Genomic DNA, 72,089 nt, shown 5'->3' on the forward strand with positions numbered 1-72,089 from the left:
AGTCCCAGCCCTAGACTTTCCCATTGGTGTTCATGGGATGCAATTGTCCTACAGTGAGTCAAAAAAGTCATGAAAGCCAAATTACAGGCAGTGACAGGTGCTCTTTCTACCCATTTGTTTTATGGGAAACTAACCTGCTCTCATCATTCCTTCTTTTTATCCAGTCTTATGTGATCTTACAGTTTGATTCTGTAACATCTTTCTGCAAAATTCATCAGTATCTAAATACAACCTTCAAACAGTACAGTAAAATGTAAGTATTTAAAATATTGACTTCTACAGTAACCCTGCCTACACTTCTCAGGGAGAGGGTTTACACATAATGACAAGCTATGATGGAAATCACAGGGGCATGGTGTGTGGTTACGTGTCTCCGTGGAACCACAGAAAGAAACTACAGCTTGTTTCACGGTTTTGACTCTTTCCCATTCCTTGTTTGTGTATGAATTCTGCGTTTCTACCCTATTGCTACTCTAAAGAAAAAGTGCTACACCAGTGGGTAGGTACATGGGATAGTGCATACTGGGATTAATTTTGTGCATTGGGGGCTGATGGGATGCCATTACAATGCACAGATGAACAGTGGAAACCTCTCATGCATGGAAACATGGACCTGTTTCAACCCAGGCCCCATGATAAGGTATCACTCCAAATAGTTACTGCACAGCATGGTTTCACATTATGTGTGAATGCAGTCTCTTAGTCTTTTTTCTAAGCATCTAGCTGCTAAATAGTGTAAATAGGAACACAGCAGATGCAAGCGCTCACCCTTGATGGAGCTGCAGCCTCGTTCCTAAACACTGCTTCTTAAACTGGAGCTCCAGGCCCTGTAAGATTTCTAGGCAGTGAGATGACACAAAGCAGAAGGAATAGTTCAGCTTTGGTCTTTCCCCTGGAGTAGTGCCATTAATGAGGTCACAGCAAGGACTGATACTTATGAAAACAGAGGTAATTAGTTCAAAAAGGAAGCAGAGAAGGAAAGCTTTCCCAACTCTAGGTGCAAAAAAAAAAAAAAAAAAAAAAGAAGGAAAGAAAGAGAGTTTTTTTGTGTGTGGGGGGGGTGTTGCTATTTTGCTAGAGAAAGGCGAACATGCCTGTAAAATTATTCTCTATCCTAAATCAGTTAAAAAGCAGAGAAACTACACTGGGAAAGGGAATAAAAATTACAGTGACTGCTTCAGCCTTCTGCCCCCAACCTCTTCAGAAGTTTTTCTTTCTTTTTTTTAACTGGATAGGAGAATATATCAAAGGATGAGACCAGGGTACCACTAATTGCAGCACAGCAAAGTTCAATTCTGATTTATGGGGAAATGTTCCCCAGTTAGTACTCCTTCTGTGCTAGTCCTACTCAAATAAAACATGCTGCCCAAAAATATCCTGTTTCTCTTTGTTCAGTAAGGACCAGATTTTCATTCTTCTAACCCTCCACCTATGGAAGAACTGAGCTGAAGTCCCAGTATGCCCACTTATGACTAGCTTTCAAAAGGTTGTCAAACCCAAACATTCAGGCGCCCAGCCTCTCTTTTCATATGCAGAAGTAATTACAAGTCTTGGGAGCTGCCCAGACTGGCCCATTCCTTCCTTATTACAATTCTCCAGAAACCACAAATTCATCATGCATGTTCCTACTAAGAATAAGAAATAACTTCTTAGGTTTTCCCCTAGCAGTCAGCAAAAATCCATTAATGGAAAAAAGAACTCCCTCTACCAAGCTGGGCATTTTTCACCAGTCCAATCAGCAGAAGCAAAAGAAATGTTTCTGTGACGGAATTCCAAAAGTGGTTAGTAGCCAACTAGTAACAGCTAAAAGGGCTCAAACTCAAAATTCAAAGTTGAAAAAGCCATGTGTATGGCAGAAACTTGAGGGTCACTTTCTGCAAATGTTTACAGCTTCTACCAAACCAAAGAATGGGTTGAAACAATAACAAAAAGAGCCTTAACTTTAGATATTTGGGACTATCCAATGATAAAACATGACAATAAAAAACAGGTGTTCACAGCTTGAGTCTTACTTAATGCTGTAAGTCATCATTACTTAATGATGATCCCTGCTTCCCAAGTTTGTTCATTTAAAGATTAGCCTCCTGATTCAGTAGAAGTCCATCATTATTATTATGCTTTATTGTAAGCAGTTGGGCTATGACTGAAACACTATGGGAAATGATGACCCCAAAAACTAGCTCAGTGCATTCTACTTTTTTTTTCTGGAGGAGGTGAAAATTAAAAGTTGAGTATGACAAACATTTTTAAAGAGAAAGAAAAAGAACACACACATATAAAAAAGAATACAAAGGCATATTATACAAAAACAGCATATAATTTCAAACTCTAACATATTCACAAAAAAAGTGAAAATTTCTATCTTCTCTAGCCTCAAGTCAAGCAGTTCTTAATTAAGTGTCGCAAACAGATTGATCCAATTTCTCAAACTAATTGCAAATAATGTAACTTTAGAGTTGAAGTAAAAGTCATTGATAATATTTTACAAGTTCTATTCTCTTTAATATTAGTTAAATTGTTCATCGTATGCTTTCCATTTTTTATTAAATTCCTTGTCAGGTCTTCAATTTATATAATGAGTTATTATTGCATATTTGGCTAGCTATTTTTCCCATCTTTGGTAGGAGGGCACTGCTTTCTACTTTAAAGCAATTCTTATTCCTGTCACTGTTATCATATATTTAAATAACTCTGACATAGTCTTTGGAAGAATCTCTGGTATGATACTCAATAACATATTCTTAGCATTCATAGGAAATTTATTTTTGAATTTTTTCCACATCTCCACACTTATCTGTTTCCAGGATCTTTTGATTTCATCACAAGTCCACCACATGTGGTAAGAAGTCCCATCTACTTTGCAGTTCCAACATTTTCCATTATAGTATTCAATGAGACAGAAACTATCTCATTGAATAGCATCATCCAATACACTGGTTGCCTACAAGTTTAAGATAAGCAGACCAAAGTATGTATTCATGAAGTTAATAATTAAGCAATGGAAATCCTTCTCCACAGCAAGTGGTAATAGCTGCTTGTTTAGAATACTGTTAGAAAGAATTAGATGACAAAATGGATAATCACAAAGGATTAGGTGGCAAAATGGATAATCAGAAAGCAATCCTGTGGCACTTAGGCAGCATCTATAGGGCCACAGGATGCTTTTGATTCCCAGATCTAAGCCAAATCCATGTTCAGATCTTTTTCACACACATACACACATGCATGCACACATGGTGGTGGGAGGGGGAGAGAGTTAACATGAAAACAATTTCACCTGCTGTTTCTCCAAGCTCACAGCAGCAACCTTGGAAAGGGTTAAAAAGGGCCTTTCAAGGGTCTGGGGAGGGTAGAAATCAGCCATCTAGGAGGATGAGGAGGGCTGTGCTCTATATACAGGCTGTGTATAGAATGCCTGTACTTCATAATCATTATGGTAAAATTCTCATCAACATCATAATCAATATTTTCTTAACTTTAATCTAATACCATTAAAGCATTAAATCATAGTGAAAAATAAAATGCTCAGAAAACATTAGCTCCATGACCTGGTGTAAAGGATTTTGATATAAACATCCACCATTAATCTCCCTCACTATGGTATCAAGTACCTAGTATTTGAACTTTTTGTGAACCAAAGAAAACATCTCTAGCAACATCTTCTACGGTCATTTCTTTCTCTGTGAACCATTATTAAACTTGGCAAGATGACCAAAAAAATCCATAAAGAAAGTTTTGTTTTCCACTACTCCTTTGAACCTGGAATACTGAAGTATATCTATAGAGCTCTTTCCTAAAACCACCTTCTCCATCAGGGGAATGAGTTCTTAGCAGTTACCTCTTTACTTATTTAAACGTTGCTTTTGTAATCACAGCACATGAATTGCTGTGTCATAAAATCAAAAACTGTGTTGAAAAACAGGTAAGAATAACCTTAGCACAGTTCTTTCCACTTTCCACTTTCCACTTTCAGCTAATAAGAAGCTCCCTTTATGATAACTGCAGATAAAACTATAGTCTTTCCATTCAGAGAGATAAGAGATAGAAGTGTCTGTGCACTTCAGGTATCTTCTCTTGCAATCAGCTTCCTTGGAAATGCTCAGTAAGATGCTGAAGAAGACATTAACCAGCAGCCTTATAAATCTCACTGAAATGGTATCCACACCTTGGCTGGTTGATGATTTAATGAGGAGTTCTGCTTCAAGCACAGGAGGTTCCTGCACTGCAAAAACACTACCAATAGGTTAAGCTAATTGATATATAATTTATTGCTGATGAATTAATGTAATGCATTTCAGAATGTTCTGAAAAACATTTATAGATTCATAAAATAGTAGAACTGGAAAAGGCCTATAAGACCATTGAGGTTAACCCCCTGTTCAATGCAGGACTCCAATTAAGAATCCCTGAAAGATGGCTGTCCGGATGCCTCCTGAATGCTTCCAGTATGGGAGAGACCACAACCTCCTTAGGTCATGACCTCCTTAGGTCATTGTATGGCTCCTTAGGTCATTGTATGGCTCAAACAGTCAGGACATTTTTCTTGATATCAAGCAGGAATCTGACTTCCTATAAGTTAAGGCCATTATTCGGTATCCTGCACTTTGGGATGATGAAGAGATCCTGACCCTCCACTGTGTGATAGTCTTTCAAGTATTTAAACAGTGCTAACATCTCTCCCCTCAGCTCCTCCTACCCTCAGCTTCCCAGGGTAAACATACCCAGTTCTTTCAATTTCTCCTCATAGGGCTTTGTTTCCAGTGCTTTCATGATCTTTGTTGTTCTCTTCTGAACGTTTTCCAGTTTGTCTGCTTTTTCTGGAAGTGTGTTGCCCAGAACTGAACATAATACTCATGATGGAGCCTAAGTAGTGCTGAAAAGAGTACGTCAAGTCAGTACCTCACATGATTCTTTCTTTTTTTCAGTAACATCACCTAGTCAGCTCATATTCAGCCTGTGGTTTACAATTCCAAGATACTTCTTGATCATAGTATTTTTGAGCAAAGTATTTCCCATCTTACAACTATGCATCTGATTCCATTTTCCTAGGTATTTAACTTGGCCCTATTGAATTTAATTCTGTTGCTTTCAGCCCAGAACTCCAGTCTATCAAGATTCTATCAAAATGAGTGTTCATAAAAATACTTCTAGCAGTACTAGTTACTACAAAACTGGCACACTTAGTAAGTCCCATTGAAAAGGCATGGAACACTTCTAGGTAACACTAAACTTAGTTATTTGTAAGTTGTCCCCACTGAAACCAATGAACTTCTCAGTGAGATAGTGTCCATTTTAACCTCAGAGTGGGATGGGTGGATTATTACTTATCAATACATCAATATTACTTATCAATACACCATCTGCATCAGTGTAGATGGTGTTTAGTGGAGGACAGGTCCACAAAGAATGCTCTTGGTATTAGTCCCCCCCCCCCAGCACTCTCTATGATCCGAGGCTAGTTTAAACAAGTTTCTCAGATTAGATTTGCTTAGATTTGTGACATCATTTCAGCTCCAGCCTTTTCTTGTTCCAGTGGTCCTTTTTTTGTCTTTTCTTTTCAATTCCTATACCACACCACCCTAAAGGTCTTGGGGAGATTTACAAGAATCCATAAAACCCACAATAAAATGCAATACAAATATCTCAAATCAGAAAAAAAGTGCTTAAAACAGCTAAAACAGACAATAAGAAAGAATGATTCTGCAAAATGTCTGGGATGGGAATCCACCTCAAGTCCTGGGTGGCCAAGCATGAACCCAAAGGCTTCGGGAAAAGAGCACCATCTTAAACTGCCACAGAAAAGATGACAGATTTGGCAGCCCACACATCATTTTCTCAGATCTACCTGACCAAAGTCTATTTCTCAAAGGTGGACCTGTATAGATATAAATATAGATAGAAATAGATATAGATTATATACATATAGAAAGATAGATATAGATTATATTTATGGATGTAGATGTGGAAAATGACTGATCTTTAATAGGAATTAAATGCACTTTCCAGGAGAAATTAAAATTGTGGGGTGAGCTTAGTAGATATTTGCAGAGTAATGTAGGAGGGAATAATTTCTTCTGTGAGAGGGAAGAGGGCAAGCCAGTAGCTGGCAAGGATCTCTTTTTGGAGTGAAGAATGAAGAGGTGTTGTCAGCTACCCCAAGAAATAATTCATTGGTGTAACAGGAAGAAAGAGTGAATGTAACACTGCCTGCTCTGTTTCCTGCCATAGGAAGCAAGCCCATCATTAGGAAGAATGTGTAGCGTTACACTGGGCCTGCACACAACTGCCAGAACAGAACGTTGTGCTTCTTGTAACTGGAAATGGCTCATTTCTAGAATGAGGCAGTTCATCAGAACACTTACCTGATCCATTCTGAAAAAGAAAATTTTTCCTTGTTTCCAAAAAGGAGAACTGCTAGTTTCTTCTGTGGTAGCAGTCAATATTCCTTTTTCAACAGGACTAGCAGAAGCACAGAGGCAGTTTGGGATATATCCCATCATATGTATTTTTTTACTTAGCTCAAGTGATAAATAGAAAACTGTGTGTCATAGCTCCTTTTGGTTTTTTAAAACATGTTGTTCTAAGTAAGCTTTAATATTTTAAATATCCCAAATTTAGAATCACAGAATAGTTAAGTTGGAAGTGGCCAGAAGGCCATCAGATTCAATCCCGAGCCATTGCAGCACACTAAGTTACACCATCCTGTTCAGATGACTGTCCAAACATTTTTTTAATGTCTCCAATGAGGAAGAGCTCACAACCTTCCCAGGTAATAGGTTCCATTGTCATACTGCTTTGACAGTGTCTAAATCTGTTTCCTAGTGTCTTGTCTAGTGTTTGGGTTCTTTTAACTTAAGTCTGTTATTTCTTGTCCTGCACTCTGGAATGAACAAGAGACCTTGTCCTTCCTCTTTGTGACAGCCTTTCAGGAACTTGTTGACTGCTATCGTATCATCCCTCAGCATTCTCTTCTTGAAGATGAACATGCCTAGTTCTCTCAATATTTCCTCATAGGGCTTTGCATCCAGACCCTGAATCATCCTTGCTGCCCTCCTCTATACTTTTTCTAGCTTCCCTGCTTCTTTTAAAAATGTAGGTGCCCAGAACTAGACACAGTACTCCAGGTGAGGTCTGACTAGTGGTGAGTATAGGAGACCTAGTACATCACATGTTTGAGAAGTGATGCTTCTTTTCATGCAGGCCAAAATACAGGTTGCCCTTTCTTCAGCTACATCACAATTTTGGCTCATATTTAGCTTGTGATCTACAACAATCCCAAGATCCTTCTCATCTGTAGTATTGTTTAGCCAAGTGTTTCCATCTTGTAGTGGTGCATTTGGTTTCTTGTTCCTAAGTGAAGGACTTAGCATTTGTCCCTGTTGAATTTCATTCTGTTGTTCGCTGCCCAGCGTTCTAACCTATTGAGATCACCCTGTATCTTATCTCTCTCTTCCAGAGTATTTGCTATTCCACCGTGCTTTGTGTTATCTGCAGATTTAATTGTCCTTCCTTGTACTTCCTCATCAAAATCATTAATAAAAAATGTTGAAGGACAGAACCCTGTGGCACCCCACCTGTCACCTCTCCCCATTTTGAGAATGTGTCCTTAATAAGCACTCTTTGAGTCCAATTTTGCAGTCAATTGAGGATCCTCCTAATGGTTGCACTATCTAGACCACTTTTTGATAGCTTGGTAATCAGGATGTCATAGGGCACTTTGTCAAATGCTTTGCTAAAATCTAGATAGCTTATGTCCTCAGCATTCCCACAGTCCATTTGAGAAGATACCCAGTCCAAAAAAAAAAAAAAAATGAAATTAGATTTGTTTGATTGGGTTTCATACTACTTGGGACAAGGAGGATTGAAACCTTAGTCTTATTTCTTGATAGCCCCATCAGACTGCAGATACTAAATATCTGCCCAAGGTAAATAGGACACTAGTTAGAGAGAATATAGTGCATTTTCCTAGGCAACGTTTTGTGGGAGTGCTTGAAAATAGATATCTTTTCTCGGTAGTGAGGGAATAGCATAGACAAAGAAAAAAATAAATAAAGTAGGCTATCTTTGCTGAGATCAAGTAACTGGGGATTTTAACACATCTTAAATCTCCCTTATCTGGTGGAGCTGGGCACACAGACCTTCTATATAAATCTATGGCAAGACCACACTTTGAACAGTGTGTACAGTTCTGGTTGTAACATCTTAAGAAGAATATTATAAAATTGGAAGAGATGCAAGAAAAGGCAACAAAAATGATCACATAGCTGAGGAAATGTTGAAAGGTCACTGTAGTTGGGTCTCTGTAGTTTAGGAAAGAAAAAAGCAAGTAAAGGTCCACACAATAACAAGCAATGTGGAGGAAATGACTAGACAAGTTTTCTTTATCTTTCACAATATTCAAAGCTGTACTCATCCAGTAAAGATCATGGTAAATTCAGGATAGACAAGAGGAAGGACTTTGTCATGTAGCATATTTCAATTGTGGAGTTTACTTCAGTAAAGGGAAAAATGGGATTGCTTATACTTTCTGAATGATATGGAGGGACAGCAAATACTGTCCCTTCAGCTTCAGCCAGGCAGTGCTCAGATGTTTCAGGACATGCCAGGGCCACTGAAATAAGAGTGCAAGCCAATATCATCTATTTTAAGCTCCAGGCCTGATACATTGCATGGTAGCAAAGTACCAAGCTCAAAGGACATGAAATTAGTGTTATGGTTTACCTAAAAGGAGGCACACATAACTGCAGAGTTAGATATGAAGTTTATTAATACAGCGAAAAGACAGAGGAATAAAGAGTTATACACAGAATCACAAAGGAGCTTTGAAATAATTTCCCAAGCAAAATAAGCCTATTGTATCAAAGGGTCTCCCAACAGGACAGGGTCATATCCAGGATCCCAGAAAGCTGGATAAGTTGGCACAGGTACCAAATTAGCACAACTGGCCAACTCTCAGTCTCTCTCTTGTCTTTTTCCTTTGCTGCTGCTGCTGCTGCTCCTCCTCCTCCTCCTCCTCCTCCTCCTCCAGGGTAGCTCTCTTGCAATCAAACCCAGGCCAGGTCTAGCACTGTTCCCAAGCCCTGAAAAAGAAAGGATACTTTTTCTCAAGAGTACTGTTGAAATCACTTGACCCAGTTAATGGGACCTTATCTTGCCCTGAGTGCTACAGCTGTCCAGACTGCCTTTGAGAAACAAATGCATAGTGGTTACATCCCTGATGAACAAAATGAACTTTGGCATCTATATGTAACAAGATTAAGAAGAGAATTTTGTTTATTGGGGAGCAAAGAAAAAAGGAAAGTTTTCACATTACCTCCCATTCAACTGTACCCAACAAATAATGAAGTTTTTGGCAAATTCCATAATATTTTGTGATATTCAGAAACTTTAATTGCTTGTCTTTTAAAGGGATAAAAAGACTTTTAATCTGATCTACCATGTAGTCCTTGTGCTCCTATGCTCTTAGCAACATAGAAACAGAGCGAGTCAGAAGCGACCTACTGGGCTATCTAGTGTGACCCCCGGCTCCAGCTGGTTCCACTCATGACATGCCTACCATGTGCATGTCCAGCCTATCCTTGAACACCCTCACCAATGGGGTTTCAACCACATCCCATGGAAGCCCATTCTATTCCCTTGGGGTCCTAACCATCAAAGAGTACTTCCTGGCATCCAAATTGAACCTTCGTTCCCTGAGCTTTGCTCCATTGGAACACACCCTGCCCTCCTCCACAGGGAGAACAGGTCTCCACCCACCTCCGTGTGACAACCGCTCTTATTATGTCTTTGTCATTTGACCCATTTTAGTAAGGGTTGTTGCTACTTTGTATGTTATACTAGTACTTTATAGGCTAATCCAGTTTGAAAACCTCAAGGCAAAGCTGGGGACATATAGCCATGTAGCATCAACCAACAGTGACTGAACAATCTTTCTGCCCTTCCTTATTTTTCCTTATCCATTCTTCTTCTGGCCAGATCTGACCACAGATACATTTTTTGCCTGGGGCAGTGCAGCAGATACACCACCTTGCCCATATCAAACAGCACAATGCTCAAGGCCAGCCAAGATATGTTGGCATCTGATGAAGACAATTCTGAAGACAGAGATTTATGCAACCTCAGCCTGGCGGTAAAAATGCAATAATAATGCATTAGACAATTTGATGCACTTTAATGACACCCAGAATCAGCTGCTTGAGGCAGCCACCTCACTCTGCCTAATGACAGGGCCAGCTCTGCTTCTAGAACAATCCATTAAGCAAAATGAGCTCAACCAGACCATACACTAAACCAAATCATTAAATGACAAGACAGCTGGTCCAAAAAGATTTATGAGATTACAGTTGATCATTTGGAGTTCCCCTAAGCATTTTTGATCATCTTCGTGACATCTGCTAAAAAGACAAAAAATAAAGAACAATTTAACATACAGTAAAATTTAGCAAGGAAAATTGTATCAGGAAAATAGCTTAAATACTAAGCTATGCACCGAAGAGATACACAGTGACTAGGTCCATGCAATCAGCAAGGAACAGAAACCACACTAACTTCTTTCCCCTCTACATGCCTGACAGAGATTCACTAAATGAATAGCCCAATTACTTTTGTGGTGTGCAGGTTGCCAAATGATCAGCAAGATATGTGCTAGGAAGTGCTTTAAAACTACCCAGAAGCCATCATTTGTGGTAGGGTTTGTGACTGGTTTGGGATGCTCTTCCACCACAAACTTTGCTGAGTTCTGGCAACATGGTAATCCAAAGACCATGAAGGCAATTTAGCAAATTGTGCAGCATGGGACAGGTCGGCAAAGGATGAGGAGAAAGTCACCATGGCTTCTTTGCCCCAGTGATCCCAAGCAGTGTTGACTTTCAGCATTAGAAACAAGTCAGGTCTACCTTCAATTCTGCATGACGTGATTAGTACACAAAGCCATGATTCCTAAAACATTGATACTCTTACTGACGTTAATGGAAACGTGGGAATATAAGTGTTTTCAGGATGAAGGCCAAGATACCAAAATATTATCCTAATGTAGTTTAAGGCATCAATATAAATGATTTGTTTTTTGTCTGCACAGTTTTTATAAGTACATTTGCAGCATAATGCTTTTAAAAGTACAATACTACTGGTAAGGGCCATTAAGCCAAGCACTTTTCCCTTCCCTTGGTCGCATTACCAATGATAGCAGAATGTTGACTGATGATCCTGCTAATGGACTTTGACTGAAATGTATTTTCTGTTTCATTTGAGAAGACTCCGAAACTTATGTACTCCAGCACTTCATATGCCAGCCAGAATATTCATTCTAATTTGTTGCTTAATTTATGATCAAATGAAAAAATAACTTCATCTTCATTTTTTCAAAAGTCACCTTTCAGTATTAACCTTTTTTAAAGAAAAAAAAATCAATCACATGAGGTATGGGAGCTACATACATCATTACTCCGGCAATACTAAAGCCTTCCTTGCTTACTGCTTCTTCCCTGTTAACTGGGAACTTGCAAAGAACCCAGTCAGCAGAAGTAGCAAGCACAGTAATTGCTTCAGAATAGATGGGCCAAGAAGAGAGCTAGACAGACTTGAAATCTGACACATTGTCCCTTCTGGCCTGAACTCCCTGATGCTACACAGATGACCATTTTACCACACATTGTAATTCGTAATGCGAGGTCAAATGGTCTTTACTACTTATAGACAGAGGCTTTGTGTAAGAGGATGGAGGGTGCTTCAGAAAAGAGCTCTGAACACAGAGCTGGGAATCTGCTTCAAATCAGCAGGAAGAACTGTACCAGCACTCCAGCTGCTCTTCTGCCTCTCAGGTTTTCCAGATCTAGGTATTTAAAATTGGCCACCTGGCTGCCTTGTGTCTCTGTACTCCTTCCACCTTCATAGGAATTCTTCTGAACCTGGATGCTTGTCCAGCATTCTGGGAAGCTCACAGGTAGGACATGAGTGTTATAGCACCCTCCACTCATCTTCCTAGAACTGGCATACATAGGCGCAATGCCTCTGATACTGGAGGGTTAATATGACTAATAGCCACTGATCACTTTATTTTCAGGACTGTGTCTACCCCACTCAAAAGCCATCCTAACAGGTGGCAGCCAGTGCATCTTGTGGAAGTGAATTTAAATGTGTTCTGTGTGAAGAAGTGCTTGCTTTATCAGTCATGAATCTCTCTCCAGTTAGCTTCATGGTATGACCCCAAGTTCTGGTACCATAAGAAACAAGGAAAATTTACTCTCCTTTATCATTTTCTTCATGCTTTGCATAGTTTTATACACCTCAGCCACCTCCCCTCTCACTTTTCTCTAAACTAAGCAGCCTGGACACTGTGACCATGACTACTTGGATGGTCCTTTGCTGCACAGTTTCCAGTGCTACAATAACCTTTCAACATGAACTATATAGCATAGTCCAAGTGTGGTCACACTATAGGCTGACTAAAGTGCAGTCTGATACTGGCAGTTCTATTTTTTTTTCTAATTATGCCCAACATTAATAGCTATGATGGAGTGGCTAAGTAGCAGAATATTTCAACAGATGCATTTGAAAGGAAATCTACCTTTGTTAATTTCATTTCAAAGAAAACTTCATGAGAAATACATTTGCATGAGAGCACCGAGCTCTTACAAACATCAAGAGCACCAAGGACCATCTTTAATTCATGCATGTTTGCATTGTGAGGGGTAACAGGTATTAGCCAAGTGTGGCTTCACATGGGTGCACACAGCAGACACTCTGTCTTAGAAGAACACATTGTATATTATTTCTGTTACATTATTTGGGCTGCTTTGTTTTTGGTCTATTGAGCTTGCTTTCTCTGATTATTATTATTAATTTTTGTCACCGTGAGTTATAATTGGCATTCTGATTGCAGGACCTTTGATATCTGTCTCCGCATAAAATGACTGCTTTTAAGGGAAATTAAAACAACACTGAGACAGCAGCATGCTGGTAAATTATACAGCTGCTTAGAATCTGCATATTGCTAGTCCTGAAAATGTGAAAGGTCAAATGTGGAGAGCAAAAATCTGTAGTAATTGTATTCTGAAAATTTCTTCCCTGCTCATCATCAGCATCTGACCTGTAGCAAGTCTTAGGTCCCACCAAACCTATGTAAAGGATATTTAAATAGTACACAAAGTTTTTTTTTGTATACATAGTAGAGAATGATACACATAGTTCCCCTCCCCCCCTTCTCCCTGTTTATGTATGATTGAGCTGGGTATGTGACTCATTTGATCTTCTGAAAATCTCTACACTACCCTGCCAGAAAAGGCCTTAAAAGAATCTAGGCCAAATTAACTTAAGTATCTGTCTTAGTCACAGTTGCACTGGTTATCAGATGGCCAGTTAGCCACAGGGCAGATCCATTTTCCAAAGATGGGACTAACACAACTAGCAAATTTCATTGATCTAAGCTTGGCTTTGAGTCAAGTTCATCTGGTATTCAACCAGGATTAAGGGAGGGAGATGAGCTGATTGAATCTTCCTGTAAACCAGCATCATTGCCTATCAAAAAGGAAATTATGTTGGCATACCTGTTCAAATCATTTGCAGATCTTGCATTTTTATGCACTTCAGTGTTGTAGCTGCTCTTTCACTGTGCCAGACTGTAACCTGAATTCCAGAGATTGTTCTGGGCACTGGTTTGCTTGGTGGTCCTGTTCAAGAATACAGAGAGTCAAAAGTAATGGGTATTTTTTCTCTTTCAAGTCTGAGAAAATTCACAAATGGATGTATTCATGTCCTGACATTGCTTCCGCAGAGACCTGACTATAGTCCCATTGCAATTGTCCTTGGTGCTACGTTGTCCCTGCTATCTTATGACAGTATGCAGAGATCTAGGGAAAGTGTAAATTCAGGGATGCTTCTGAAATTCTCTTCATTCAAATTGCACCCCATGTGCTTGAGTTCTGCAATAGCTGGCCTTCTTGCTGAAGCGGAGCTGGTGCATTAGGAATTTTGCTGTGTGGTGTGCTATTTTTATTTTTACATTTTTGTTGTGTGCTGTGTTTCTTCATTTCCTCCATGTACATTATCAAGTAATATTGTATGTGTGCAGTTATGCCTATTCTCACAGTCACATTACTGACATAGAATGAGGGAGGTGCATATAACTTGAATGGATAAAAAGTTGAAACCATCCACTCTCCAGTTCTAGAATTAATTTCTGCAATTCTAAATAAACTAAAAGTCAACAGTGTGCAATGATAAAATAGCCTGTAGCACAATAAAGTACTAGAATGTGACTAAGCCATTCTTAACTAAATTGTATTTGTGCATTCATTTCTCAAATGACTGGGAAATCAAATGACTGTGCACCCATTCATTTCTATTGATTTGTTTCATTTACCTTAGAAGGCATTCCTGAAATGACAAGAGGTATTGCATTGCATTTCTTGACAAACTGAGATATCCAAGGACCATTCTGTAGGAAGGGGAAATCTTGAAGCTCTCTGAAACTGACAAGACACGAAAACAGTACCAGTCAGAAGGAGTGAGAAATGTAGAGTATGCGCTTCTATTTCCATTGCTTATAAAGTGAAGATCTTGCATCTAGTCTAGACATCTTTGAAGTAGTAGCATAAAAAATGTTATGCTGTCCGAATGAACAACACCAGTATTGGGGGGATCAGTTTACTGGCAGCATCTCCATTATGATCCACATAGAAGCATAAACCAGATGAAGATAACAAAGGAGAAATGAGAGAAATGGTGCAATAAGAAATGGAAAACAATTGAATCTGCAAGAAATGAAATGAAAAGATAATTACTTGGTTTTTGGTTTGTTTTTTGCACATCTGTGTTTCTTCTGCAGAAGTGCATTAATAGCAGGGAGCTCTGTGCTTCAAAACATGTTTAGTCTATTAGAATTTGTCTGCATTGATGCAATATGATTAACATCTCAAGAGACCTAATTTTGTCAATTACTTGCCATAGGTAGCAAGCTGCTATGGTCTTCCTGAGAACAGATGATAAAAGAAGACATGTATTCTCTTCCTATGTGTTTGGCTGCTGCTAATGGCTGTTTGACCTGAATTATATCTGTGTAGCCTTTCATTCTACCGGAAGAACCATTCTGTGACATGGGGAACTGGTTCTGTCTAGCTTTTGCATCATTTTAGTCATTCTTTCCATAGGTCTGCAGTAGCACCACTGTGAGAATTGGAGATTTCCACATTACATTTACAGAAGGTTGGTGAACTAGTTTGTAGGCCCAAAGTTCTGGGCTATGCACAGGGAATTTGGCTAGCAATTATAATTCAGGAAGCTTTTGTGTTAGTTATGCACAAATCAAAAATAATTTGTCTGCCTCTTCTGAATCCAAGGCTAGTTTTCCATTACTATGAGTGAATGTCTATAAATCTGAAAACATAAAAATATATTCCTTATCTTGCTTGAATTGAATTTAATAAGTCCCAGGGTAGAATCTCTTTTTACATGATTTATTGTTCTTCCTGACAGCACTTTTTATGAAAAAAATTACCCTATGCCCAGGAGTCTCCTGAAATGGAGGATCTGTTTTAAACAGCCCATATACTCAGCAGGCACTCTATTTTCCTACTGTTGTAAGCCTCAGGAATTCTATATGAAGATAAACATTTATTTTTTAATCTTACATCCTTACTATAGCAAGGAAATATGGAATAAAATGTGAGCATCTTGTAAACCATCGAGAAACCTAAATAGACAGAGGCTTTCCATTATCATGGAGGACTTTGCATGCACAGGCTTTGCACTCCCTATTTATTTTATTTTTGAGTCTGATTTTTTTTCCGGACACACTGTCTCCATTTGGCCATCATGGCTTATCATGACGGAGATAAGGCTGATTAACTGTAAGATTTGTGTTCTCCCCACTTGCCCTTTTCTCCACTCCTACAACTTCCTACCAATACAAAATCCTAAGTGTTCAGATCGCTTTTTTAAAAATAATTTACAGCAGTTTAGCATCATGTTCCAACCCTAAAGTGTGGTTAATCCTTACCATGATTTGTTAGCACAAATCAGCTTCATAACTTGTGGTTTCAAGGGACCATAGCTAAGATTTGCACATTTTCCAATTTCAGATGATGTATCAAGGCACACAATCAAACCAGACACAAAAGCACTCCAGCTTCGCCTCCTATGTCTACACAGGAGGAGAGGAAGTGAAGAAAGAAAAGCATATGGGTCTGATATTTGCACAGGATCATTCCAGCTACAATAATCACGACTCCTTGACTCCTTGTCCTTCAGACAACATGGTGGTTCTTTACCATTGCTGGTTATGTTGTCCATACACAGGTGTGGTATTTTCCTATAGTATAATTGTTTTTTAGAAACTACAGTAAGAAATCAGAGATTGCTCAATGGTCTCTCCGTACTGCCATACCTTCTCAAGTTGTCCAAAACCAGAATCATGTTATCTATAGTCTTGGTATGCAACTACCACAGAATGTCCAGAAAATAATGGCTTTTGTAGGATCCAGACCGGTCATCCAACCCTATTGTCTTTCCCTGCCTGACAAAAGACTTGTGGATCAATGAGGGGAGGCAGAAAATGAAGGCAAGATTTAATATTTCGAGCTCCAACAAGAGGACTGAGCAGGAACGATGGAAAATCCAATGACAGAGAGACCATATGATCATCTCTTGGGCAGATCATGGTTAATCACATAGAGTTGCTTGTCATATTGTGTGGAAGCAATACTTGTGACATCTGAATGCAGCCATTGAGGTCTGAAGAATGGGTGGGCTATATCTGCAAAGATAAGGATCTAGTGATTATGGCAGGACGTCATGTGAATGGGAGACAGCCACTTTTTCCCCTCTATTGCTTAAATATGCTCTACCACAATGAAATGTTTTCGGGACACCACAAAATAATTGAGAGAAAACACAAATCAAATGTTCAAGCTTACAGCTTTGATAGCATTCTATTCTGTACAATAGGACATGTTATAGCAATGAAGTTGATTGTGTACATTTCATTTAGCATCTTGCAAGTGTAGACTCACAGGATTTTATTTTTTGCTGTGTAGCATCAAACGTCTGTCTGGAATAGCAGAAATGTGTTTCTAATTGCTTACTCCATGCAAAAGAGATGTCATAGATGACTAAAAGCAGAACTTTTAATTACAAGTCTAGGTGCAGTCACTCTTCTCCATACAAAATATATGTGCATATGTTTGAAAATATACCTAGGTAAATATATCTTATCGGAAAAGCAAGTAAACTTGCATTCATTGTTAATCCCAACATAAAAATGTACGAACTACTAACAGACTGAAGGCAGACAAGATTATTTTGATCTGAGATCTGAGGGACAGAACCAGAGATGCTTTGTGGCCATGCAAGAAACCAAGAGGCAAGATATGAAGGGTTCTGTAAAGTACAGCCACTTTTTACTGATTTGGACAAAAGATACACAGCACAGGAAGTTCTCTGGGTCTTATTAAAGTTAATTAATGAGAGTGGCCCTGAGGGAGTCCCAAGTCTGTAGAGAGATGGCTACCCCCACTGTACAACCAAACCTTGATGTGTTCAAGGGTGCTCTCCAGAGGCTCAGTGCTTTGAACCTTATGACTTTAACTGTTTGGCATATCCATGCCCCAAAGAAGGGTCTTTTCCCACCCCATGTCCTAGAAACTTGTGTGGCATGCCCTGCAAATCTCAGATTTGCCTAAAAGGTGCCTATGAGAAATCATTAACAATTCACTACCCACATATTCACAAGGCTGTGACCAGTTCCTGTCCAGTTACATTGAGCAGCTCTGACACCAGAACATTACATGTGCTCACATGTTTAATGCATCATGCTTGTCTCCTCCTGGGAGCTGTCAGCAAATGCCACCCTTCATTAATTGCTTTGCTCTAGTGCAGGTGAGATCCTGATATGTTCTACTATGGAATTGCAACACCTGCCCACATTGGCTTGACAAACTAGCTTAAGCATTCCTCAGTATAAAGACAGTGCCCTAGGAGTGCTGCATGTATACCTGGCTAGTAAACAGGCATAGCTGACCTTTCTCCAGATAGTACTCTGCAAGAAAATATTGTTTCAAAACATAGCCATGAGCTCTATTCATGGGTGGAACTTTGGTGTGACTGCAGTTCTCTTGCAGATTATGATGATATTATTATCATGACCATTATCATTGTCATCTTCCTGTTCTTCCACGTTAGCTGCAGCAACATAAGAAAATATGATTTACTCCATAAGTTACGGCATTCCGAATATTTTTCTCTGTGTACATTTTGATTATATCGTGAAGATAGAAGCAACAGCATCAAATAACTTTATTTGTTTAATTGTGACTTCTTGCATCCTGAGAGACTAAGTGAGAGCTCTAATTAATTTGCAGATAAAGTCTAGCTACACTTTATATAATCCTGGTGTTGAAAAAATGTATTCCAAAGGGTTCATCCATCTATCTGCATCCAAGTGCTATTCCTTTCCCTCTCACACAAAGAGCTGTACAGAGTGTAAGAAGTCATGAAAAAGAACAATACCTCCCTGTCCCCCATTCTTTTTTTGTTTGTTTCGTGTCTATGGTCCCCAACAGAGGAAGCTTGCAAAGAGGAAGCTTCCTTATCTTCTAAGGAAAGAGCACCTTGGTCATATCGCCACTAAAAAATGAGCTAAAGTAAGATTAGTTGGCATTAGCCATGCAGTGAGCAGGTCTGGGAAGAACATTACTGATTTCTTCCACTGCTGACCCAGCCAAATGTTCATGCAGGCACCTCCAGTGCACCTGAACAAGCTAGAAAAATGCAGGTGGTCATGGGTATTTCACTGCGTGGGCCCATAGTTATGAGCAGGGCTCTTAGGCAACTCTGCGCATAGGGAGATGTATTTGTATGAATCTGAACAGTAGATGCTTCGGCAGAACATTTTTTTTTCCTTCTTTGAAAGTTCTTTTCTTTACCTTTGGTGGCAGGAGAGGATTGGCACCAATGCTCAAGTGTGCATTGGGAAAAACCTGCATTCCAATGAGTAACAATTAACAAAATCCATTTATCCCTGGTTAGGAGAGGCCTATAATACAAGGTGACTTGTTAAGACTTCTATGTTTGGAAGAAATAATGGTTCCCTAAGACAGTATTCTCTTGTCAGATGCCTTCCCAACTGACCTCATACAAGGTGTTGGCTTGATGATTGCATCTTGTCACTAGTTTTGAAACTGACCACCATGTTTTTGGTCTCTATTCTGGCTTCAACATCCTGCTTCAAATGTTCCTACTGCAGCACTATCTGGGACCAATCTCTGGTGTATGGGGGAAACTGCAGCCCCTTCACCTCACTTCCAGTTGCCACTGTGCTGGGACCTGAATCTATCTGCCTAGAACTACATCAAGTACATAAATCCATCTAAGGTTTCCTTTATATTTTGTCTCTCTCCCTGTGATCTTGCATTTTGTAGGATAACAGTAATTTGATCCTATTTGTGGTTTGCAGTTCTGCATCATGATCTTGCTAGGCACATTCAATATTTTAGAGCATATATGATTAGCTTGTGGATACTTTGTATTATGGGTTACACAAATGGCCTCTTGAAAGTCTCCATTCCATGAACAAAATACTTGAAAGGTCCAGTTCACATTTACCAAGATAGAAATTACCTATTTGTCAGAGCAGAGTACACCATTAGCAGTGATAGCAGCACAGCTTCTTTCTTTATTCCTTAAACATGTTTGGGTGGTGAGGTGAGTGGATATGGGTGTGGGTGCAGTCTGGCTGCCATTTTGCATTTCCCACAACACTCTGTAGCTGATGTCCTTGGAGGGCATTATAGAAAGGAGATAGCAACTATCAACAAAAAAATATGGAGGATATGTGAGGACATTTCTGCATACTGGTCTGGTTTGTTTGCTTTTGAGAGTGCCGGTGATAAAAAGAAAACATTCTCTCCAGAAAAAAAATGCCATCTGAAAGATCTTAGCTTAGTTCTTTCTGAATGGGACAGGATCAGAGCTGTAATGTTTGCCCTGGTCTATTTGGTCCTCTTTACATCTTAAAATGAGGCATGAACAGGGGATAGTTTCTGACTATTGGCTAACACCTTGTGTTCCATGTTGGTTGCACCTTCTTGTGTTCTGTAACTCTGATCTGGTTGTTGTTCCTTTGCTTGTTCACGGTGATCTGTCCTTCTGGAGTCATCCATATGCATGGTGTTCCTTTGAAATGCAACCCAAAGGTTTTTTATTGTTATGTACTATTCTTGCATGCTTGGAATCTCAAAACCCTCTGGTGCACATATTACAATAAAGTATGCATGGAGAATACTCTAATCCTGCTTTCTGTGCTGGGCAGTCAAAGAGATAGCATTTAAGCTTTTTTGTGAAGTGAGTGCTTACATCTGCATTTGTTCAGCTGATTGTCAGATGCAGGATTACAGAATTAGCATGTGCTGCCATATTATAGCACAGACAAATTATATAATTGATGAATGGCATCCCAGAAGGAGGATTACTTTAAAGATCAGCATACCTTTCTTTAGGAGAGTAAAAAGAGGTCAAGAAAAGTAAAGCTGAAAACTAAACTGCTATGCAAACCCAAAGCAGAGCTAGTGAAATTGTGTTGTGCTTTCAGATGTGTGTGCATGATGGGGCTGAGGACGTGCAGGATCATGGCACAGTCCCTGTCCTAGTGCATTTAGTGTATGTGTGAGTAGCCTCTGTGAATAGAGTCTATCTGTATGGAAACTGTTTGTAGGTTAGCCATGTGCTCCTTTCACAGAAGAGCCACACTGTTCTTGAAAAATGCAGATCTTCTCTTTTATGGATGGTGCTTTGGGCATGCTATACTTTTCCAATCTGCAATTGGCAGGACTTGTGTATGAATGTATGTTGGATGGGGTGAAGCATGGGATTGTATGTTTAGCAATAGCATCCCTTGTGGGAGATGATCAGCTTAGCTTTTTGGGACTCCAAAAATTGCTACCACGCTGTTCTCCAGGATTGGATGGGACAACACATGCATTTGCAGTATGGTGACAAGTGATTGCTGAAAGTAGCAAAATGAAAGAAGAAGCTCTTATAATTTTTTTTAAAAGAATGACTGCTTGTTTGCCAGGTGCACCATACTTAATAGCTTGTTTTTTCTGGCACCTGTCTTCATTACTTAGGACCATATTGAGAAGTCATTATACATCTTTGCAAATAGATGCACAAGAATTCCTATTCAAGTGTCTGTTGAGATTAAAATGGCAAGCACTCTGAAGGACTAAATGAAGAGCTGGCAAATCTGTGCTAAAAGACATGTCTAAAATGTTGCCAATATGTCATATTCCAGGCATAATAAGCTTCCATTAGAAAGGGTATGTAAACTGGTACTCTATTGGGTTGTGGTTAGCATTCTGAATGAGGACCATTTCATACGTCATATATATTTTCTATTTTAATGTAAGTTATAAGATGAAACAACTTATCAGATGATGATAGTGATAATAACAATGATGAAGATGATTTATTTTATGTCTTTGCCAGTCAGTAGCAGAAGCTGTCTGCGCAGTTTACAGCAGCACATAAAATACGATATGAACATTAAAAAATTAAAAATAAGAAAATTGTACTAAAATTTTTAAAAGCCAAATTTCAAACTGAAATTGAACAGCTATAAAACTGGGGAGTCTTTTGTAAAGTGTATCAGATTATATCAGTATACCAGGTATATCTGACAGTGCACTCCCCATTAGAAACATGTGGATAGAATGTCTAATACAGAAGGCCTTTCCTTGCTAGAAAACCATGCATTATTAAGTAATCCACAGAGAACAATACATAGAATTTTGACTTCAGCAAACACATTGCCTGAAGTTTGACACAGAGACAATAATTTTTGCTAATTATTATTTTAAATGGGGGAAATGGAGGGACCACCAACCCTGTTTGAACTTTTTAGCAAAAGGCATAGTTGTACCTTTTAAATTCTTTCTAGAATCTAGCGAAGTCACAAAGTTTTTGACTGGAACCAGAGGCGAAGAGTGAAAGAAGTAACAAGTTCAGAGATAGATGGAAAAATATATGAATTTTTATTCTGTTACAATAGTATAAGTACAGGGGAAGCTATCTTAAATTCTGATATTTCCACAATACTTTAAGCTACTCTGGAGAAACACTGCTCATACCTTCTAAGGTAAAATTAATAACTTGGTAATTGCAAAGGTTTTGATGAGGTTTAATATGTGTTACGGGAGAGAAAGGACCTAAGAACAGATGAACAGAAGTAAAGAAGCATGTGGTAAGGCTGCAATCCTGTACATACCTGTATGGGGGGAAAAGAAAACTATAAAACTTACTTCTGGCATGTAAAAAGGATTGCACTGCAAAAGAAGTCACAGAGCACCTTCAGGTTCTGACTGCTCAGCTCAGAGATACAGTTATGAGAAATTATATTACATGGGAGAAACGTACTTCCACTTCCTAATAAGCTAAATCAAAGACATGGACCAGCAATTGCAAAAAGAATTATGTAAATACAAAAGAGATCTGGAGATAGCTCACTTTTAGCATCACAATCAGAGGAACTTAGAGTTTATCTATAAAAGCAATACCTGACAAGTACAATATATAGGCATGTATGTATGCCTATATATTGGCAAACGAACAAGCTATGTATGTCAACACACATGCACGTGTGTGCACGCACACATTACAGAAACCATTTTGTGTTTCTTAAATTATTTTTTAGTTGTAAATATTCATATTATTTTATATCACTTGTAAAAAGTTATGTTTGTCTCACAAACCAAAGAAAGCTAGTTCATTTGCTCTCCCCCATCCCCTTCCTGTGTTTCCTATCATAGCATGGCATATACAGGAATACTTAAATGTCTTGAATTTGTTGTACCATTTTGCTTGGCCATTTTTGTACAGGGCAAATCCTCATTGCTAGATATACAGTCAGCTTATTTCTGGAATATCTTAGAAGTACTGTTTAGAACAATTCTGTTAACTTCTTGCTGCCGTTACTTGTTGTTTACAATTTATCTTTCAGTAGACCATTTGAACACCACTCAGATCTCATCTCTGTAATTAAAGTGAAGCAACATTAATCATTAAGCTATTGTAGCTTGAAGAACTTCTAATGCATTTGAAGGGGAAATGGAAATTTCTAATGCTTCTAAACAATTAGGTCCATTAGGTATGGTTCTTCTTTAAAGGGACAATGTGATCTAATTAGTGGCTCCAGTACACACACACGCATGCACGCACGCACACAGACTTTCTTACTGAAATGGATTTTCATTTAGGCCATGAGACTAACAGACCTCTGCTTGGCAAGTTTTTCCAAATGTTCCAGAGATTTCTCCTTTTAATTATCTTGCAATTTTACTTTAGTGACACTTAAGTTACTAAAACTTAGACAATTATCAGTTTTAACATATTTCTCAATATTACTTCTTCTAAATAAATTAATTACTCCCTGAAGTCTCTTTGTGGTGTCTCTCTTTATTATATTCTAAGCATATGCATTCATCAACTGTTGTTGGAGTGCTCAACCAAAATACACAGTCAAGCAGTGCAAATCAAAAGCCAGGATCAGCAAATCATGTACAAGCGCAACCAGCTTTCCAGCCAATTCAAAACCACCCTTTTACAACTCTTTTCATGAATACATGCTCACTTCTGGTTAAGAAAGAAAGATAAGTTGTCTGTCATTCCTTACTGTCTCTTAATTTGCAGCTTTCAAAATATTATTTAGAAAAATTTTATCTCTTACTTTTGTTTTTTGTAATTTTGTTTTTCTTTCATTTTCCTGCATTGTATGCAGTGCTATGCAGTGTTTTTCTGTGTAACTCCTGGAAGATTAAGGGGTTGTATATGCAACTCTGAATATACCAACTGGAGTAATGTATTCAGACCTGTTAGAGAATTTTAGGGACTGTTCAGACATGACAGTTTCTAAATCTTCCACCAACCCCACCTCTGCCACTTCCAATAAGATGCAGGGGAGTGGGGAGAAGAAGGGAATGAAATTACTTTGCTGAAGAATACATTGCCTGAAGATAGTTAAGAAGTCCAAGATGATGGAACAGCTGCGGGGCTCTCTCGAGTCTGCTGACGGTTGTCTTACGATGATAGAAACCGGAGTTACACATTTGGAAAAGCATTGCCACCCAGGAGTTTGCGATGTCTGCAAGCCACAATGCAGTGTCTGCTCTTATTTCCTTTTTGGAAACTTCCTTTTGAATGACTAATTTGAGAGTGCTTGGCTTGTTTGAGCTGATCCCCTACACTTGATTAATTTTAATAATGGTTGTATATTCTGTTACTTGTAGAGAGATATATAGCTAACATTTTGACTCTAGAAGTAACATAAAGATATATAATACACATGTAATTTGTGTTATGCATCTTTTATTCAAAAATTTCAGTGTTTCTGCTTTCTTCCTTTTTCTAAGTGTGTGTTTTGAATAATTTAAGTGATCAATTAAAAAAGAATAAAACATTAAAAATGAATGTATAGTCTGTATTTTCATCCTTCAAACTATTATGCTCATGAGCTCTAGGATACAAGTACCACCACCTCTTATTATAAGTAGGTTAATTTATCAATTAAGAATTCTCTTAGAGTCTCATTTTTTGAACCTTACATTAAATTCTCCTTAGAGTTTGAGAGTTTTTCCCATCTTATGTTTAATTCATCCCAAACACGAAGATTTTGTTTTTAAAAAGTTTGCATGAAAACAAATACATATTTTGTGCATATTTCTCCTATTTTTACTATGCATGTTTGTACACATTTCTAAAATGTACACAATTTTTCAAACAATCTGCCTAATATATTGCATGTTAATGTTATCTTCCTTAGAATATATGTGCTTATATTCAGTTTTTGATCAGATTATTCCACTGCAAAATTCAGCTAGCTGCAAATGACAAAGGCTATCTGATTCAATTTTACTTAGTGATTCAAAAGTGAGAAATTCAGCAAACTCATATTGAAATGAACTGCATTAATTTCTTTTTCATCACTACCTCTGACTCGCATCATGTGGTCCTCTTTGGCCGCTACGGCTATCTTTTAAAAGCAGCATTCTATCAATTTTGCTAGCAGCAGCAGCTGATCTCCCTTGAAAGGAAGAAGCAAAGTGGTTATCAGGTTTAGGAAAACATGTTGCTGTGAGGCAGTAGCACTGGCTTTTTTAAATTCCATCTCCAAGTGCAGAACAACACAATGGAAGGCTCTTTCCAAGTCAAGATGGGCAAGGAAGTAGACCATAAAGTCCTGTAAGTCATTACCATTCATGCACTGGTTTGTTAGCCATGCAATGCAAGAACTATGGATAGGAAAAACATTATTTGCTTTACATTTTAACTTGATCTGATCCACCTGACCTTTGAGCTCATTCACAAACTGAAACTTAGCTTGTCAAATCCAGGCAGTGGAGGTCTACTGTCAAAAACTGTGTACCACACTGCTTGAAAATGTGTATATTAGGCAAAATTGCCTATCAAAATATGGTACGCTTCAGGAGAACATCTCCCCCCTCCCACACACACAGACACACAGGCCTTAAAAACAGGGAAACAACAGATCTCAAAGTTTGGGACAAATCGAACATAAGACTGGAAAAATTAGAAAGGAAGAGAAACTGAAATCGACAGCTTTATTTATCTCCAGTGAGAGCTAAGCCATTACTTTGCTGTCATGTACTGGAAAACATGGAATGGTTGCAGTTCAGTTCTCTTTGTGTTCTCATAATGTGCATACACATTTTCCCTTCAAGGTTACTCATTTTACTGTAAGTCTAGCCTCTTACATATCTGCCTCAAAATAACACTAACGTATAATGAACCTTAGTCTTCAACAACAATAAAAGCCAGCTCTATTTTTCCCACTGTTTATTTGTCTTTGCATACATACAGAATTCAGACCATTCCAGCTTGCTTTATCAAGAATATTTGTGTGTGGCAGAGGGTGTGGGGCGGGGGGATCTGCGTAAACTAAAAGGCTATTCCTGACTCTGCAAGAATTGCCTGTAACCTGCTTCTGGCTGCAAGCGAGAGCAGAAGATGGGAAGAAAGCTGTTGTGACACAGTCTGTCTAGAGGCAAGCAGCAGGAACACAAAGAAAGCATGTGCTTGTACACACACACACACTTGCATTTGTGTGTCGGAGGAGTCTCTCCTTTGTGGAAGGAAATGAATTTTCATCATTTTCATTTCATCGGGGTACATTTTTTATAACTGGCTTGGGCATCTTTATGAGTTGCTCTCTTTCATGTTCATTCCAGTTAGAGAGATTCTCACAGCTGATGCTTGGGAACCTGACTTAGCTGTATTTAATTCTTCCTCAAAATTGGATTGCATCCAGATCACTTTGAATCTGTTTCTGAAGGCGACTCAAATGCTTACTGACAGTTTCATGGAACAAACAGAAAAGACCTTTCGTGCAGCATCAGAGAGCTTACAGCTGACTATCTTTGCAATTTCTGTTTCTCTCCACGTCAATTCAAACACTGTTTCTTTGAAGACAAGTGTTCTCGGTATGTCCGCACACCAAGTGAAATGCAATTGCCCTTATCCACAGCCCCATCCATGCTGCTATGAGCTTCGAGAACACCTGCATGTGTGGGATTCTTTGTATATACCAGCCGAGTGATAAGCACCTGCTGGTAAACAGCTTTGAATCCTCATGTACACCAGGTCCTTTCCTGACTGGGTGTCATTCAGCTCATAGTTCAGCACACTTAAAGCTGCACTCATATTCCCTTACCTAGCTGTTCGTCTCACTGAACACTGAGTAGATGTATAGAATTGTACTTAAATTTAAAGCCATGTGAAGATCAGTGCGATCATATGTAAGTCTACTCAAAAGAAATTCCTACTGAGTTCAAAGGGACTCAGTGTGTACTAGTCTGCAGGATAGGGTATATATGGGACACCTGGGTAATGATCCACTTGATTTTGTCCATTGTATATGTCCATTGTATATTACAGATCTACCTCCTATTCCTAGTCCTCCCTATGCTAATATTCCACCTCTGTAGCCTCTGTAGCTGCATTTTGTAAAACAATAACCACAGAAAACTGAGGTGTTCTAAGCAGGTCTGAGAATCTTGTGTAGTTTGCCCTTAAATTACATTGCAAAGGGGTTACTGGACCATATATTTAGGTTAGTATATTAAAGATGCAGAATGCTCTTCATCACCTATGTCCTTTTTCTCTTTGCCTACTCCCACTCCAGCCTGAGAAAAAATTCAATAAAATCAAACTACATGATTTCACTGGATCTTAATAGTAATGCTGCAGAATTTCATAAGACATCAGCTCACTGGCCGAACTGTACTCATTCACCATGCTCACCTTTTAACAACCCTGAAGGGACATTTTATAAATGCACTCAAGCTCAGAGGTGATTGCAAGCTTCTTAGCACATGAAGTCTGCATCTAAACTATTCTGTTTCCACATATGCATTGAACTGAATAATCCAGTGCACCCATTACCACTGCTGTCCTCCTTCTCTTCGTGCTCTTCATCACAGCTCTGGATCTATTAGGAAGAGAAAGACTCTGCATATCTACTGCCTCTGCTTTAAAGACTGGCAGTCATGATGGCAAGGAAATGTCACATCACCAAGAAAGCCTACGTAAAACAACCCATCAGGAAAAGCGTGCGTAATGCAGTGATGCATAAATCCATGGCACAGTATGCATTTCTTTTCTACAGCTCTCAAGGTGCAACTTGATATTGTGCATGTAGAAAAGCTAGCAAATGCAAAGCAAAAGTTTATTTGTAAGGAAGAACTTTCATTCAGACCTACCCAGGCGAGTTTATTATTACCCAAGGAAACAGAAAATTCATCCAGAGTAAGGACACACAATTGCTAACTTTAATAAAGACGCCATGCAATTGCTTCTCTTTGGGATTTTTCTAATAGAACAATCACTAAGTGGTGCTATGGCATAAAAGAACTGATCTTGATATGCCAACAATTTTGACAATTGGCCAGACCAAAACAATATAATTCATTAGGGCTACATGTTTGCGGGGCTGCTTTTTATTTGTTTAATTGCTTTGTTTTCTGCTAGGAATGCCCTCCAATACTCATTATTTTCATACATTTAATGGACTAAGCTTGAGATCTTAAAAAACCAATGTAAAAGAAAACAACACTATGAGAAATATCCATTCCTAGATACATAGTATATTCTGCAATGTGGTATCAAAAAATAAAAGGCATGTGGTAGAATGGGTGAGCTCAGTTTTGATAACAGTTAATGTGAACAGGATCTTGGCAGTGGGTCAGCCCCACAGCTGGAGTTGGGGCAAAAGCCATCCAGAGAGAGGCAGGTGACAAGTGAACCATCTATTTCGGCAGTCATGATGGTGCTGCTTTAAACAAGTTAAAGTACAGAACTGCACATGCCTGAAGTACTTTTAAACAGGTTTGGCAACTGACTTTGTTGTTCGAACATATGAGGAACATAGAATCAGTTGTAGAACATAGAAGAATTTTATTTTTATTACACTAAATTTATATTCTGCCCTACTTCCTCTTGTGAGAAACCTGAAGCAGCTTACAAGGGTCTCATCTTCCCCATTTTATCATCACAGCAGCAACTCTGAGGTAGGTTAGATTAAAAGGCAATGACTGGGCCAGTCACTCAGTGGCGAAATGGAGACTAGAACTCAGATCTCTTTAGTCCCAGCCCTGCACTCTTAACCACTACACCACACTGGTTATTGTGCATGTGTACAGGGTGTGTGTGTGGGGGGGGGTCAGTTGTGTGCTTCACAACCAATGCAGCAATACACATGTTTATTTAAAAGGGTCTAAAATTACATAGCTGTAGCACCACATCTAGATATCTTAATACATCACAGTTGGACATGGGCCAGTGGTGTGATTTAGCATCAGAAATCTCTAATGCAATAGGCTGCATTAAGGATAACAAAGTAGACAGTTTGTAAGCAGTGATAATTCCACTCTATCCTGTCCCAGTTGGTTCCCTCTGGAGTACAGTATCCAATTCTGGATGCCACATTTTATAAGGGACAGTAACAAACTGGAACACATTTAGGATGGTGAGTAATTTGGAAACCAATTCATGTGAAGAACAGTTTGAAGAGCTGGGAATGTTTAGCCTGAAGAAGGCACAATTAAGGGTAAACATGATAGCTCTTCACATATTTGAAGGGAGTTCATGAAAAAGATGGGGCAAATATGTTTATTGCTGTTCTAAAGGGCCAGATCAGAACTAATGGACAGAATTTTGCAGTTTAGCTGTACATTTGGAAAAACATCCTAAAGGAAAAGCACTGTTCATTTTATGTCAGTAAGTTGTGAACTGTAGGTATTTAAGTGGAAGATGGACAGCCATCTCTCAGGAATCCTGTGGTTGCATTCTCATGACAAGGAGGCCATACTAGATTACTTTCAAAGTCCTTTACAACTCTATGATTCTATTTAAAATTGTTTATAAAAGCAAGGCACTTGGATCCTTACAAGCCTTAAGAAAAATTATTCAGACATTAATTTTGCTGAAATATCATTTTTCCCTGTCACCATCCTCCACACCAGTTAAATGTTTCCACTCTAGCCTCAGAGAGTAATAATCATTATTTCTGAATTATTCCACAGTTTGAATTCCTCTGCTTGTTTCATTCATAGCCAATATAACTGGAAATTATGCAATGAGATGAATGTCAACCCTTTTGGGATTGTGTGGGATTCATCTCATTATTCCTTCTACCACTTTGTGGTCCGATCTTATAAACTGATCTACTGGGGAGGAAGAAATATGTGGTCATGCAATTGACTCAGTGTATGACTGGGCACTTACATGCCATCACACCTTGGACAATATGTCAATGGCATGATGCTACTGCACCGTAACTATCATCTTTTCCCCACATGCTGTTGTGTGTTGGCAGTGAAAGCCATTAGGAAGTGCAGAAATCGGAGAAGACTAAGCCATAGTGGAGCTCAGGTTACAGACAGTTCAACTTTGTGCATTTTAAAAACTTCCTGGCCGCAAAGCACTCAGCTAATACAGGCCAGTTGTATTAGACTGATATATTGTGTTACAGACAGGTATAATGTGATTGTAGCTGACAGAAAGATAGCATGACAGACTTTCCAGACAATGCACTGCCTTGCTTTGGATTATTTGTTCTTTCAGATTTATAACCTGTTCTATCTACAAGGTCTCAGAACAGGTAAGACCCCTCTATATGGAAGGATGTAATATAAAGCACAAGCGTCAAAATATTGTAATGCAAAAGCCATTATTATAAAGCAATAGATCTTAAATATAAAGCATTGCTATAAAAACAAAACTGAAAATATGCTGCTAAAATAAAGCTCATCCCTGGATGCTGCCAAAAGAAGGCTATGCTGGAGAATCAAGAACCCTGCTGGATTAGACCAAAGGCCTACCTAAATGACTATGTGGCAAGTGGAGGCTGGCAAATTTACCCTGGGTAGATTGATTATTTCTTTGGAAAGCAGGAAATTCATCCATGATGGTTCAAAATGAAGATCAGGCTTTTCCTTTAATGCAGAATTTTATTCTGTGTATAATTTTTGTGCGGGTACATTATCAAAAGCAGATTTTGGGAGCTGTATTTTGGAAATCCATAAAGTGGCATGACATCATACATTACTACATTAGACATCCCCTTTCTGATTGGTTGTTTTTATATTGACTGCCAGTGTGGTGTGATTTTTAGTTGTTTTAATTTAAATTAAGTGAAGAATATCCTTATGGAACCAGAGTTGTAGAGCTGATGCTGGCAAGAAATGCAGCAGTTGGTGCACCTGATCATTCAAGGGTTAATTCAACCAACCCAGTGCATGTGCAAAATATGAATTGTGTAGAACTGTATGCACTAAAGTTCACAAGCAACTCCAAACTTGATAATAAATACATAATATATAGAGTCCAGCATGCTACAAAGGTGAACATCAATGGACTGATACATTACAAAATTTGGTGGCATCATTATTTGTAAGAACTCAGAGAGATTGCTCAAAATAAGGCAATAATCTCTGACTGCAATGTGGGGGCACACGAGCATGTCTGAACTTTTACAGTGAAATTTACTGTGTTAGTTTGGGACGATTTTGGCCAACTTCCTCTACAATATATCTGCAACCAAATGTTTTGTGCAATAAATGTTTTGATATTGGAACCTGGAAAACCTAGAAAAATCTTAAGCCCTTTCTTCATGATCTGATGGTGAGAAATATCTGGGTCTACATCCATATTAAAAAGGATTAGTTTATGATCTCACATGACACAATCGTGTTGTCGTCAAGCATTTATATACACTCTGGAATGCTCCCAGGCTTTGACTTCCTCGAAAGGCAGGTGCTTTCAGAACCATTAAACACCCACAGTCTCTCTGTGCTTGAACTTTATGAGTGACTTTATAAATATGCTACTCTCGTTCTTAATTTTTTCATTTTGATAAAATTGATTTTATTGTGATAAAATTAAACAATAAAAGTAAATACAGCATTAAAATTAAATCTCTGTCCATCTGTTGGAATTTATTCCCAACATTTTTCTTTATATATACACTTTATCTTTGTCTAGTAATAATTTTCACTTGTATACAGCTTGGGGGAAAGCTTTGTAAAACATTCCCTGTTTTTCTTTTGTTAAATTGCAGTTCTTACTATTTCATCCTTCTTCCCATTAATCCAAATTAATTTCACATATGTGTGTGTAGTGTGTGTGCGTGGCCTTGCCCAGCAATCTTGAGTTTTTAATTACTAAAATACTTTTATTTAAGGTAGTGATTATAACAGTGGGACAGATCTTTCCCAATATAGTGGATGTAATAAACAAAGGGCATGGCCAGATATCTGTATGTACTGAACTTTACATGAATTCACAAGTGAGGTTTAATGTCCCTCCTTTATCATGAATGAACCTTATATTAAACATGCAAGAATAACCTGGACTTCACAAGATTAGATAATTTATTGATCGGACATTTTATTGATCAGTCCTTTGTTTTTGTCTGTCCACAAAAGCCAAGTCTTGGGTACCCCTACTTTAAGCTGCTTTACAGAGTTAATTCTTGCAATTTAGGTGCCTGGTAGCACTTTATTTATTATTATAAATAGCTCTTTTCTTATACCAAACTCAAAGCAGCTTAAAGCATTCTCCTCCTGCTGTTCTCAATCTTATCCCCACAAAAACATCTCTGTGAGGCAGGTTGGCCTGAGAACTACTTGTTCTGTTCTATTCTTTTCAATTTTTATTAGCCTGAGATTGATCATATTGATGCATGCCATCACAGTTAAAGTTATGAAAGTAGGTTTTGATACAAAGGCAGAGGAATGTGCCTTTCTTTCTTTCTTTCTTTCTTTCTTTCTTTCTTTCTTTCATACATAAAATATAAATAAAATCTCAAGTTCTAGTCAAATCTTATGAAAACAATGATATGGCAGGACATGAAATGAAATAAAATTTTCACGCATCTCCTTCAATAGGAAAGGGCTGTATTGTCACTGCCTGCTATATAGGAAATAATGGCAATATTTGCAACAGTGTAAAATATATAGGAAAATAGGAACCTGAATTATAACAATTCAGACCACTGGTCCAGCCCATTCCATGCTGTTTAAAGAGACTGGCAAGGACCCTGCAGGGTTTCAGATGGGGGTTGCCCAGATCCTACTTGCATATGCCAGGAACTGCGTATGTTCTGTCGCTGACCTTTGTACCACCCTGACTTAATTTCTACTAGCTGCCACTTGTAGGGAGATGCTGTCTCTTTAGATAGAGAGGTTAGATGTAGAGCATAACTGCTATTAGAGAAGGAAATCTAGGACTGATCCAAAGGTCTTGACACCAGTGTGTGTGTGCCTGAACCTCTGGTGCCCTTCTGCCATCCTGTACTCTGCAGAATTAAGCAAAGTTTATGGTAGTTTTCATCCTGACAGCATCTGTAAGCAGCCAAGGCATCCTAATTAATTACTCTCTGGTTTACCAAGTCTGCAGTAATAAATATTCAGAACACAAACTTTGAGAGATCACAGTTAGACTTAATGATGACAGTGAGATGTCACCTTTGAGCAAAATAAGCAAATAAGAGCCACCCGATTGACAAAGTGGTTATATGTTGTTATTTATCAGCTTGTTGTTCTTTACATAATTACCATGTAGGTTTCCTTCATACCCAAACATTAGCCCAAAGGCTGAGGAAGAGTTAAAGCAATTTTAAACTGAACACATACAAGGTTGTTACAATTCTAAAATATCAGTTATTAAAAATAATGAGCCAGTCTAGGGTTAGGAGTGCTGGACTGTTCGTAGCTGCATTTTCATGACATTGGAACAGGAGTCATGCACAGCCTATCTTACTTCACAAGGGGAAGAAGAAGGGGAAGAAAGCCAAGTGTGCGCCATGATCTTGACGACTGGTGGAATATAAATACATTGCTATTACTTGTGGTAGCAGTATTAACAACAGCGACCATCCTCTAATCATCAGTCAGGGCCATGCCCTTATACACGGAATTTTAAGATAGCAAGATTTTCCCCGTGAAGCATTTATTACTCTGTTCTGACTTTAGTTGACTATGTGACCCTCCAGATTCTCTGCTCTCTGTGTTTGTGCTTTAAGCAGACTTTCCCAGGTGTTTTTGTTTTTTCTGTTCTTTGTTTTGTTGGCTAGTTTTGTTTTGTTCTTGTTTTTGTGTCTTTGTTTTCTGTTTTCAGATATCAGATTTCAGGTTTTGGGTTTACACTTTTTTATGCTTTGTGCTTCCCTGCTTTAGTATTTTATTGTTTTTTGGTCTTTGTCCTTGATTTTGGTTTTGGTTTTGATTTTTGTATTTTTGGAGTGAGAAAAAGAGTATTATTTATAGAACAAAAGAAAATATATTTTATTATATGTGAATAGTGATATTCTGGGAAGGGGAGGGGAGGGTTTTGTGTAGAACTCAGATCTCAAAACTGCAACAAAATTGAGGACACAGCAGATGAACATGTAGAAAAGCCTTCTTCAGCTGTGAACTGCACATAGAAAAATGTGCCAAGAAGGAAGCATATAACAGAGCTTTACACTATACAGACTCTGCTTTGTCAACTTCCTTTCAGACAGGTATTTTTAAAAAGATATTGTGCATAGGCCACCCAGGTATTAGTATTAATATCTACAGGACTCTCTAGTTTACACACAAAACAATTATTAACAATTATCTTATGTTTTCCCAAAGCAACCTTGTTCTCTCAGCATATTAGGCATCCACATCAACTTGCTCAAAGCTACCCTGTTATTTTCACAGCATTTGAACTTAGGCCTTCACAATAACATCTAAATCAGTGGTGCCCCCTGTACCATGTTGGGTCTCATAGAAATCTACTCAACACCAGCAAAAGTAATGGATGCATTTGTGCCAGACGTCATGGCCTGTCTTTTGTGACAATGATGTATAAATGTGATCCCTTGGGTGTTAGCAATAATGACACTACCATAAACCTAGCTGTGTTCCTTCAAAGTTGTAGATGAATGATGCTCACAGTTGCGATAGAACAGCCAGAAAAAAGGAGTGGGGGGACTGACACCCAGGAATCATTTCTCACTGAATTACCACCAGCGACTGTTGTGCAGCTAGCTAAGATCAATGCTAGTATTTGTTTGATGTGGAAATGAAGCTTTGTCAAACCAGAAGAATACATCATTGTGTTGTTGTTGCCACCTAAACAGCTAGAATTCACATCCATGTCCACTCTGGTGGAGTCACAGCAGCATGTTTTGTTGAGCTGCCAACTCATTTAAAGTAACTTTTCCTACACTACATCATATTTCTGTAATAGCTGTTGAGAGACTAAGAGTTATAGTGCAGCCAGCTGTAAATCTGGGATGTCTGAGCTGTTGCAGATGCTGAATACTGCCTGGAAGGCAACACTATGCCAAAGTCAAACAAAGGCAGGGGCTCCTTAAACTTTCATACTGAGATGAATCACACAGAGGCTACCTGGGCAGCCTTGCTATTGTTGTTTCTTATAAAAGATTATATAGCGCTACCTGTATTTCAGCACCATCATTTGCCCCTGTCTGGTCTAACACTTACTACTGGTATTCATAACAAGGGTTCCTATCTATCACCCTTCCAACAATGAAAACACCACCCTCTAATAACATTATTTGCCTATCATAACACATTTCTATCATAGAGAACTGGTTTTTAAATTTATTTGTATACACTTATTAGTATCTCAGCTTAAAGTTATGGGAAATGCCTTAGATGGTTTTGAAAATGAATAGGATCCTTGTTGTTGTTGTTAGTTGTGAAGTTGCATCTGACCCATCGCAACCTCATGGACAACATTCCTCCAGGCCTTCCTTCCTCCACCAGCCTCCAGAGTCCACTTAAGCTCACACCAACTGCTTCAGTGACTCCATCTAGTCACCTCATTCTTTGCCGCCCCCTTCTTCTTTTGCCATCAATTGTTCCCAGCATGAGGCTCTTCTCCAGGGAGTCCTTCCTTCTCATTAGGTGGCCAAAGTATTTGAGTTTCATCTTCAGTATCTGGCCTTCTTAGAAGGAGGCTAAAGCTATCCTTGGCTATTTTATTTATATATTTATTTAGAAAATTTCTATGCCACCCCATTCACCGAAGCCTCGGGGCGGCTTACAAATAAATCAATTAAAATACTATAAATTAACAATATAAAACAAGTTAACAATGTTCTTCCCAAGATGAGAGGCAGCTTGCTCTAAATACCAGAAGATCTAGAACAGTGCTAGAACAGTGTTATGTACTTGACCTGTTGTGGGATTTCCACTGACATCTGGTTCATCACTCTAGGAAACAGGATGCTGGCAGACAGATCATTGGCCTCAGCCAGCTGCTAAAAGGGTGCTATGATGGAGCTTTGAGGAACAGAAATAGAGCAGTTTGGTATAGCGGCTGTCAGCTACACTGTCTAGACTATCTCTAGAACTGTGGCTGTTGGTTGCAGTATATTGGACTTTGCAAGCCCTTTCCCTGTCTAAACTTGAAAAGAATTACACCCTTTGCCAAGAGAAAGGTTAGTGAGCTATAAAATAATGGGCAATGTTAGTGAACTATAAAATAGATTAAAGTTCTGATAGTCACCAGAGCATCAGGCAATGTATTTGTTAGCTGAGACATTATTTATGAGTAGGGAGGAAGAAATTGTTTTGTTTTCAATTTAATTTTGTTTCTTTCAACCTGAAACCTGAAAGTCAGATCAACAGATATGGTCAGAGGATTGGAAACAAGGCCCTCTGGAGAAAGAGTGAAACACCTGGGCAAGTTTAGCCATAAGAAAAGAAGAACAAGGGGAGATAGGAAGGCAGTCTTCTAAAAAGTTTTCACAAGGAGGAGGACCAGGGTCTTTCCTCAAACATCCCAGCATGTAGAACACAGAATAATAGGCTCAAGTTACAGAAGAACATATTCTGGTTAAACATGTGGAAAAACCCCTGACTGTTGAAGCTCTGACAATGGAACCAATTGCCCAAGAAGTCCCTGGGTTTTCCCACAAAGGAGGCATTCAGGATGCAGATGTATTAAGCAAAGAGTTGGACCCAATGGCCCTTAAGCCCACTTTGAACTCTTTTGTTCTATGATTCTATGTCCTGTAGTTTCTTCTTTTTGTTATAAACCATTGCTTGTATATATTATGTTACTGAAAACTCTGTGATAATAGCAAATGTTCATGCACTTTCACTGGAGTGGCGGAGAAAGCAGGCAACACAATTGCCAGTGATTATGCCATAATCAATTCTGCCTTAACAAGCAATAGGGATTGGAGGATCAGACAATTTTGGTTTCACTTTGTTTCTTGTTCTTTCAATCTTTGATCCACCTTGAACTTTAAGAATTTGTTCATTCATAATTTAATTTCATTCCAAAAGCTGATATTTTTAAAACACATAAGCATTTTGTATACTTTTCTCATAACACATGTATTTTGCATATAGTTTGCCTAATATAAACCGTTTTGCAAGTGGTGGTCCTATTATAATGTATATTTGAAAATTACACCGTTTTGTACATATTTTGGATTGAAAAACTCCATTGCAAAATCTGTATGTGAAACTTTCAAAGAATATGAGTTTCAATTTACTTAGTGACTTGAACATGTGAAATTTTCTGTAAGCTGTCCTGAAGCTGCTGCAAAGGACTGCATTTAAATGTTTAAATTAAATTAAAATTAAATTAAATTAGGCATATTTGCATTAAAATGTGAATTGAATATAGTTCTTTCCCGTCAATACCAAGCACCATAAACTGTTTCACATATTAAGGCTATATAACAGAAGTGAAGCCAACAACTATTTTATGCCCAATAGTATGTTTCAAGACTATATGTTGTGCAAGTCTACTGTAACTAAACTTAGAAAATATTACAATATCATTAATGTTTATTAAAACTTCCAAGATAGTTGGATTTGTTGTACTTAAAGTTTATAGAACTTGGATTTGTTCCTTGTGTATCTTATTTTCCAAAATATTCCTTCATGCAATACTGCTAAGCCTTGAAAAGACCATTGAAAATCTCAGGCACAATACTGTGTAACTTTCAAAAGTAAGAAGTTCTACAACTCACCCTGTGCCCTTTGCTGGGAGAGATAAGACTCCTATCTGTGTAAAAATGCCTTGGAATGCACCCTAAATTATAGGAATCTAGTTAGTAATATTGTATTGCTGTGCATTCTCATTTACCAAGCTGCTATAGGAGTTTATACAGTTGAAGAACTGAGCCCAAAAGTTCAAGAAAGAGCTCATCCACTCTCTCTTACATGCAAAAGCTTATGTTTGCTTCTGAAATAAAAAAAGGAAAAAGAAACAGAATAATCTGATTCCTATAATGCAAAACAGAATGTTCTCATTCAGTCAGAAGGGGCAAGAAAAATCAAAGTGTTGAAAATCAAATGCTCAATAAAAGGAATTTTAAACATCAGGGAATATTTGAATATCATTAAAACAAAAGGCAACAGAAATCAATGGATAAGTATCTCTCCCCTACAACAGTTCAATTTCACACTCCAGATATTTACAATAGAAAAGTCTGATTACCTTCTAGCTTCTAGGAGGCTGCTACAAAGTGGGATAAAAGCATTGCTAGGTCAGAAATTTACAGATCACTATTACTGTAAATATAATGAAAGATTCTATTCTTTTTGAATTCACTGAAGGTACACTGATAACAGAGTAATGAAATGAGAGAAAGAGGGGGAAAACTCCAAACAGAGAAAGAAACAAAGGCCCACAAGCATAAATTAGTCAAAATAGGCAAAACCTTTTGATGTCATGTAATTCGCTACAGGGGAATATATGTTGTACTGCTTAGAGAACAGGACTTGTTAAATTGATGCTTTCCAGAGTTGTGCTCACTCCTTCCCCTCTGCTCTGACCAGCAGTCAATGGTGAGGCATCAAGAGAGTTGTAGGCCAAAATGTCTGAAGAGCTCCTGGACTAGCAGCAGGAAAACTCCAATTCAAATCGCCACTCTCTCAGGAAGCTCTCTATCCTACTTTGCAGGATTGTTATGGATATTAAAAAGGAGGGAGGCTCTTCTATGCCATCTGAGCATCTTGAAGGATTGGTACCATAAAAATGTAGCAAATCAATGAGAGCTTTTTCAGCGCTCCAGAAACAGACTCATGATGATAGAATCCCCAAAACTGCAGTCAAGGTAGATCTAACAACTTATTCATGGCTTATTAAAAGATGTTGAATCGTGCTACACATTTCACAGTAGCGGACTAGAAAACAGACAAGATAATGCTACAAAACCCGTAGAATGCATGAATAAACCAGCCAGCCACAGGGTATCAAGAGAGCTGCCATTCCTAGGTAGACACTGGAGAATGGTGACAGCAATCAACTGCTTCAGGAAAGCTGGGATTTCACCATTTCCCTTAAGTATGGCGGGATGCTGGTTTCTCATGAGAGTGTTGCTTTGGTGGCCGTTAACTTTTCAAACTACTTATGCTTGCTGAAACTTTTCTATTTATTTTAGTCACTACACCATGTCGGTGAAACACCAAATATGCAGACGGATTTAGCAGGGCTCCCAACCAGGTCTGCAGCAGGTTTGTTCTAGTCTAAGTGTGGAACTGTAGGATGGGTTGGCCAGTGCAATACCCTGCTACAGTTCTCATGTACTCAGAGAGAGTATTCAGCTTCATGGGATAACCTCATACCCTAGTAATATGGGAAAGAAAGAAAATGTCTCACCACCCTCTTTCTCCACATCATGCTTTTAACAACCATTTTGCAGATAAAATTTATTGGATAAGAGAAAGGCTGGACACAATCATGGAGGTGGTGATGCGCACCGATGTATCCAGCAAATCCATGAATGCAGTCTCAAATGTACCATTTCTTCTTAAGGTTATCGAGAAGGCAGTAACTCTCCACCTCTAGATGGTCCTAAGTGAAACCGATTTCCTGGACCCGTTTCAAACTGGCTTCAGAATGGGATAAGGGGTTGGACCTGTCAGCAGCCTTCAGTACTATCTACTATAATATCCTTCTGGACCTTACAAGGGAGTTGGAAATTGGGGAAACTTCCTTTCAGTGGTTCCATTAGTTCTTGCTCAGAGACATTCGCTCTTCCGGGAAGGAGATGGCTTGTGGAATCCCACAGGGCTCCATTTTATTTCCAGTGCTGTTTAACATCTTCATGAAGCTGCTGAGAGAGATCATCCAGAGGAATGGAACTGAAAATTACCCAAATCCTGATGATAGTCAAATCCATTTCTCCATAGTAGCAGCTGCTGCTTCTAGAGACAGCTTTTCTCCTCTGATTGACCACTGGAATATGATAATGGGCTGGATGAGATAAACAAATTGCAGTTGAATCCAGAAAAAAAAGGAGGCACTTGCTGTAAAGGGCATGAATGAAGGATTGGAGATGTGTCAATGAGTTCTAAATGGGGACATACTGGTCTTGAAAGATTGTGTTTGCAGTTTGGGGTTGCTACTTGATCTGGCCCTCCAAATGTCAGTGCGGTTAGTTGCTGTGGTCAAGGGTAACTGTTATCAGCTTTTACTGATTTACCAACTCTATCACTTCCTGGAAAAGAGTGATCTTTTAAAGCCCTTAAGACTTTGGTCCAAAATACCTTGAGGAGCACCTTTGCTCTTATATTCAATCTCTCCCACTTCAGTCCTTTGGGATAATCTTCTGAAGTTTGCATCTGCAAGATTAATGTCAACTACCTAGAGGACTTTCTCAGTGGTCACCCCTAAACTGTAGAATACCTTGCATGAGATATCCCAGATTATCACCTTTGAAGGGGAGTTAAAGAAAGATATCTTCTAACAGGTCTTCTCAGATTAGTTTTACTTAATATGCTTGTTTTTAGTTTAAACTGAATTGAAGTTGCTCTGAAATACTGTAAACTGCCAGAGTCTATGGGATTGGGGCAGTAGATAATAAGTAGATAAATAAATTAATAAGTAGATAGATAAAAGTAAGAGCAGGGTCAGGAGGCTTCAGGAACAGCCAGTGATCCCCCAGCTGGGGACTGGGCTTCAGCAGGTGCTTGATAATGCCAAACACTGATGCCAGTGTGGGCACAAGCAACATGGTCAATGCTTTATCCCTCAAAAAAATGCCTTATTGGTTCCAAACATTAATCCACTTCTAGTCTGCTGTAGAATAGGAAAAATGCAACACAACTATAGTAGGACTTTTTGCTATCCTCAAATATATGGATGTTGGCTTATGCCCTGAAGCAGAAAATCTTAAATACTTCTCAGCAAGTGTAACCATTTCTGATATTCTTATTATTTGCTAAAATGTAAAGGAACTCCTCTCTGTACTTCTCACTAGGCTGCACTCCATTCACTTCCGAAACTGACTTAGATCTCATTCAAAACTCTGTTCTACTCTACTCTCCTCATTTCAAATAGTGCTATTAAATTCAGCACTTTTGCTCTCCGTGTGAGTGAACACACCACTTTTACTGCTGCCTTCCTGCTTCTGTGTCTGCTTCCTTCATCGCTGGGCTGATCACTCTTCTTGCCCAGGAACGACTGCTGAGATCAACACGCTTGCAAAAAGGACAACTGTATCTGTATTGATTGCAGGTACAACAGAACAGCTTGGAGAGAAGCATGAAACATGCAGTGCAATTTCACAACCATAATTAAATACAGCTGCACAAGTTGTATGATTCAGAACTGCAAGTGGCAACAAAAAGCCTGATCAGAGATTTCATAGGTGGTTACCTTCAGTAAGATTACTGAAGAGGCAACAATGGGCAGAAAATTCATTGTATCATTTTGTGACTCACACACAATGGAACTAAAAATCAGTGATCCTTCAAAATCCACACTTCTGTAAATTGTGCAACAGTTCCCCATTCAAAAGAAGTGTACAAAATGTGGGTGTTAAGTGAAAACACATACAAAGTGTGTCCATTAGTAAAAATGAGATCAAACTTTCATTGTATTGGGAAGGTAGCCTACAAAAATGTGCATAATAGCAAAAATTGCATACAAAATTTTATCAGGAGAAATGCATTAAAATGCATGCCTGTCATTTTTAAAAGAAAATTATTCATAGTTGAGAAAAATAAAAAACAAAATGGTGTATTAGTTAATCCCTAACCAAAGTTCCTGCTTATGCTTCCAGGTTATGAGAAGCCCTTTGATATATGGTGAAAACCTACAGTGTGAGCTCTTCCTTTCTATACATATCACACTCCCCCACCCAAGCAATCTGGACAAGCCAGTTGAGGGAGAAGTCTGCACCTGGACTCTCCTCAAATGGGCTGGGATTTTACTCATTACCCCAGGAACATGGGGAAGTATCACACCGCAGCTGCTCCCCCAGATAAAGGGGAATCCAGTTGCACAGTTCGTTCACTCATTATTTTTCTGTAATGCCTACTAGATGAAGCTCCCTGGGCAGTTTACAAAGATTAAAACCTTAAGATACATTATAAAACCACAGAGAGATACAGACAGTAACGTTGTCTAAAGACAATGTTAAACCATCAGCAGCAACAAAAATTTAAGAACTAATTGAAACCTCATTATATGCTGCAAATGTCTGAAGGAATTAAATTGGATTTTCATTATAGGCTGAATTCACACAATATGGCAAACAACATGCATGGTTACCGTGCGGGGGGGGGGGGGTTAACCATGAGCCACCTGATCATGTGGTTTCCATATTATCATGGTTCCCCGCCTCCCCACTCAGTCCTTCCACTTGGTGATATGCATCCTACCATACCTGAAGTTTAATCCTAAAGCGTCTCACTCCTTGCCTGTGTTGCCTGCTGCTTCTTATTCACCCAATGGAGCTTAGTTCTATGTAGAATTGTAACCGTAAAGGAACTGGGAAAATCTTTATCCAGAAAGATTTTAAAGACCTACATTCATCAATAAAGTTAACTTTTAAAAAAGAAAAGAGGGATGAAAACAAACAGCAGGTTTGGCTGTATCAAAATAATTTCACCATGAAAGGTGCAGCCTATGGCAAAGCATCCAATTAGCTCTTTCCGGAGGAAAACAGATTACATTTAAAACCCAATCTACATTTGTGTCTTTGCTCTGCTCTGTTTATCCCTTTACTTCATGAACCCTTACTCATGAGTAAGCAGTTGTAGAGTAGCCATTTTAAGCATGTCCTGTAAGTGCTGACAAGATAAGCAAGAATGATGAAGCAAGAAATTAGTTCCGTCCAGAAGTTTAACCACAGGGTCTGATGTACCAAACATCCAGGTCAGTCAGGAGTGTCCAAGAGAGTGGTCCAGAAAAACACCTAGAAATCTGTTAGGTCTAGTAGAACAAGACAAAAACTGTTGTTTACAGCAAAAAGCTAGCTCTGACTGGACTAACTTATAGCTGTTCATAAATGAGAACAGCTGGTTAATTTGGTCAGTGTATTGTTTTTAAGGAAGGGCCTATATTGTGATTCTGTGCTGCTTACCTTTGATCCTATACCTTTCCATGGGGTGAATTGTCCTTGTTCTGATTCCTGTACTTGGGGGAATCCAGGAGTAGCCAAGGAAGAACCAGGTTGCTCTTTTAGAGAAAGGCAAAGGCAGCACCTTCCTGCCTGGCTCTGGTTGGGTTCTGCAGTGCTGACTTTTCCTCTGTATATAATTTACCCTTCTCCTGGTAGGATTGCAGCTCAGCTTGGAACACAAGTTTCTATTCAGTCTACATATGCTAAACAAACACACACAGTATTACATAGCAGCAGTTGTATGATGAGCTGATGGAAGTGAAAATCAAATCATATTGCAGATATTTAGAGTAGTTTTGTGTGATATAATGGTTAGCTTTGGACAATTAAGCAGGAATGCTTTAACAATCCAAATGCAAAACTTAACAGACCAAGTAATGCAAACAACATGATTCTAAACATTTAGATTTTAATACTACACCTGTTTGTTGTTTAATACTTCACTTCAGTTTGTTAACTACTCATAGAATTCTGAAATAACAATGGTCATTAAAATACTGTCCATGTAATGTTGAAGAAAGAGCATTATTTGAAGGAAACCCCATTAATTCAAATGGCATTTACTTTTAAGCCAGGAGCTTATAATCATAATGCTAGATTGATCATAGTTAGATGGTATAAAATTTGACAGTTATTAACAAAGTAGAAAGATATATTTTTTCATACTAGTATAATTTACTAGCATCATATTCTTATTAAGAGGATTCCCATATATTTTCTGTTTCAGCTCAGTACATTTACTATCAGTGGGGCTCTGAAACAACATTGTATAATCCACAGTTAATTATTTGAATAATTCTCTAAAACAACCTATTTATTCAAATGTCCTTTAAGTGGAGAACACGTGTTAATTAACAATGGCTAGACATCATGAATATTGGAATGAAACATGAAATCCCTATTCAGTAAAAGTGTCTTAACCATAAAATTTCAAATACATATGGGTTCCTTTAATAGCATACACATTCAATTACACTGGATTCTGGACTTCATTCTCCTTGGCCCTTCCTTTCTCCAACTGTAAGTCACTTTTCAAGGCACTTCCTGCTTAGACTACTTCCTTTAGACATGTACCACTTTTCCAGACTCCTTTCTTCCTTCTTCCACTTAAGAATATACCTCTTCTTGTCTCAAACTCTGAGTTTCTGATTAACCGTTAATCACAACTCTCTGTCTCCCCTACCTTTTATGTTAGATCTTATCCTCTAACAAACTTTTCCTAATGTTCTCAAGCCATTGCCCATACTTCTCCCCTCCTCCTGTTCATTAGCTCCTGGGACTTCTCCTTAGACATTCCTTGCATGAGATTTAATTCAAGACAAATTGGCAATTTTCCCAGTTTTCTGGATTGCAAACTCTCCACCCATTTACCCCCAGCAGCAAACCATCAAATCAATTTATCCAGTCTGTGTTAGAGGTTCCAAGAAAAACTGCATGGAATTCATTTGAAACAGGAATGGAGGAGGAAAGTATTTTTAAAACAAAAGGAGCAGTAACACCTCCCAAGCAAAATTTTGACCACAGACTATTCCTGCTCCCATGGTCCTTGTCTCTCACAAATGACCTCTACATTACAGTCCAATTGATTCAGTGAGCACTTACTGAATAAAATTATAATCACTTTTTTGATAAGGCTTCCACTAGAAAAAAATAGGAAATGGCATTGGACTTAGATATGTAATATAATTAGGATCTGTACCTTTTGTCCTAGTCCTTATACATGTGACAAAATAGAAAGAATGGATACAAAGGTTTTGTACATTGAAAACCAAGACATGGCATTTCTCTAAGGATGCAATCCTATGGCTTCCCAACATTGTTCAGAATCCTAGCTGAGAAGTCCTATAACATCAGTGCTGGGACTCCAGGCACAGAGCCAGTTCTTCCTAGTTGCACAGCTGACATGGAAATAACTGGGCTTGCAGACTACCTAAGGTCACAAAGCAGCCTCAGAGAAAAGGAAAAGGGGAATTTCAGAGAGAACAGAGAGGGAAAGGGGCCAGGACTGACTCATTGCACCATATCCAAACAATACCTCTGCCTCCTTCCCTCCCCCATCCATGGTGCTTTATTTAGATGGCAGGAAATGGCAAGCTACAGTGGCTTGCACCACCGGTACAGCAGCAGGAGCAAACACCTCCCACACTAGAGACATTGCAAAGAAACAGCCATCTGAGTGGGGCTGGACCTGGTGGTCTTCATGGCCTCTTCCAACCCTACTATTCTATGATTCTATGTCTATGCCACACCTTGTATCTTGCACTGGATATACACAAGCCTCTCGTGCACTGAGAGCAGAGGGCATTGGTCTGAGCCCTAAGTAATTCCACATTGACACCTGTCTGAATTAGCCACAGTATTCATAAGCTAGAAATTACTGGTTAGGGCTGATCCAGCAATCAACGCCAGGTTAATATCAACTAGGGAAAAGTGAATGAGCAAATGATAGCTTGCCAAAGTAATCCAAATTTTTATTGTTCATGTCTGTATCAGATTGTGAACTTTATTTTTTCTTTATGTATGGAAATGTTTGCATTTTTGGGAGAGTAGTTTCCCAAATGTATACATTTTCTTCTATTAATTAAGACATGTTTATGCACATTTTTCAAAGTATACATTTTATGTCTATTTTCTCAATGCACACATTTTTCAAACACTTGGTTATAGTAGTAGTTGTTCTGAAACTCATGTTGCAAGCTCAGAAATACATAGACTTTGATTGCAGGTTGTGTTGAGGTCTGTGTACAATTCCACCCTCCCCCCCACCATCCAGAAGTGCTGGGGAAGACAAACACTTTGTCGAAGCAATAAAATACCTTCTTGCCCCTCAAGGTTTTTGTAAAGTTTGTATGTGAAGCCAAGGACCTGGTAAATAGTCCTTCAGAATTCAAAAAATCCTCCGGATCTGCATTATTCGGCTACAATGAACAGATACATGCACAGAATAGAAGATGGTGATCATTTTTAGGAGTTGTATAGTACTTGACATCCAATATTTTTGTAAGGATTACTGAGATAATGATTGGATTATTATCCCCATTGGGCTGGGAAACTGAAGCAGAGAAAACAGTATCTTGTCTAAAATAACCCACTAAGATCACTCCAGACTGAAAGAACAAGCATCAAAACAGCAATTATGGTTCATTGTTAACAAGTATCAGGTGATTCACCTGAAGGCACAAAGTCCCAGCCAAATATAAGATGATACTATTTGAGCTAGAGTTTCTCACCAAGAAAGAGAGTTTGAGCTTGTTGTGGATAGCTCAATGAAAATGTCATGCCAGTGTGCAGCTACCTTTAAAAAAAAGGCAAACTCCATGTTAGGCCTAATTCAGAATAGAAATAAAAATAACATTGCCAGTATTATATTCCCTTTATACAAATCTATAATGTGACCACACTAATGACCATAGGGCAACATAGACTTCCATCTTTGCTCCAAAGGACATGTCTTCTGCAATCTGAAATTATAGGCACAGTATGCACTGTGTACTTCAATGTTTCTAGGCATGGATCTCATGAGCCACCACATTAGGTGTATCCATCTTAAGAATGCAGACATACCCAAGGTCTTCTCAATTTCTTCTCCAAAATCTTCCCTCTAATAATCTGCCCATCCCCAGAACCAATTCTTTCAGCCAGAAGTCTTTTATTCTTTGCTGTTGAAACTGAGTGCAAAGGGATTCTGCTTATCCACCCATTTTTCCTCCCAGACTAGTTTCCTTCATTCCACAGTAACATACAAAGGTTGGGCTGATTAATAGGCTTTTGCACCACATTAATATTATCTTACTCGGCTCCTGCTTCTATTCCATCACTCAGTCCCTTTAATGCAAGATAATCTGACACACTTTATCACATTTAACTCGGTGTTATTATTTTCTTGTTTTATCCGCTTTTTCTGTTCCACTTTGTTCTTGATTTCCTTTTAGAAAGATAAAGGTGCCTGTATCATATCTCAGATCATTTTAACAGGATGTTAAGTCATTAGCATAATAGCTTAGAATTGCAAATGTCTCAAATGTAGCTATTATAAGAACAGCTTTTTTATTGTGAAAGACTGAAAAGGAATAGAGGAGGAAAATCAACATTTTCCCAGTACTTTTGGTTTCAGCCTACAAACTCTCTATATTCCAACAGCCTGTTGAATTACTGTGGGTATAAAGGTCATATTGCTTATCCAGAAGACTGCATTTGAAAAACATACAAATTATTTTAATGCAGGAATTCATTCACTATGATTTAGAACTCTGAACTTCTCACAAGTACCACTTCTATGAAAAGTATAATCATCTTGCATTCACATTAGGTGACTTTATGGCTCCTTGGGAAGATCATCCCCAATATCCATTGCTAATGGGAATTACCTTGTGTAGATTTTAGTGTGATTTCCACTGGAATCCCAAAGAAATGTCATGTGGTCAGTGACACATATCTCAGTGCAAAAAGTGGTTTAAGATCATGATCAGTAAACTGACATTAAACCACTGTTTCCTGTTTCAGACATGATAGTACAACAGAACACCAAAAGAGTTAACGAGCTAATTGCTACAAAGTTAATTGAGACCCTTTTAAAGGATCCAAAGTTGCCACAGAGTCCTGAAGGAGTAGAAATTAGTTTGTACATGTTGACAATTTAGGCACTTTTTAGCAGCTTCTAATTTTTATTTTATTTAATTTTCTTCTATTTTTTTACCTGACAATGCCCATAATAATCCAGATATCCCACCTGAAAATCCACTGCAGTCAAACCATCAGCAGGTGCATAAAAGCATAACTCAAGAAGGGTCATGGAAAACAAATCATTTGTGGGGTAATGATTACAGGCCTGCAATGATGGGACTTGAGACTCTACTAGAGACATGAGGCCACTGCAGAAAAGGGCCCATCTTTCATACCTGTCTAACATTCAAGTTTTTAAAAGCTGACACAGTACTTTAAAGAGCAAACTGGAGAGGTTCATCTGAACCAACTCTCAAAGTAGTATACTTGCATCTTAGATTGCCTCCAAATAAATAATTTTGGAGTAAATGCTTCTGGCTTACTTTGTAAATGCAGATATCACATGTTTGTTTGGTTGATTGGTTGGGTTTTTTCTCAGAAGTCCTTCATCAGCACTGTTTTACCACATCATTGTGGTACAGAATTATTAGAAGAAGTAGAGCCACTAGAAGCAAGCAAAATTTGGCATTTCATATCTATTTTGAATTATATGCACCCTCTTGTCTTTCAGTCCCTCCAAGTGGCTCAACTATATCCCATTCATCTTTGGCCTCAAAGGTCCTATAAATCCATAAAGTGATGCACTCCAGCATGGATTGGAAACTTAGGTCCAAAGATCATTTTTACCATTGGCCACAAATTTACCTATGGAGTCCAAAATGGTGGTAGAGAATGAAAACAATATGACTACAGAGCCTCAAAGGGATCAAAATTAGCTTGAGGCTCCATATCAGTTTCCAATGTCATTCTAACTATAAAATCTTCATGGAGATCTTGGATTTTTGGAGTGACACAACCTGAATGTGGCTTCCAGGCCATATGTGACCCCTGTCCCCCTGTACTTGTTAAAATTTGGATTAAAAACTTGCTGGTCCAGCTCTTGAAGCAAGAGTAGTTGAAAGTATAAGCTTGTATTTCTGCAAAGATTATGCAAGCTATTCTGGAGTCAAAGTGCAATGCTATATTTGTCTACTCAGAAGTAAACTTCATTGCATTCATGGTATTTATTCCCATGTAATTTTCTAGAGATTAGACTCCACACTGAACACAGAAGCCAAGATTGCATATCATGAGAAGCCATGGGGTTTCCTTACCTTCATTAGTCTGTTAGATAGTATGTTATAGTCACAACAATTCTGCATGGTACCTTCGGTTTCCTAAAACCATTGCGAGTTGTAATGGAACGCTGTCAGGGATTCCTCATCCCCTGGCCAACTGGACCAATTTCTGCCCAGAAATTCCCTGGTCTCTCAATCCCAAAACCAGATGCAGGATTCAGCAGATAACAACCCAAGTGTGTGGAATAAAACATGTTTATTAAAAGGATAAAACATGGCGTGGAGGGTACTAAAACAGTACAGCTAAAAAGGATAAAATATAGTAAAATGAGGAACAGCAAGATGGAAAGCAGCAATTGTAAAATTTACAGTCAACCAAGCACCCCTCAACAACCCTAACCCTAACCACTTGGATACAAAACAACAAAGTTAACCCTTTCCTAAACTATAGACAGAGGCTCTACCTTAGACAGGGTCAAGATGTGCAGGGCTTCACAGATTTCTTCAGCACAGCTGAAAAGCAAACAGCCATCTAGAAACCCTGAAGAGGAACAAAGAGCTTCACTGTTTCCCAACCTTTATTTCCCCACCACCACCACTGCTCAGATGACCCATGGAGAGATGGCCCATCTTTCAGTCCTTGGGGGCCAACCATTTTCTTCAGGTGTCCATCATTAACAAGGCCATTCTTCTATCTCTTTGAAGCTTTCATTTCTGATAACTCCCAAAAGTCCATCACAAAGAGAGGGGAATAACTCCCCAGACCTTGGGTGCCAGATGTCAGGTTCCACTACATTTGCACGTTACAATTTTAACTCTTTGCTTACTTTCCAGGAGCCAAAGAGCTGGTTCCCATTGCAAGAGTATCAATAGTCTTTTCTAAGGTTTCCATGCTTTACTATGGCTTTCCAGACCTGGGATTTCTTTTTACCATTGTCAGTAAGGAAACCATAGTCTTGTAGAAAGAACAGCCACAGAATTCAGCCAACTCTTCTTCGCTACCCTCAGGCCCTAGCAACACACTCCCCACACCAAAACTGATTCTTCACACATCTCTATTCTAGAACTTCACCCACATCCTTCTGGGTGGTTAAAAAAGCTCCATTGGTGAATTTGGCCTTAACTTGGTCCTTGTACACATTGCAGACAAACTTAGGAACATAGCAAGTTGGCTTGCACCAGGTTAGAACCTTGATATATTTGGTTCACTGTTATCTATACCGAAAGGCAGAAATTCTGCAGAGTTTTAGACAAAGAACTTGCACTGTCCGAAGTGGAAACCTGGAGATTGAATTTGGGACCTTTTGCAGGCAAAGCATGCCCTCTCCTCCTAAACTACTTTCCATATCAGCTGCAGTCTAATAGGTAAGAACTCAGACTGTGTCCTGGGGTACAGGAAAATAAAAGAATGCAAACTTCCCTTCAGTAGCTCAGAAGTGTTTATGCTGTAATACAATAAATAGGTGTTAATGTCAGCACAGGTTTGGGTGGAATGCATTTATTGTCGATATTGCTGAACCTTCATTCGGAAGGCATGTTGATTTACAGTACATCACAGTATGCCTAAGCATCCCATTTACAGAACTAAGCAGATTCAGAGCTAATGGTGATTTTGTAATTACTCTTTGGTGGTTTAAACATATTAGTCCCCCAAAATGTTCCAACTATCCAATCTCCCAACACAGCTAGCCAGGTAATCAAATGTTCTGTTGTCCAGGGCTTTATTACAATTTAAAAATGATCTCTGTAATTCACTTCTTTGTCAGTCCATAAATAGTCAACAACATAAACAGTCATAACCAGTAGCAGAGTGTTGCTGTTATGCCCAGTATTACTCATTCACAGCTGGAAGTAATATTTTCCCCTGGAAAATAGCAAGTAATCCATGCTAGTTCACTGGACGAAGAAGGACCATTTCCCTTGCTTTTAAGAAGCTAATGTTTCATCTGGGTCCTAGAACAAGAACAAAGCAAAATTGGAAAACAGAGACTCCATATTTTTGTTATGGTTTTTGCTGGCTATGCTCTTTCCATCATTATGATGGCTAGTGTAGTTTCTTTCTGCTAATGGCACTTGGGGATGGGATATTCTTCACTCAGTGGTCTAGTTATGTCATTCTTTTCTTTCCATCGTTGCACTCACACGTAAGCATGAGTACACACACATTTCCTGATTTTTTCAGCTTGAAGAATGAAACTCTTTCAGTAGAGGACATTATTCTGTACCAAGTCTTGTCCTTAGCCCTTTGCTTACACATTCCAAAATGCAGCATGGACTTACACAAGCATATAAATCTCAATGAATGTGCACCATGGACAATAATACTGTGACAGCACAAATAAAAGTTACTGGGCATAATGTAAAAAACCAGCAATTATAACATGCCATATCATTCTCCATCAAAGTACCTTTATTGCTCAGTGGAAGCAGCTGACAGAGATATACTTAGTTTCCAGATCATCTCTGATGAAACTCCAGCTTCATCCCTGTGGCTATGAAATACTAAATCTTCTCTTATAGGTCTTACAATCTCCTTTCCAGTGATATCATCTTCCTCTCCTTTTTCCTTTTTTAAGGACTATTGATAGGAATTATAAATGAAGCATCCTACCAAGCAATGTAAAGGAATGGGACTAAACAAAACTATAGTTGAAAATGAATGTCAAGATTTGATAATTAATATATCAAAGCCCAAAGCATATATAGTGCTGACATTGATGTGAAAGCCACTGAAGAGTAGTTGCTTTCACATCGCTTGTGATAGTATTTGAACAGGCCAATCAGAAGCACAGCTGGCATGTGGCATGCCAACTTTAGGCAAGCATGAAGCTAGGGAAAGTAACGTGTCACCTTCCGTCTAAAGAGGTTGACTTCAAGGCATTGGAGCACCATAGGAGTGGCCATGCCAGTTTCCAGATAAGAGCTGCAGGTGAATAAATGACTCAGAGGGTAAACTGGGGTGTTTAAACAGCATGTATCTGTTCACTTCACTTAACTACATTGGAAAATCCTTACAGGAAGAAGAACTCTGGGTGTGTTGAGGGCCTGATAGATGCAAGGAATTTCCTTATAAAGGCCAAGTTTTTCAGGAACAAACAATAGTAGCAGTCACTGCACCAGCAACTGTTAACCATGTGAATCTAAGTCAGTGAGGCAATCGGCTACCCTGTTTGCATAGTTCTGCAATAGTTGGATCCGGTGGTGGAGGGAAGGGAAAAAATTAGACACGTAAACTTAGATGAGGTAAGAAATTGGCCACAACTTCACTAATATTTGTTTGAATGTGATACTTGTGTGAGTGGCATGAATCCCGTCATCTAGCCTATCTATTATCTGATTCTCCCTTTCTGGCTGTCTTGTGAGGAGCAGATGGCCACAGCATGGACTATTAATGTGTAGCCTTTCCCACTATTCAGAATGTGGCCAGCTTGCAGCCCCCATGCTAGGCTGGTCTCCCCCAAGATCCCTAACAGAGATAGCATTTAGAATCCTGTTCCCCCTCATCTGCATTTTTCCTGATGAGGAACAAAATAGACTTGTGTTGGGAATGCAAATATAATGAAATAATGTTCAAGAAAGAATTTGGAAACCCTCAGTGAGATTGGATGTTACATGTTCACCCACCCGTCCTCCAGGTGGTTTGGCCTGTAACTCCCATCAGTCCTAAACACTATATAGTGAAGGCTCCCCTGCATGTTCATATATATTAATTAACAATATGTGTGCTTCCTGGCTGTCAGTGGAAAAGTCCTCCCTCATTACTTTGTGGAAGTAATCTATTAATCACAGATGCAATAAACATGATACATCTTACTACTAGATACAGCCTGAGTTTTGTCGTGGCTTGTTAATCCGTTTAGTAAATTGGTTGATATTTCATTTGATTATTTGTTGGAGGGGCTGCAATGAGATTTTAGATCCACTGTGGTACAAGTGTACTTCTTGAAAGAAGAAAAGTGTGGTGAGATCTACACTACAGGCCTATTTGTCTGAATGGTTTGCTTGACACTTGATACTTTTTGCATCCTGGAGACAGTCATTATATCTTGATTTCATGGCTCCACCAGTTATTTTTGGCTGGATTTTTCTAGTTCTTCCTGCACACACCAGTCTTGGGTGTCTTACTGTTTCTCTTCTCAGTGATGAGATGCATAAATTACAGGCCTCTCCTGAGCTATTAGAGAGCTTTGAAATAAATAAAGGTGCATCAAGTTTTGTCTCAATGAGTGGGAGGCCTGTAAAGCTTTTATTCAGAGCTAAATCATTGCCTATGTATCTCATAAGAAAAATGCAAGAAACATGTTTGAATAGTAAGTTAGTAATTCTTATATCCCACTTTGCTACATTCCAGTCCTGCAATTTTATTAGAACTTATGGCATGTTAAAAATGAAACTTAACATTTTGAAATAGCAATTACAGCATTGGTTTGAACAAATCAGTAGAACATCTCAAAACAGAAAGGAGGTCAAGAATCTTAAGTTACTGATATAGCTAATAGTTTCTGCAGTGATAGAATGAACCAAACTACTGTTGTTTCTTCTGATGTTAAAAGGGCTTTGATTATATTATTATTATTATTATTATTATTATTATTATTATTATTATTATTACATTTCTATGCCGCCCCTTGCCGAAACCTCGGGGCGGCTTACAACATGATAAAATACATTGAAATACAATAGCACATAATAAATTACCATTAAATACAAAAATACAAAAAATACATTGATTTACAAATATAAGATTAAAATTATCAGTATAAATTAAGTAAATAAAAATATAGGAGGAGAAAGAGAAGGAAGAAGAAGTTGCCCTGGCCAGATCATATGTTTTAACAATTAAAATGATGTTTAAATAAAAAGGTCTTTACCTGGCGCCGAAAAACCAGTAACTGGCATTTATATTAACTGGCATTTTTGGCATATTATTAACTGGCATTTTTGGCATATTCTTTTTACTTAGACTAAATTTGACTTTCATGTAGAATTTTTGAAGTAAGGTTGAAGTTTACATTCATTTCCAAGAGCTAATGGGCTGTTTGCTTGTTTGTTTGTTTTTTAGCTTGTTTTACTTGAGAGAGAAACCAGAAGAGGAGATCCATTTTTTTCCTTTGATAATTTAAGTTTGGAACTCCTGACTTCTGCTGTTAGACAGTATTCATGGGCACATGCTAGGACTCAAGTCCCACATGATGCATGAGCAGCATCCTTCTTTTGTGGTACATGCAGCAGCTGTTTGTGCTTCAGCGGAAGAAACCTGTTGGTACAGAGTTCACGCTGGGTGAGCAGTGCCCCTCTCCTTCATCACCTGCATCAGCCTTTGTGCTACTGCATCTGAGGCAGAAAAGGGTTGCCAGTGCTACAGCCTTCATTCCTTGAACCTTGGTGACTTCCTGTTAGTTTGGCTCACTTTGCAAGACTGCACACAGCATGAGAGGAAGTTCAGGATTGCTAGAAGCATGGATGCCAGTGAGTTTTGTCCCAACCCTAGTATTAGCAGAATGGCAATTCCGATGGTACACAGATGTAATTGGTTGTTTTATTTATTTATTTATTTTCTATGCTGTCCAACAGTTCATAAAACCAATTCCAAATTATTTTGAAATACCCATTTCCAGAGATATACATATCAAACACTTAAATTTAACTGAATAAAATGACTGCGATTTCACAGGATTTAGGCAGATAGGCATCTTTAAAACTTAGTTTGTGGTATAAGGTATATACACTTTGGATGAATACTATACCTTTGATTTTTATGTTTCATATGGAACTCCTTGGCAAGTATTTTTGTAAATTTTGAAGGCATTTATTGAGGCTGGTCAGACAAAACCACCCATGCATACTTGCTGTTAGTGAATAAATATGATGTACAAAGTTTAAAGCACAATGAAATAGTTTGACACTTTCTGCCCCATTGCTTTAGTTTTCACACCAATCACATCTATGGATCCTAAGCTGTGTTTTATTCAGTGAAAACATCAGTGTTTTTACTGAACAGTACAAGTTCTTTTTATTAAGGCATTTCTGGTTAAGCAATGTAGCTAATGCTTTTTTGAACATATGATCTGGCAATGTTCATTTTAGGAGGAGGTTATTATACCAATAAATGTATGAATGGTTGACACGAACGGGTTGTCTGCACTCCCTTGACAACTGAAAGGCACACACTGCAACACTGGAGGCATAAATGCAGTGGAGTTGAGGACCTAACAGTGCTTTTGATATTTGAACAGGTGGCATATAGATGCTCCTTTTAAACAGATACTTATTTAGTTTCTGCTTTTGTGTAGCTAGTAAACTGTATTTACATGAATATGTATTTAAGATGTATCTCCTTCTGCAGATATATGCAATAGATATATGCATATATTTTTTTAAAAAATCAGCTTGTGCTTTGCAAAATAAGATGCATTTATGGATGCTATTAGGAATACAACCATTATTCACCATTCCTCCAAACTAAACTTGAAGAATAATGGTGGAAAAGGAAGAAGCTCACACTTAATTTATTGTATGCTTTTCTAATAATCAGAGTATACATGCATGGATTTCAGCATTCCATCTGTTGTACATACATTTCATCATCCTTGAATGACACCAAGGCAGTGTGTATGTGTGTGTATATTTGTATGAGGCGTAAACCCACATGTAGCATGATGAATCTGTAATATGTATCTTTATGAGATGGTCCAGTATTGGCCAACATGAATTGATGTAAAAGTAGCAAACTGAAACACACATATCCATTGTTTGGATATCCATTGTTTAATTTAAATATTAGTTGAAGAATAGTTCTTCACACAAAGCAAAAGTCAGATAAAAAATCAAAATAAAATTAAATATTGCATAGATGGGTTCTGTGTATATGCACAGAATTCAATGAGGTGAACAAAGATTTGCTTTCAACTTACTAATAATTTTAACAATTATGTCTTACCTTAATAATTCTTGCCATGTTGCTTTTGAAATCAGGAAACAATTGGCAGGTCCCCCTGTGAACAATGTAACGCCAGTTAATTCCCACAGTTGCTACTCTATTGTGCAGCAAGAAAGAAGAAATCTCAATTTCTCCACTAGTGGCAATTTCAGATGACTTTATAATAATACCTTATTTCACATTTCTATTATCAACCTAATTTGCTTTTGCAAGCAAAAGTAATAACTCGATTATAAGTATTTCTTTTCAAAATGTATTACAAACCTATACCATCTTACCTGAAAGTAAGCCCACTGAACTCAATAGATTTACTTCTGAATAGATAGTCATACTGTAGTGTAAAACTCTTCATAATTTACATAGAATACATTTTACTGAATAAAAATGAACAGGCTTCAAAATTTTAATGTTGTGAATTCTGATATGACTTGACCTCAGCCCCTTGTCCTGAACAAATGCATGAAATTTAGTTATCTACTGACTTTCATGTTTCACAAATGATATGACATAATTCTTGACTAAAACATATAAAATACATTTAGAGATATGCATATTTAAATGTGCATTTAAAACCACCTGCAGTAATGGGAGAGAATTTATTTATGTAAATGTATGAGCATGGATCAGAAATAAAGCATGTCTAAAATGAATGAGCACCCCCAGGAGTGCCACAGTCTTCCTTAGTACATATACCAGGCATCCATCCTGTAGCCTTCCAAACACCAGATGAAAATCTCTCCCTGTCCCTCCAGCCCAAGACTTTTACTCTTTCCAAAATGGGTTGAATGTCACTTATATTCTGCTTCTGTTTATTAAGTAATTCTCATACGGTTGTATGCTGCAAACTGACCTGGGAGGAAATGATTTGGAAGACAAAATGTACATTTTATGATAACTACATACTTTCTTCTCTGTGGTATTCAAGTGCTTGATAAATGGTTGTCTTGCTGCATAATATACACTATAAAAATTTGTCCAGTTCTAGTTCCTAACAGCCATATGTACCAGCAAATGCCAAGCATAGAGCAGAATGATTCTGTCAATGCCAACCTCCAGCAGGCCCATGACATAATAAGAGCCATCTGTCTATGACATAAGCACCAGGACATTTTCCAAATATATGTACAAAGTCCTTAATCTTTCAAAATAACAGACAAATGGTTAAATAATTCTTCCCTCAGTTAAGGTGGGGGAAAGCACACAACACTCTGAGCATGATCAGAGTAATTTTTAAAACCCCATATCCTACCCTAGCTCATTTCTATCTCTCTTATTATCCACTTTATTTCTCTTATTATGACTTTATTTCTTCCTAAATACAGTTTTCATAGCAGGTGCAGGGTTTGTCAAGATTTTTTTCTCAATAAGTGTACTTGTTATTGGGAAAATAAATTACATTTTGAAAGTGTTCACCCAAACTGTACTTTCCTGTCATTTGCCAAGCAATCAAATGAAGATTTTTGGAAGGAAATAATACTTGGATGCAGGAAGCACTTGCACAAGGATGCATTTTCAGAAGTGAGTATTTTTAATGGGGATGCATGTTGGGGAAATTGTGAAAATTTTCCAAGAATTATGCTTCTGTTCATATATGTGTTTGGGTTCTTGAACAGAAAATATTTCCAACATTGTACTCAGCATTGAGCTGTCCTCCAACTGCCACATGGGAAGTGGACACCAACAACGGGGAGGGCTTTCTCAGTGGTGGTCCCACAGAGCATGAAAGGACTTCCCCATTGAGGCCCACCTGGCGCCAACCTCATCAGCTTTTCAACACCAGATTAAGACAGTCCTTTATGCCAAACCCCTTACAGATATATAGGAATACACAACAGCTTGAGGAGTTTACTCCAGCCAGATGTTTTATTGGTCTACTCTTCATTATATATCATTTTAGATGTTTTTAATTTGTTTTTAAAATTTTGTATTTTGGAAAAGATCTTATGGTATTTTATTGCATTGCTGTTTGATCTGTTCTAAACTGTCTGACAGCTTCATTTACCAGGTGGTATAGAAATGAAATAAACAAATGAAAATATAATAAGAAAAAAATGGAAGAAAAGAATATTTGTAAACAAAATTCTTGTGTATCCCAGCTTATAGGCAATTTCTCCAACCACTCTGATCCAGCTTTCACTTCTTTCAGAGAAACTGACTTGTAAAGCTTTTGCAAACTACTCCTTTCCCTTCTTATTTGTTAGAACATTCTACACATTCTTTGACATCACAGCATTTTGGTCAACTAGGTTGAGAAAGTGGGAAATCATAAACTAGGAACAGCAAGGTTTTATCAGGAAGATCTGCAATAACATCAGATAATTGATTGGCATTCTTTAACAGTCAAGATTCACTCTCCAGTTCCTCCAGTCTGCCATGCAGAGTCCTGCATTGCTGCTGTGTAATTTTTGACAGAACCTTAGAAAATGCAAGGGACTCACAGATGTAAAATATTCTGACTCCCTGTGCAGATATGCCCTTATTTTAATTGTCTGATGAGTGATTCTTCTTTTTATTTCTTAGAAGTTCTTATTATTTTTAAACCTCATTGAACAGTTATTTCCTTCCTCCCATATTTCCTCCTTTCCTTTTTCTGCTTTATCAATAGCAGAAAAAGAAAGAATTGTTCTGGTTTATTGTCCATTTAAAGCTGTTAAAATACGAACTCTCTTTTAGCTTTCATGCTAAATTCTATCAATTCTCCACCCCCTGGTGAACTAAAAGCAGACAGGTCTGTCTTCCAGCAGGTGGAAGATGGATAAAAGAGCTTAAAAGAGGAAATCTTTACCTGCTCCAGGTTCATTTTGTACTGCTTTTTTTCTAATATCAATTGTCCATTGAACTCAAGTCCATCAGGACTTCTAATACTTCTAAGTGAATGGATTCATCTCATCATTTCCCAGAACTATGTCTATACTGTAAACTTCCATTCTGCAGCTATTGCACAGATGGAACTCATATGAGAGTTTTACAAGGGCTGGTGTAGACCTGTGTTCAAGTGTGAAGCAGTGATATGGAGAGGTTTCACAGCAAATCTCTCCTCTACTAGTTGACACTGGAAAACCCTCTGTTGGTTCATGTTGACCTAGTCAGTTCTGGGAGTAATAAAAAAGAATCCTTCCAACCCTACAAATTCTATGGTTCTATGAAAGCATCAGGTTAGAAAAGTCGCAGCAAGCAAATGCCAAACCGAACTGGGAGGAAGTGTCTGCTCGTCACAGCTGTGCTCAATGAAGATTGATCCTGTCTTAGAAATTAATAAAGATGCTTCATTACATGTAACACCTGCAACTGCACAGCTAAGCTCTTGTACCCCACCCACAAATTAAAACATCCCCACCAGATTAACGTAGAAGCTTCTCTAGAAGAGGCCAGCAGAGCGGTGAATTAAATTAAATCTTCAGTTTAGCTGAACTGTGCAGAAACCACTACATAAACTTGTATTTTTGAAAGAGGACATCATATCCATTTGAAAATATTTTGCAAGTCAGAACTGTCTTGACTTAGCCAGGGTTGGAATCCAGTAAAAGTCATCCAAAATGAGGGCACAAGCTCTGTGGATAAGATCAGTTTTCTTTAAATATCAGTGTGTGAGTGAGTGTGTCTCTTTATGTGTCTAAAGGTGATATCTAAAGTCTCAGCCCTCCCTCTTCTTCTGAAACGGAACTGGGGTTCATGCTGCATTCAGCTAATGTACAGTTCTGTGATCTCATTACCTATTCTAAGTTGCCCAGGAATAACTGCAGAAAGAATTAAATCCTGCTACCTTTATCTCATATTCTGATAGATGTGTTGGCTCTACATAGTGAAAGAAATAAAAAGCCCAATGGCTTACTTTTGTGGCTGATGTCAGCAGATAAACCTCTGTATACACAGAAGCAGAAAACTGCAGTCAGTTGAAAGCATCAACATTTTCCATAAGGCAAGATGCAAGCACGATATTTATTTATTTACTTATTTATTTATTAAAACATTTCTATGCCGCCCCTTGCCGAAGCCTCGGGGTGGCTTACAACACAATAAAATACAATAAAATACAAAAATAACAATATAAAATTAACAATATAAAATATTGGTACAAAAACATGGAAACCATCAACTCACCACATCTCTTTTATTATCTGATCATTATTTCATTTTAAATGATCAAAATCACTATCGTTAACTAATTCAATCATCACAGATTATAAACTTGCTTTTTTTCCCTCTCAGAGCACTCAGAACCTCCCAGGAAATAAACAGCAGAGCCCAGGTGCAGGCCAGGCAGGAAGGAACTGAAATATTATGACAATGGAACCCACTTTGAGTCCAGCTGAACAGTGAAATGATGCCTAATCCAATTTCCAGACCGCTTGATAAACAAACCAGGAAAAATAGCACTGCTTCTACACAACTTGCATCTGTTTCTTAACTGAGGCACTGCAAAGATGATTTTCCAAAACCAACTAACTGCATATTTACCAAGATGAAATGGCTTTTTAAAAATATATCCAGTATTACCTTGAAATATTTATTATGAATAAGATAAAACAGCTCTTGAGCCTGGGGTTGCTGCTGCTGCTGCTTTTTAAAGGTGGAATTTATTATTTGTAATAAATACCTAAAGACCCTATGTATGTATGTATGTATGTATGTACGTATGTATTATGCTTACATACTGCCCCATAGCCCACTGAGCTCTCTGGGCAGTTTACATATTTACTATGCTTCCCAAGCATGGTTACTCAGAAGTGAATTACAGTCCAGTCAGACTTACTTCTTAGTAAATCTGTAGATAATTGTTGTTATTGTTATTAGATTGGTGCGGATAATTGTTGCAATTGTTATTAAATTGCTATTTCTGTCTTTTTAAGGTATATTTAAAAACATTTTTTAAAAAATTCAATTAATTTTATTTTTTTTTAAGCTAGGGAGATGAAGGATAGTTAATACTACAGAAATTTGTAGCAGGTGGCAAGGTTTTCAAAGAAGTATTTTAAAAAGACAAGTATTATTTTTCCCTGTACGCCTTTAGATTTTTAAATAACTATTTATCCTTCATTCTCTTGAAGGGTAGCTCCAATCTACATGACAGATGTCAATTACTTTCAAATAAAGGTAGGTATCATCTCACAGCTGACTGCCTAGCACAGGAGAGGGAGGTTTCTTTTTCCCCCTAGCCAAGATTTTAAAGTTCCATAATAGCATCCCTATAAAATGGCGATATGAGAGGAGATTGAGCATTATAGCTCAAATTCCTGATGAGATTTCATGCATAATTATGTCCCTATATTATCTCTGAAATTCAAACTGGACCAACACTTGCAAAAACATATTGGGTAAATAGAAAGTCTACCTTTAAAATCAAATCAAATCAAATCAAATCAAATCAAAACAAAACAAAACAAAACAGTTCCACGCTAAAACCCCAAGTCAACTCAGACTATCCCCAAATGTTTCCACTGTTGAGATACAGTAACTTTAATAACTGGACAGAAGATTACCCAAATTATCTGAAAAATTGCCTCCTGGCATGTACATATTTTGCCAAACCACTGAAAGAGCTTAGCAGTGTATAAAACTGTGAATTTGTGTCCCATTTCACCCAGAAGTAATTATAATCCCATTTGAAAAGCAATGTGCTTTAATAGCCATGATCACTGGATGCCATTATTATTAATACTGGCCCTAGGTATTATGGTATGTCTGCAATGCAGATGCTAGCAAATAACTATTCAACAAAAGCTGTCATTTTCTAGGTAATAAAGGAAGGATAATATTTGGATGGGGGCTATAAACTGACTGACATTCCTATGTCTAAATATTTGTTCTGCTTATTCAATGATAACGTTTTAACTTCACTTCAAAACCTGTCCATAATGGTTTGTAACTACTAGAGATGCTTGAGAAATGCAGCTTTTGTGAATTCCCATAAGATTTGACCTGAATTTCAATCTGCAAACTGATATATGGATTGGAACTTATTGATGAACCAGTTTTTGCAGTTTCTAAATGCCCCGGTGCTGATAGAGCTTTTGCTGTTGTTATGCACTGTCAAGTCGTCATCGACCTAAGGTGACCCTAGGAAGGACCCTCCAAAGTGTCCTATCCTTGACAGCCCTGCTCATCTCCAGTAGACGAAAGGTTGTGGCTACTTTTATGCAACTTAGCCCACCTCATATCTGGTCTTCCCCCTCATCTTCTGCCTTCTACTTACCTTGGCATTATTATCTTTCCCAGTCAATCTTGTCTTCTAATGATGTGCTCAAAGTACAACAGCCTTAGTTTCGTCGTTTTTGCTTCCAGAACAAGTTTTACCATGATTTGATCTAGGCCTAGGGTTTGGAACTAACCTTTCAGAATCTGTACCTCTAGAATCTTCAAGCCTTCTCTTGTGTTCAGCCCAGACCTGCAAAATGCTTGTGGACCTTATACCACAACCTATGACCATTCCCATCCTGTGCAGCTACCTGAAGAGCTGCTGCAGGAAGCAAAAGAGGGACACTGCTAGTGACCATGCCACGTAACAGTCCTAGTAATCCCAGTGACCACCCTGCTTCCCTGTCCAGTAGAGCAGCAGCAGCAGTGCTAGGCATGGAAGAGGCTCACTGCTGACATAGCATGTAGGGCTCAGTTCCTGGTGAGTGGCCTGCAAACACTTGGAGTTCTTGCCAAGAACTAGGACTCAGGGATGCTGCAAAGTGGCACATCCCCATCCCCTTGTTCGTCTTCCTCTCCTTCCAGGTCATTCACAAAGCTCTTCTCCTGCACCACATTTCAACCGCATCTATTTATTTCCTGACAGCATTATTTTCTGTTCAGCTTTTATACCCAGAAATAGTGATTAGGAATACAATAGTGTGGATCTTGGCCTTGATCTCCAGTGAAACATCCTTAGACTGGACTGTCCTTTCTAGTTCCTTCATTGCTAGCCTTTCCAGTCTCAGTTGTCCTCTAATTTCTTGGCTACAGTCTCCATTGGAACTGATGACTGAGCCTAGGTGTGGGGAAAATAATAGCAAAGATCATTTTAAAATGAGTATTTTAAGACAAAACGTTACAATTATAAAAGATATGTCAGGAATGGCACAAGACAGAATTCCTGTTGCCAAATTGAAGTGGCTGTGATATTGCCCTTCTTTCATCTTCCTCCAAAGCCACCACCATATTTCTCTTGCTTTCTCCACTCATTTCCCATGGCTGCCACCATTTTTCTTCTCTTCTCTTCTCTTCAGTTCCACTACCTTGACTACCATCATCCTCTTCCTCTTTCATTTTTTTTTCTCTACCATACCACCAAGTGCCTGCCTGACTCCTCCTCTTCCTCAATGCCTTGTTGTGAGGAGTCCTCCTTTCTGGTGAGGGGTCTTTCTTCCTAACAGGGCATTAGCAGGATGATGGACATGGAAAGCACCTGTGCTAAGCCAATCCATAATAGTATTAATAACATAGTATTAAGTAGCAACAAGTATAAGTGTTAATAAGATAGTATTCATACTTATTTATTAGAAATGGAGGGGGGTGTCTGTTAACCAGAATGAGGCATAGGAAAGGATGAGCATGGGATGCATTTATTGTATTGAAAGCATTTCTAGGCAATTGTTAACTTGACTTTAGAGCTCAAACAATTTGATTAGAATTATACCAAAAGCCATTAAAAGGTATAAAGTGATTGCACCAGTGTTTGTGGTTGACAGTAATTATTAACTTTCCTTTTGATAAGTACACATTACAGCAAGTTTGGAGAATTGAAATGTTTCTGAGCAATTACTTCATGGGATAAAATGCCCAAATATACGGCAATGTTGAGCAAAAAGGTTTGGCCCTGCTAGTAAATTTATATTTGTCTAGAAGATGTAAACAAAAGAAGTGTTTTATTTTTTGCCATGACAATTTAGTGAGACATATCACTGCCTAAATGTTTTGCTTTGATATCTGCAAAGATGCTTATAAAACGTATTTATAAGAATGAATAATTTCTGAAGCCCTGATAGGGGAAGATTCCACACTGAGGATATCCTATATGACCTTCCAGTCCTATGATGCAGGGGACTTTATATTATTATACTCCATTGTATAATATACCAATACATTATTATTATGGATGCATTTTTATAAAGAAGAGGAATAGCTACAGTCTGTTTTGCTTCTAGTCTGCTTTAAATGCTCAGTGGCAGGGGGTCATAGAAGTGTCAATTGTAATAATTTCTGAAACTGCCAGTTGTGTCCTCTTCCTCTTTCACCTCCTCATCTTCATCAGCACATTGCACCTTTTTCTATTGCACTGAGAGCAAGTTGTGGAGTGGTAGTTATAGTCAGGGACTCAAGAGATCTGGGTCCAAGTCCGTACTCATCCATTAAGCTCACTGATTCTAACCATATTTGATGTGAGAATAAAATGAAGAGGAAGTAGACTTTGGCGTGAGTGACCCAAGGACAATATTACATCCAGATGAGAAAGACACCAAGGTTTAAAAATATTCAGAAAACTTGTAAGGGATCTGAAGAAGGCAACAAATATGATCCAGGGTTTGAAACAAAACCCTACAATGAGAAACTGAGAGATCTGAGCATGTTCAGCATCAAGAAGAGAAGAGTACGAGAGGATATAGCACTCCACAAGTACTTCAAAGGCTGTCACATAAAGGAAGGACAAGGTCTCTTCTCACTCATCCCTGAGTGTAGGATATGGAACAACAAATTTAAACTACACCGCACTAGATTCAGGCTAGACACCAGGAAAAAAAATTCCTAACTGTCAGAGCTATATGGCAGTGGAATCAAGAGAGGTTGTGGACTCTCCCACACTAGAGACATTCAAGGCAAAAATGCACAGTCATCTGATTGAGATGGTGTGATTGGCAGGGTTGGCCTCTTCCAACCCTTCTGTTCCATGAATCTAGGAATCTTCTGTCCATGGAAATTGTTTTCTGTTGGATTATTTGTTGTTACCACTTCCTTGTTATATCAAATCAGAAAATACAATATTAAAACATTGGCAATATCAAACAATGCCCAGATGTCTGGTCCTCAATTACAAATATCCCAAGGTCTGCTTTGCTGAGATACAGGAATATTTTTAAATCAATGAGGGTATGACCAACTTATATTCCACTGAATAAGGGACTAGTAAAACCTTAATCTCAGGCAAAATTATTGAAACATAGAAACAGAGTGAGTCAGTAGGGGTCTCCCGGGCAATCTAGTCTGATCCCGGGCTCCAGCCGGCTCCGCTCATGACATGCCCATTATTATGCTTCTAATAAAAATAAATTTTAAAGAGGGTGGCAGACTCTTCAAACTCAGTTTGCCACTTTACCAAATGCACAACTTCATCAAGAAGTGTAGTATATTAAATATGAGTTAGGTATCACCTGACACACACATGCACATGCAGCAGCTAGAATTTCCACTAGCTTTTTAAAGGCAGGCATAATGGCTGAATGGTGAACAGTCCAGTAAAACATTGGCAAATCACCATCAGTAGCAAGAACACTCAAACACTGTCTCAGCAATTAAAAACAGTAGTAGCAAGATACTTATTCATTCTAAGGATTATACATTTTCAATTTCTTATTTTATTGTATACTATGACTGTGTAATATCAGAGCAGGCTGTCAATGTTTCCCTCCAGATTAATTTTCCCTGTCCAAATATGTTACAAAAACAGATTTTAATGGTGTCTTTTGTGGACTGAGGAAATTATGAAAACAATAATTAACATGAAAATGGGGAAAGCACCTGGTCTGGTTAGATTTCCAAATGAGTGATATAAAACATTTTCGGATTTTTCACTCCAAATCTATATTATTTGTGTAGCTCTATTTTTAATCAAGTACTTTTTCATCAGCCATCAATATATATTACAATTATTCCTAAACCAGGCAGAGATTATACCATTATTGACATTTTTCATTGATTAAAGGTGATGTTGAAATATTAACTGCAATTTATATTGAAATACTGACAAACTACAACTTCTTACAGAATTAGTTCACCTGGACCAGGTGGGATTCATTACAATAGGCAGGGGGCTGATAATCATAGATCATCATAGATTGATTGTGAATATGATTTCGTTAAGTAAGAATAGAACAGAGACATTTGCCATCGTCCCTCTGCATGTGTAGAAAGCCTTTGATAAAATTTATTGTAAATTTGCCTTTGCCAGATTGAGAAATTTGGGTTTTCTGAGAGAAATTCAGAAATAGGCTACAAGTGTATATGAAAACCCTGAAGTCAGAGTTAGGAACAATGGAGTCTTCTCTGAGTTTGTCTCTTGTCTTTTTTCTTTTCTTTTTCTTTGGGAGAAGTACTTGAGGGATGCTCTTCCCCCCATCTGGAACCTCTGACATGTGCCATCATAGGCACCTCATATCTGTGAATTTGTGCATGATGCATTAGAAAATAAATTTAATCTCTTTGCCTGTGGGGGCAAACCTATGGCACGTGTGCCACAGTGGGTATGCAGAGCCCACTATGTCGGCACATGAGCCAAGTCACCCCAGCATCGCCCCAGCAGCCGAGCATCAGATAACAGTGCACATAGGTGCCATGCACATGCTCAGAAAGGAATAGCGGCGCCAGGCGATCTCACAAGCCACGACTCATTAGCTGCCACTTGTCCAAGCTTTCACATGGCCAGTCAGTGCATTGCCAAGGATATATATATCCTTCCTATATTTGCTTGGACTAGCTGTGAGTTGTTTCTTCTAAACTAAAACTTCAGTATTCAGGTTTTATTGCAGTGTTGGCACTTCGTGATAAATAAGTGGGTTTTCCAGTTTGGCCACTCAGCCTCTAAAAGGTTTGCCATCACTGCTCTATGCCAATGCACTTCTATTGTTTACTTTGGAACTCCACCATCTGTTCCATCTTTGATGTAAACAATTAATGGTTTTGAACATTTATTTGGTTATCTGTTAACTGGTCAAAATCAGAACTTATGTCTATTGGAAATAATATACTCCAATAGAGTATGTGTGACAAATGTGTAGAATGTGTGAGGAATCCAGGGGTGAGAATCCATTGGCTTCCACCCACTCAGCTCCCTATGCTCCAGCCCATTTCCTTGTCTCCATGAGTCTAACTTGGCACCAAGGAAAACAAGCATTCAGGAAATGATCCCCTGAAAATGCTGTAGAAGTAATATCCTTCTTCTACAGATGTGGCATCTAGCCTTTTATATATGTATATATTATTGTTTTCTTGACATAAATGGAATACAGAAGAAAGAAATGTAAAATTTCAAAGAGACTGAAAATATCTAACTTTCTATTATTCAATTTGCTATGGAAGTTCATAAAAAAGGAAATTAATATTCTGTTATTAATAGCTATTTTACAATAGCTTCAAATAAATTAGAAACCATCAACTACTTTTTAAAGAACTTCCTTTTGCATCATATTAATTGTACTGGGTATAATAGAATTTTGATTTGTCATTAAATTCTTCAATTGGTCTTGTATTTACATAATTTTGCCATCACTGCATTCTCCACCAAATTGTTCTTCCAGTCTTCAATTGTTAGGGATTCTGGTGCTTTCCATTTAGAGGCAATTGTAATTCTGGCTGCAGTTGTTATATATTTAAATAACTCTGACATATTCTTTGAAATAGTCTCTGGCATTATATTCAAAGGCATATTCTTAGGACTTATAGGAAACTTAGGGTTTTGGGTTTTGGGTTTGGGTTTGGGTTTTGGGTTGTTTGTTTTTGTTTGGGTTTTTTCCTGCATGTATCAATTTCCAAAATCTTCTAATTGTTTCACAAATCCACCACATATGGTAGAAAGTCCCATCCACCCTGTTACATTTCCAGCCTTTTCCATTGTGGTTCTTACGTATTTTTTCAATATCTTTTGGAGTAATACACCACCAATAAAACACCATATACCACCAATAAAACCATACATCATATACCACCAATAAAACATCATATACCATCATATAGTGCTTGGCTAGCACTAAGAGAATTTAATTTAGAATTTAATGTCTTTCTTCCATAAAGCTTCTCATTGACAAGGGGACATTTCTTCTCCAAGATTTTGCTTCCAAATTGTCATACATTTCTTGTCTTGTTTATTTTCAGTGCCAAGCTGTAGTAACTGTTTGTAAAGTCTTCCTAATAAATAATCATTTAGTTGTGTAATCAACTTTTCAAAATCTGTCAAATCTCTTACAATACCTTTCCCTAATTCCATTTCCCCTTTCAATCTTGAAACCAGTTAGTGATGAACAAACCATTGTACATCTGGCCTTTTCTGTGCTATGGAAGAAGATAACTAGCTGTGCAAGTGAACTACAAGCATTGGCAGACTTCTCAGCTCAAGTCCTAAGACCTAAGCCAAGAACTAAGCCAGGTCTGACCATGAGAAAAGTCCAATGAAAAGAAGACAGCTGAATTGTCACAATCCTATCCCATAGTGTGATATCTAATTAGCAATTTAGACTTTGTGCTGGGTTTATTACTTATCAGGGAATGCTTGTTCTAATGGACACACAAAAATGATATAATTTAACACAAAAATTAAATTCCAATAAATTGATTAATGAAGTGTCAAGAGACATTAACAAATAGGCATGTCTAAAGTTAAATCTATAGAGTAGGTAAATGCATTTAACATTAATATAATACCTTGAATTGTGTGTGTTTTATGTGGTGTTCTTTTATTTATACCTGGCAAGTATTTCTAGAAGCTTAATGTTTTGATCTGTATTTTTATGAGGTTCTTCTCCACCCTGATTATCCTTGAAAGGGACAGGACTTTTGATTGAAGGAGGTCAATTTACCCTCCCTGACTTTCCTTATATTATCAGCCCTATTTTTTGATGTGCACTGGATTTTGATTTTTCCACTGAGATTATATTCCTGTCCTTGACCAGTTTTGCAGGCCTTCTTTCTTGATCCTACAAGGGCCCAAATGGGCTCCCACAGGGCTCCAGTCATACTAAAATAGACAACATACTTTCTTCAATTGTGACAGCAAGAGAAGTACTTCATTATTATCTATTTCACAGGGGATCATGGATCTTAGACTCCACTTAATTCAGCAAAAATGATGTTTTAAGTGTGCTGGGAACCAAAACATATTTTTCAAAAGGGCTTAGTTATATGGACCAATTGCTGGAGCTAAAGTACTGCTAATGATTTTTTTTTTCCTTTACAAGTTTTGGCACTGCCCAAAGGCAGCTTTCTTTTGGGAGGAAGTAATAATTCAGAAAAATCTAGTGATTGAAAGTTCTTTGAAGATACACATGTTCTTTGTAATTGCCTATCCATGCTTTGGAATTTAGTGCAAAGTCATTATAAATGGATTTTATGTGCCCTTTTGACAGCTAAAAGACTAAAGATTATCTGGACCCATTTCAGTCCGGCTTCAGACCCGGGTACGGTACTGAATCTGCCTAGGTCGCCCTGTACGATGACCTGTGCAGGGAGAAGGACAGGGGGAGTGCGTCCCTGTTGGTTCTCCTGGACCTCTCAGCAGCTTTCGATACCATCGACCATGGTATCCTTCTGGATAGGCTTGCGGGATTGGGGGTCGGAGGCACTGCTTTGCAGTGGTTCCGCTCCTATCTCAACGGCCGGTTCCAGAAGGTGGTGCTGGGGGACTATGGCTCTGCGCCATGGCAGTTATGCCATGGAGTACCGCAGGGGTCCATTTTGTCTCCTTTGCTGTTTAACATCTACATGAAACCGCTGGGAGAGGTCATCAGGAGGTGTGGGCTGCGGAATCATCAGTACGCTGATGATACCCAGCTCTACCTCTCGTTTTCCACCAATCCAGGTGAGGCAGTGGCTGTACTGAACCGGTGCCTGGCCGAGGTAATGGGCTGGATGAGGGCCAATAAACTGAAGCTCAATCCAGACAAGACGGAGGTCCTGTTGGTTGGCGGATCGGGCTTCGGAGAGGGTGAAGTGACCCTTGCCCTGAACGGGGTTGCACTCCCTCCTAGGGACAAGGTCCGCAGCTTGGGAGTGCTCCTCGACCCGGAGCTCTCACTGGAAGCTCAGGTAACAGCAGTGGCGAGGAGCGCTTTCCTCCAGCTTCGGCTGATTCATCAGCTGCGCCCCTACCTGGAGAACGACTGCCTGGCGACAGTGACACATGCACTGGTGACTTCCCGTCTTGACTTCTGTAACGCACTCTACGTGGGGCTACCCTTGAAGACGGTCCGGATACTTCAGTAGGTTCAAAATAGAGCTGCCAGGCTGTTGACGGGGACTGGGCGTTATGGTCACATGACTCCAGTTCTCCGTCAGCTTCACTGGCTTCCCATTGAAGTCCGGGCCCAATTCAAGGTGTTGGTAATGACCTATAAAGCCCTAAACGGCTTGGGTCCTGGTTACCTGAAGGAGCGCTTACGTCCATATATGCCCAGCCGCCCCTTGAGATCAGCGGGAGAGGCCCTTCTCCGGGAACCCTCCGGGAAGGAAATTAGGAGGGTGGCTACTCGGAGGAGGGCTTTCTCTGCGGTGGCGCCCAACTTATGGAACACGCTCCCCAGAGAGGTCCGCCTGGCGCTGTCATTATTTGCTTTTCGGCGCCAGGCGAAAACCTTTTTATTTAAGCGGTATTTTAACTGTTAGTATTAACTGATTTTATCTGGCCAGGGCGGCTTATTTTATATTGTATTTTTTGGATTTTTAATGTTTATATTAATTTATTGTTGTAAGCCGCCCCGAGGCTTCGGCGAATGGGGCGGCATAAAAATGTTTTAATTAATAAATAATAAAAGAACAGCACTGAAAGAATAAACAGATAATCTTCATAAACACAATGGGTGGATAATGTATTGAAAATTTCAGATTTTAAATAGGTGAACTTCATGGAAAAATTCATAAATGAATGGCTATTTGGGGTACCTTTGCTGAAGTATATACATAATTATTTTATTATTGTATGTGTTGTATTATTTTCTAATATATAGAGATATATAATATATATGCAATTAGTGCTATAGAACTTTTGGGATTTCATTAATAATATTGCATTTTAGTGTTGTTCTCTTTTCCTCCTCCGCTAATGTTGTGGTTTGGCTGTTTTTGTATTGCATAATAAAAATAAAAAAAACTTAGTAGCAGATTTAATGGTATTCTACCTGCATAAAAGCTATTTATGTGTGGTGAAACAGATTGATGTAAATATAGATATTTAGATTTATACATATATTGACATGCTGCTAGGACATTATTTTCAGGCTAGCCTGCCAACATCAAGTTGAAAACAATCCATTGATTTGCTTTCTTATAGCCTTAGTATTGCAGATACAGAGGGAACACAAAAGCTTAAAATACTACTTGCAAGCTGACATTGACTGATCTGACAACTACTGGACCCATGCTCTTTTGCTACTCCACTTGCATAACACATAATGACAAGCATGCCTTTCAACTAGATCCAATGAATCTGACTAACTTGATCATGGCAGAATAGATATTTCTACAAAAGAGCATCAGTTAATGCTTCCTGATGGACTTTTTTTAGTTTTGATCAAGTTAAATCAATAGATGCCATAGAATCACAAAACTAGAAAGCATCTGAACTTCGTATGCTGATGGTTCCTGTCTTGCCATTTTGCCTTGCTGTTCTGCCTGCCTCTTGCCTGGCCTATATCCAGCCTTAACACCAGGCTTCTTGCTGGCTGTGAATCAGCTCCTGCATCTTGCCTGGCTCTTGCTGCATCTGGTTCCTGCTGTCTATTGTATCTTGTCATGCAATGCATCCTGCTGCGCCATGTCTCCCACCCTGTTATCCTGTTCATGTTACCTGCACCTCTGCTTCTCCTCTTGGTTCTTGACCCTTGACCTGCTCCTGACCATGTCCTTGTTCTGCCTTCGTGCATACTTCTGGTTAGCCTGTACCATGAATATGACTTGGCCTTTCCATTAAATCCTACTTTTGAATGCTTTTCTAAAGATCTGTCACCCTGCTCCTGGTGCGTTTGCTGCTCTTGTCTTGTCTCTGGTTTCCCACATCCAAGACCCTAACAAACTGTGTTTAACTCATATGTCTGGCACAGCGAATTAAGTCAGTTTACTTAGAACTGAAGAAAAATTGAAAAATTCTCCCCTTGCATATAATTACTAACATCTGCAATTGAAACCAGGACATTTCTGCATCTACTACCTAATCACCAGTGAATAAGATTTCACAACATCGCCAGCAAACCTATCTCACTATCGAACCATACTTTGAGGCACTGTCTCACATTTAATCCATAACTGCTGTTGTTACATGCCATCAAATGTTCTCTGACTTATGGCAACCCTATGAATGAGAGCCCTCCAAAATGTCCTGTCCATGACAGCTCCATTCAACTCTTCCAAGTTCAAGGCTTTATGGTTTCAATCCATCTCATAGTTGGTCTTTCCTTTTATCTTTTCCCTTTGACTTTCCGTAACATGATTGTCTTATCCAGTGAGTCTTGCTTTTTCATGATGTGTCCAAAATATGACA

This window comes from Varanus komodoensis, unplaced genomic scaffold, assembly GCF_004798865.1.
Source record: "Varanus komodoensis strain SLA01 unplaced genomic scaffold, ASM479886v1 scaffold4, whole genome shotgun sequence".
NCBI lineage: Eukaryota > Metazoa > Chordata > Lepidosauria > Squamata > Varanidae > Varanus > Varanus komodoensis.